Source organism: Pteropus vampyrus, unplaced genomic scaffold (genome assembly GCF_000151845.1).
Source record: "Pteropus vampyrus isolate Shadow unplaced genomic scaffold, Pvam_2.0 Scaffold4, whole genome shotgun sequence".
Taxonomy (NCBI): Eukaryota; Metazoa; Chordata; class Mammalia; order Chiroptera; family Pteropodidae; genus Pteropus; species Pteropus vampyrus.
In genome coordinates, this window is record NW_011888785.1 from 13,773,699 (window position 1) to 13,829,815 (window position 56,117).

General features: G+C 32.8%; 1 protein-coding gene across 4 annotated transcripts; it reads right to left on the reverse strand.

Moving 5' to 3' along the window:
- Positions 1-12,757: 12,757 nt before the first annotated feature.
- On the reverse strand, positions 12,758-53,872 carry CASD1 (CAS1 domain containing 1). Of its 4 annotated transcripts, XM_011363508.2 has the most exons (17): positions 53,755-53,872; positions 53,104-53,224; positions 45,761-45,805; positions 44,662-44,724; positions 40,319-40,363; positions 39,817-39,940; positions 38,436-38,650; positions 36,404-36,826; positions 35,265-35,354; positions 30,045-30,164; positions 28,870-29,026; positions 27,401-27,480; positions 25,037-25,138; positions 23,520-23,660; positions 19,652-19,729; positions 15,844-15,936; positions 12,758-14,303 (listed from the first exon to the last, which is right to left on the reverse strand). In XM_011363508.2, exons 1-17 carry the CDS (start codon positions 53,775-53,777, stop codon positions 14,037-14,039), a joined length of 2,187 nt encoding a protein of 728 aa, XP_011361810.1. In that variant the 5' UTR covers positions 53,778-53,872; the 3' UTR covers positions 12,758-14,036. The 4 variants fall into 4 exon arrangements, with proteins under 4 accessions (XP_011361810.1, XP_011361818.1, XP_011361827.1 ...); XM_011363516.2 differs by lacking the exon at positions 40,319-40,363 and having other exon boundaries at positions 13,624-14,303; XM_011363525.2 differs by lacking the exon at positions 53,104-53,224 and having other exon boundaries at positions 13,624-14,303; positions 53,755-53,866.
- Positions 53,873-56,117: the final 2,245 nt, after the last annotated feature.

Here is a 56,117-nt window from a genome sequence, read left to right on the forward strand (position 1 = left end):
GATGGGTTTATTGGGACATAACCACATTGTAAGATGACAAGCATTTGTAACATATTATAAAGCCTATGTAATTAAAACCATGTGGGGCTGTCGCATGAATAACTAGAGTAAAAAGTACATAAATTGCCCCATCCACATGAATGAGTTTAGTATATGTTAGAGGTAGCATCCAAAGTCAATGATGGAAAACATGGACATTTAATGAATAGTATCGGCAAGTTGGTAGTTACCCAAAACAAAATTAGGTTGGCTCCCTACTTCACATCATAAGGCATAAAAAAAAGTGATCACTTTGCAGTGGGAATCTCTATTTGCAAACTATTAGAAATCCAAAATTTATAAAAGATTGAGAAAATCTTCTATATATATTTAAAAAAAAAAACTTCTACAAAGTAAAAGCAAAGGAAAAGACAGACTAAGAAAAAGTATTTGTATCTTATATCATAGACAAAGGGCTAATGTCCAAACATGTAAAGAATTCCTCTAAATTGATAAGAAAAGAACCAACAATAGATAAATGGGAAAAAGGTATAAGCAAAATGTTCACAGAAATAGAAATATTAATTGCTTTTAAGTATATGACACTTAAAAGACAAGCACTGGTGCATTGCTGGTTGGGAGGGTAAATTGCTAGGTTCCTAAGAGGGGAATCTTGCTATAAATATCAAAATTAAAATGCATCTACCCTATGACCCAGTAGCCCCATATCTTGGAACTTATCTTACATGTATACTCATATTGGTGGAAAATGACATATGAATAAGGGTATTCACTGTAGTATTATTTGTAACAGTGATTAGTTGGAACTAATTAATGAGGACATTGTGGGTTTATTAACAAGGGAATGGTGGATCAATACAGGAATCGATAAGGGAATGGAGGATTGATGATATGAGACTCATGCCCTATAACACTATGCAGTGGTGACAAAGAATGGAGAATCTATACATTAGGAAAAATCTTCAAGGAATATTGCTAAGTGAAAAAAAAAAAGTATAGAAACTGGAATAATCTGGCATATTTCATATTTTATGTTAAAAGAGAAGAAATAGGAATATATAGTCCTATTTCCTAGTACTATGTAAAGGAACTTTGTAAGAATATAAAAAAAGCTAGTAAAGGTGGCCACATGTAATGGAGTAGATGCCTTGAGAATTAGGCAGATGAGGGACTGTAGAGGAAAATACTTTTCACTATCTGCTTTTAATATTTTTTGTTTTTTGAGCTATCTAATTATATTCCCTATTCAAAAATAAATACACAAAAAGACATAATAAAGGAAGTTGACCTTGAAAGAGGAAGCTAGAGGACATGGGCTGGTGCCTGTATACATTCCTATTTCTGTTATTTACACATATCTCCCCTGCTATTTTAAAGATGACCAGAATGCTGAGAGAGAGGCATACCAATTCTCTGGTGTCTTCTTTCTGATATCCTCTTATAACTCCACTGGTATTTTCAAGGCTAGCACCTTGCCAAAAATGAAGTGTACACATGTTTCGAAGTGGGAAGTGATGGGTAATTTTAATTTTTGTTCCAATAATATGCCTGATCCTTTTACACATCCCATCTCCAATAATATTAGAACTCTGAGGAAAGAATTAAAGATAACCACCAGAATGTTAGAAGTAGGATATAAAAGGTTTAAATTAGTAGAAAAAATAAAACCTGGATGTTTGCAACATGTTAGACAAGAGAAAAATGAATCACAACAATAAATAGTAATAAATAAAATGATATAAAATAGGATGGATTTAGTAAGATTGTTATAGTTAGCAGAAAGTGCAAACCTCCTGTAGCGACATGTAGAGTACAACTATTCTGTGGGGTTGATTGAGTGTGCAGATTTAAATATTAACTAACGGGAGACCCAGGGACAGGAGAAACATTTTCTCTGCATATGGGAAACTGGAAGCACCATCATTCTGCCAGACCACTATTCAGTGTGCGGGTAGGAAGGACCTGGCCAAGATGCTCTTAGAGAAAAAATAGGGAATTTGCTCTTAATCACAGACAGATGGGCCATTGATTATCCAAATTTCCGCTTCATATAGCATAGACTCGATCACTTTATTCCATAAAAAGTTTAAGGAAGGTGTAACCAAAAGCCCATTGTGGCACATTAAAAAAAATTTAAAAACTCAATAAAGCTTCCATAGAATGACCAGTTTTGAGCATTGTTGCTTCCTTATGTACGCTCCAAGTTAAACTATTTATGTAATATAGCCCAAGGCAATGAAACAAAGTTATGTACTATATGGAGTCATAAAGTATAAACCAGGCATAAGTTGGAGAAAACCTTGTTTTTTTTTTAAATAAAATTATAAGAATTGTTTTTTCATATAAGAATATTAAAAGTTTTTTTTTCCATTTGCTTTTTACTTTATTTATGGCATTTCTTTGGAAAGAGAAATACTTTCTAAAAAATAAATTATTATAACTGTATGCATTTTGCTGTCTTCTTTTGTTTATATGTTTAAGCTATTCTCTTTTTCAGAGATTAGATAAAAATGAAATTGTATTTTTCCCTCCTTTCCTTGCTTATTTAAAATTCTATGTTTACTATGTTATCAATTCTCACATATATAAGAATCTATTTCCAGTGTTTTATTCTGGTCCTTTGATGTAGTACATGAATTTAATGGTAAATTTCTGGGTTTCATTATTATTATTAAGTACAAACAGGTCCCTCATTATTCTTTGTGGTGGCTGTGGAGGTATGCTGTTCAAATCTCCCTTTAAAAAACCCACTTGAGAACCAGCATGTAAGAAGAAGGGCACCACGATGGAAGGGGTAAGTGATCCTGATTAGCAAGGGGAGGTAGGGCTGCTTTTACACAATGGCGATGAGAAGAACAAGTGTGGAACTGAGCTGATCCACTTGGGTTCTACTTGGTACTCCTTTGTCCTACTGTAACTGTGTATGGACAAGTGCATTAACCCAGCCAAAAAAAAAAAAAAAGAGTATGATTACCAATAGCTCAGGCTCTTCCTGGAGAATTTGGATTACAACTCCAGGTAGGGACAAAGGGGATTTAGAATTGATAATGGAGGAGGGACATATGAGCATCAGTTGTGGCTCAAAGTAATGGAACTAACTGAAGAGATAGGGACTGTACTTTGTCCTATTACCCTCTCTTTTTAAAATTTATCCAGAAAAAGTGGCCCACAGAAATCATGTAGGACTAATTTCCTAAAAATGCTTGGATGTGGCTTGGTGTACAACACCAGGGTGAACTCTGATGGCTCCGGAGGCTCCCCGTTCACATCTCCCTTAAAAAGAACCCAAGGTGAAGATGATAATAGTCGACATGCCGCAGATGTGCACATTCGCATCAGCCTCATTGTTCAGGCTAAGGTCTCGGTCTCCTGGGCTGCTCCCAGCCAACAGGGAGCCTGGTGAGGGTGCCACGAACTCAGCTATTTTTCTCTGGTGTGGGACTCCTCTAAATGGGTAATCTTTGCCCTGAGACTCCTCAACAGCCTGGCTGAGACTTTCTCAGTTTCAAACACTCTGAAGCTCCTCTTACTCAAATTTCCATCCTTGCCTCTCTCCTTTCACAGGTGTTACAAATCCATCATGGATGGCAGAAAAGAGGGTAATCAAAATGGCTAATGAATTTTGAGCTTGAACATTTTTATGTTAAAGATTATATAATCAGTCAAAATAGAAGACAAGTGGCAACTGGGGGAAGTATTTGCAAAATTAGACAAAGGGTTATAATCCTTACCGTACAAAGAAGCTTACAGATTACCTAGAAAAGGACAAGCCTTAAGTTACATATGGATAAAGGAAATAAATAGGCATTTTATTAAGAAAAAATAGAAAATTGTAAATAACTAATTGTGGCTTGATTCTCTTATTGACCCAACCACCAAAAAATTACTTTCCCTCAAAGAATTTCTTAGCTATGAGAGTTTCTTAGTATGAGAGTTTCCCAGAGCTTAAATATTATCTCCTCAGAGAGGCTTTTTCTGGCCTTCGCATGGAGGACGCCTCTCCTATCTTGACTGGTCTACTCAATACCTCCTCCAAGTTCCACGTTCCTTCTTGCTACTCTCTTCTCTGCTCATTTTGCCATAGATGGCAGATTGAGAATTCATGGGTAAGAACCCGTAAAAAGTAATACTGTTTCTCCCACGGCTTCAGTGTATAGAGTGGGGATTGAGAATGGGCAGCCCTTACTCTGCTTCCAAGTGCCATCATATCAGATTGTTACAGCGTCCCAAACTTTTCTGAAAGGCTAGGAAAACTAAAGGCACGAGAAACAGGAATTTTTTTGTATCCTTCAGCATTCTTCAGGAAAAAGGGGCAACTGAGACTACATTCTAGTGAGGAGTACACATCTGATTCACGGGCCAAAATGAAACGGCTCATCCGAGTCAGATGCTCTCGGAGCAACAGCATGATGTGGCAGTAAGAAGTAAGTATCCACAGGAGAGGTCACTGCCCTGTCCTGGGCAAATGTGTACCAACATCTGAGGCCGTGGCCTAGCATCTCGTCCTCAGAACAGTGAGCTCCAAAATAGAAACAGAAGTGGCAGTTAGGGAAGGAACCAGCACAGCTATCACTAGAATTTTTAGCAATCTTAAAAAGAATAAAAAAGAAAAAAAGGGGGGGGGGGAAATGGTATTGGCTGAGATGAAAGAAATAACATGGAGTAGACAGGAGGAGAACTTCAGCCTTGTTTTTATGAAGGGTTGTGGAGAACTATGAACATTTGCTGTTGGGACATTTTATGAGCTGCTCTGGGTATGCCTCACTGCTCGTCCTAGTCTGAAGAGACACTTATTACCACCACACTGCCTTGTTCAAAAAAAAAGGGTGTAATACAGCTTATAAGGCTAGGCAAGATGTAGCCAGGTAAGATCACTTGAAGTAGATGAAAGAGAAAAAGGAGCTAAGAATGATGCTAAAATAAATAATGAAGACCAAAATGCCCTGTTCTGTGGAATGGAGCACAAGTTTAGCTCTAGCTTTTTATTAGCAATTGTGAAAAGCCAACTCACAGTGTCCATAAGATAGTAGCAATTGAACTATTCAGGAGAAAGACAAATATTCTGATACAAACTCCAGAATGAAATAACCCTTGAGAGTCACATAAAGAGGCCATTGTGTAAAGTAATCAACAGCATTCTTACAGTTGACACAATGATGAATTTCATATAACTGCTTTGTAAAGTGTCCTGCAATAGTGACCAATGGCTTCAAACCAAAGAGAAATTCTAGGGGTACATAAAGAAGATATTGTATAGGTGAACTTTGTTAGTCAGCTTAATTTTGGAGTACATTTTAAAGGACCTAAGGTAATGATAAAAAAGCAAATCCTTAATGTTCCTTTATAAATACTAGTTGCCACAGCCAAACTTGTAGCTGATAGATAGTAAGTAGCTGGGAGTTCAATACTGGATATCCTCCACCTAGGGTTCTGCTATTTGAGAGATCTAGAGAAAAAGTGGTTTAAATAGGACATTAAACTAGTGTAGGAGCGACATCTTTTGGGGAAGTTTAAGAGTCTAATAATCAGTAGTTTTTGAGGCAATATTCCAGAGGTTGGCCAAGATTCTAGGGAAAAAAATTGAATACGTACTCTCACACAGACAGATGGGCCATTTAGGTTCCAAATTTCTGTTCAATATAACTGAGTCTTAATTAATATTAGTCTGGAAAATGTATAAAGAAAGCATAACTAAACATAGTGGCCATTAAAAAAATCCCCTCCCCCAACTCCTGAAAAGCATCCACAGAAAGACTAGCTCTGAGTACAGTGATTTCCTAAGGTTTTTCAAATTACATTATTCACATAATGTACATTAAGATATCTGAAAGAAGTGACTTTCTATAAAGAATTAATCAGAAGCCAACTGAAATTTGGAAAATATCTTGGTTTTTCTAAACTTTAAGAGCTCTATATATACTCAGAATGTCAAATTTTTGTCAGATACTCAAGATATAAAATTTTGTGGCTGGTAGTTTTTCTATTTATATCTTTTGGCATGTTGGTTTTAAATTTATATGTAATGGAATGTAGCAATTCTGGTTTTACCTTTTGCTTTATCCTTTTTTTTTTTTTCTTTTTGCTTTATCCTTGATGAGTCTTTTCTCATCTTGAGATATTCACAGACATTTTCTATTTATTTCATCTTTAAATCCATTAATCACCTTAAATGTCTTTTGACAGATAGAATAAGAATGGGGATTGTTAAGCAATTGTCTTAGGACAATTTAAAGAGTATTTCTACCTTTCCCTAGGAATTCGGAGTCAAACTATTACCCTATTTTAATGTCGTCTGAGTTAAAATCTGTTTCTGTTTTCTATTCTGTCCATTAATCATATAGCCCTGCATTTATTATTCCACAGTGATAAAACTGTAACTTAGTAATGTGTCTAGATATCCAATCTTACAAGTTCTACCCCTTCCATTACTCTAATTTTTTCTTAGATAGTCTTGCCCATATATTATTACTTCTTCATAGTTTCCATTTTAATTTCGTAGACTCTGAGAAAGTGTGCCAGTTTCGTGTCCCTTGTGTGCATGTGTTTGAAAATGCTGGGTCCCTCTGACTTCAACTAAATGTTTCCCCATCACTTTTTCTCTTTCAGTGATAGTGTCCTGAGGTGAGGATGAGATGGAAGGAGTCAAGGAAAGGAAAAGGGGGGTTCTTAGTTCTAGTCCACTCTCTCTATACTAGAGATGCTATCACTGTTTCTCCCCTGAATTATCTAGGAAAAGCACATCTTGCTACTCTAAACAATTATCTTCCAAAACCTGTCTAGTCTAGTTTTGGAGACTCTATTTCTTTTATTAACAGAACATTGACCCTATAACTTGTCAACCAAAATAAAACAAACAAAAAAACCACTGGCTTATTTATGAAAAAAGCTTTAGTCAAAAATCAAGTACTTACTGTGACAAGATTGAAAGTAGAACAAAGAGGGCTAAGATTAAAATAAAAATTCCAGATATAGAATCAGTTTCTTTATTTTTATTGTATGATGGAATATGCCTTTAATATAACATAAACATTTGTACTATTGGAGATATTTTAAATTTGAAAATTAAAAAATAAAGGAAAAATAAATTTGGTTATATTTTTCTTCTTGGTTTACCTTAAATTTGGAATAAGAAGCTTGATATTGGTTGTTGTTTTTATTAAACTAAGATGTAAAATGTCATATTTTTCACTGTGATATTTAGTACAATTTTACCTTTGAATCCTTTAAAGACAAAGGGTATTTGATTTTATTCAGTTTCATAGTCCCCTAAATTCTTCATAATTATTACTTTTGAACAAGGATAAAATACCTGCACAATAGTTTTTATATTTTAAGGCAACTATTTTTAATGTATATGTAGAATTTGGGTATTCCAATTTTGTCATATTCAGGTTCTGGTACCATCACAAAGACAGTTATATAACTGCCACTTGGGTCTCTTCATTTTTACTGTCACTATTAATTCGAAAAGGTAAAACGAACAGTATTACTAATATTTTGTAAATTTAAAACTAGAAAAACTTTTCTAGAATTGTCTTCAACTTCACAAGTTGGGGAATGTAGTTGCCCCCACTTTCTCCGCTGGGAAACCATTTTTTGCATGAGAAAATAAAACAGAATACACCTTGCCAAATAAGTTTCTCCAAATCATAATTATTAAGAATAAAGAACAAATTAAGTCATATGTTTATGCAATCACTTTGAATATCTTTGCAGAGAAATATTCAAACCGGTAACATGGGGTGACTTTCCAATCAAAATCAACCATCTTTAGTTCAGTCTTTGTTAGCTTAATGCTAACAAGGTCATTTTCTCTTGAATGATGTAAATTTAATCTCTCAATAGTTTCAAAAATTTCTAGGTGCAATGCCACCTAATCTCCTATCATACAGCAGGGCTCCCATGTGGTACATCCAATTTATCAAGCAAAGCACTGACCTGTCCATAACACAAGCCATGAAACACATTCAGTATCTATCAATGACCATAGCTAGAATGCTTATTTTTAAGGTTTTAGCATAAAGTTATTCCCAGAGAATGAAATAATATGTGGACTTAAGTTCCACCTCCCTGTGAAAAATCACTAATTTCAGTTTTATTTTGTAAGTCTGAAGATCAGCACAGTAGTACTTTCTATTATCATACTGACTGTTAACTTTATGAATATTATTAGCCTATATCAAACTTTAAGATTTTCTCAATCCAATAAATCAATACACCATTTCCTCATAATGAACTTGACATAGGTAAGTTTCTGAGTCACTTGGTTATATTAGAATTCTCACTGAAAGCACAAATAAATTTAATTAAGTAGGTAATATTGTTGATATTTAGGCTCCCACAAATTACACTTTTCATAAACTTTTTCCATAACTTAGCCGTATCTCGATACTGAGGGAGATAATAGTTTTCTGTTATCCTTCTATTTTCAAAAGCTTATTTCCTTTTGGCATGTAATTTCTGCTTATTTCTTTGGCATGTAATTTCTGCTACATTCAGTGAATATACTTCAAAACTAACCATTTGTTAAATGTCTTTATCAAAATTTTTTCACTTTATATCTGAATTTCACATTATCATTTTTAAAATTTTCATTTAAAATCAAGTTCTGTTGACATTTCAGGATTTTAATTCATTAATGATTTTACTTATGTGGGCACTCATATACATTTCTATGCACTGGTAACTGTTTTTAGTGTTTATTTCATAACGCTTTTTAAAGTAGTTTTTGACACAGTCACATTTTGCCTGTTGAACACAGAATATTTTTGACTTCCACTAAAAGCATAATCTCTTTCTCTTTTTAAAATACGTGGCTTTCAGTGATTTAATAATGTTTAACATAAAAATTCCAACTTGGCTCTCCCAAGGTTTCCTAGATTGGTGAAAGTCCAAATCTAAAGGGGGAGGAATAATCTAAAGGGAAAGTGGCATTCTCCTAGAAACTGCACATTCTTCGACGAACTGGCTTTTATTGAATATCTATTATATGAAGGTTCTGACTTAGTTCCTATGGATTATTTATTTAGCCTTAATGGTTGACAATCTAGAAAAAAAATTAAATATAAACAAACACATATCCTAATCATTAAAGATAATTTTACCAAGCTTAAAAGCTTCTCATGTTAATATTTGAATTAATAAAGCATTTGTAGAGAAAAAAATTCACCCATCTTTAAAATTTTAAGTGGTCAATTTATCTTACAAAGGAATGCTACGGTGTAAACATTATATTGGCTCCTAAAGCAAACAATAGGATCTAGCTCAAAGGTATAATGAATGGTTCTATGTGAGGCTCTAGATTTTTAATGCTATATTGTCTATCCATAAAAATGGAAAGGTTTGGCAAAGGAAACAGGGAAGAATTGGGGAAGATTTGAGGCAAGCAAGTACCGTTTGGGGCCATATGGTATATTTCTCAATATGATTTATATTACAGAAAGTCGAAGTTTAGAGAACTTCTGTGGTTTTAACTCAATTTTAGCTATCTAAATATTCTGATAAACATCTTTTTCTAAAGAACGAATGCTATGATTAAGTAATGCAACTAGTCAGTATCTGAGTATATGCAGAAAAAATTAAAATATCTGCCATATATAGATGTTATCATTATGGAACTTCTACCATGATAACCTCCTATCCATAAAAACTCATTAAGAAAATCAAATAGACTATGCTTGAAAATGGCATAGATGATAGAGGCTCTGTTCATCCCTCTGGCAACCAAATCAAAGTTGTGACGGAAACAAGGAGCAGCAGCAAGGAAAAATCGCCTAGGATCTAGATGAATAAGCCATACAACTATGGAGAAATCCAAGAAAGCACCCTGCAACGGGCAGAAGGTAGGACAGGGCGAGGATGCGGGGCTGCGGGTCTCCAGCGGCTGAGTGAGATGGAGGCTGCGGCAGAAGCAGACATCTCTTAAAGGGGCCGCGTCCGTGAGCAGATTTTCGCCGTGATGCACCTGCTCGCTCTGAGCACCAGTGCGGATTAGGCTGCGAGCAGGGAGACATTGCCGGAGAGAGTTGAGGCGTGACTCTCAGTACAGAAGTGCCGGCGGTATCCAATGTTCCCTGTTGAGCCCTCCCCACTCCCAGGGTGTGGACACAGCACTGCCATAGCTATGATGTCATCAAACTGGATAACAGAGGTCACCCTACCCAGAGGATTCCCTGAAATCCCGCCTCCCCCAACTCGTGACCCCAACCAAGCCACATCCAGGTGTATCCTCAGTGAGTCAGATGCGCCTTGCTGAGCAGCGCCTAGACTTGCACTGGAGGCAGCTGGCCTCAGTTTCTGGTGTGGCCTTTTGAGGCAACTATAAGCACAGTATCTGTGGATTGCTTGCTGAATCTTGACAGGTGGCTAAAGAGGGGTAGAGGCTTGGGCTAAATTTGGCCTGCAGCTTAACCCCTCTCAGGACTGTGCCAGTGGACACCTATGTCACAAATCTGCACTAAGACCGGGAGACTTAGGAGCTTTGCTTAGTACATAGAAACAGACACGAAAAGACAGACAAAATGGGAAGACAAAGAAGCAGAAACCATATGACAGAACAGAACAGAGATCCAGATATAATGGAGTCAAGTAATCTAACAGATGCAGAGTTCAAAACACTGGTTATAAAGATGCTCAATGAACTTTTGGGAAATGTGGAGAACAACAAAGAGATAAGAAGCATAAAAATGGAAGTGGAAATTATAAAAGGGAACCAGTTTGAAATGGAGAACACATTATCTGAGATGAGAAGTATATTAAATGGAATAAACAAAGGAATAAATAAAGTGAATAAAGAAGAGGATCACATGCCCTATCTAGAGAACAGGAATCAGGACACTAAAACAGAATGGCAAGAAAAAAAGAGGCCAAGACTATAAAAATAATTAAAGGAGAATATGGGACACTATTAAGGCTCCAAATATTTGTCTGATCAGTGTAAGTGAAGAAAATCAAGATGTTGAACAGATGTTTGAAGAAATAATGATGGAAAACTTCCCTATCCTGGTGAAGGAAATGGACATAAAACCCCAGGAAGCTCAGAGAATTCCAAAAATCAGGGATCCAAAGAGGCCCCACCAAGACACATCATAATTAAAATGCCAAAGGTTAAATACAAAGAAAAAAATTTAAAAGCAGCAAGAGAAAAACAAATAATTACCTATAAGGGAACACCCATATGACTGGCAGCTGATTTCTCAAGAGAGACAGAAGAGCTTGGCAAAAAATTTTTGAAAGAATGAAGACCCAGGAAAAACGACCAAGAATAATTTATTGAGCAAAGCTATCATTTAGAGTTGAAGGACAGATAAAGAGCTTCCCAGACAAAAAGAAAGGATTTTATCACCACCAAGCCAGAATTACAGGAAATGTTGGAGGGACTTCTTTAAGAAGAAAAAACATGTATCAAAAACAGGAATAAAGAATGGTAACAACTACTACCTATCAATAAGTACCTTAAAGAGAAAAGAATTAAGTGCTCCAACCAAGGGATGGAGTGGCTAAAAGGATAAGAAAATAAGACTCCTACATATTAATAGGAAGGGAATGGAAGAAGATATTGCTATGATGAACCTAGAAGGTATTTAAGTCAGACAGAGAAAGATAAACACTATATGATTTCACTTATATGCAGAATTTAAGGAATAAAAAGAACAAACTAATCAAAAACAGACCCAATATAGTGGACAATTTGGTGACAGAAAAGAGGGGAGGGGGTATGGGGAGTTGAGAGAATGGGGTGAAAGTTAAAAGAAGTACAAATTAGTAGCTGACGGATGGTCTCGGGGAAGGGAAGTGTGGCATAAGGAATGCAATTAGCATTACTACGTTGGCTAAGTGGAGGGTCAGGGGAGGGAGGGAGCAATTGGAGGTATCATTTTACTATATAGATGTCTAAGCAATGTACTGTATACTTGAAACTAATTTAAAAAAATGGAATCATGATACATATTTAAAAAAAGAAAATCAAATATAAATAGAATGTATTTTAATTACAAATGCATTATGTTTTAACTATTATATATAACTATACATAAAATAAAGCTGTGGAGCATATTAAATAAGAGCATGTGTGTGATAAAGAAACAGAGTTTACCAGTTAAGTTTTCAGCCTGAGTTCAAATAGGACAGAAAACTTATATTCACTTGAGTATCACTATTGGAGACAATAAGTACTGCCAAAAACCAGAAATACTGGTCATCTTTTCTTCTTCAATTGTTTCATCGGGAAGAAACTTTCTCAGGTGATAAAACCTACAAGCTAAATTAAAATGCACTCTACTCGTTGGCAGGCCACACCAATAAGAATAATGTGATCACAGTACTTGCAAGTTTTTGATTTATAACTATACCATTCTCTACGTATAAAGCTGCAGTCTAGAAGGCAGAGCAATGAATCATTACAATTGTCCATCTGGGAAATGTCAAAGGATTAAGTAAGGGCAGAAGAGAGAAAAGGAAAGAACACACATTTCTATCTGAGAAATATTCCCCAATTAATAGGAAGATATCGCTAGCACATAAATCCAGTGTTAAAGAAATAGTTAAATGTTGCAGATCTTCGAGTAGGACTACTAATAAACCATAACGCTTAAAATTCCTGGGTAGAAAGGCAGAATATCCTTCAAAGCTCTGATAACTTAATTATTCCTTATTCAACTATCAGAGTGATCTACCTCTAAATACAAAGAGTTTTAAAAACTAAATTTAAGCTGAGGAAATTAAGTAGACATTTGAGCCAATCATTAATGGACCCGGCTTTTTTAAAAAAAGAACACATATAGTTTAATTGATATTTTGCCAATACAAAAATAAGCATCCACAGAACGTTTATTTACTGTTTAAATTACTCCATATTTTCATATACCATGAACAGAAAATATATTTTACCCCACACATAGTAAGAGCAAACAAGTGCAATCTTTCAAACATTAAAAGTCATAATCAAATCTGTACAACAGATAAATAAATTTATACCTTTAACAGTTAGCTTGTAACAAAACCAAACCAAACCAAACCAAAAACACATATTGCCCAAAGTCACCGGATTACTTCAAAGTCACCGGTTTACTTAAAATTCTACTGATGGTCATATATATCTCACTCCTAACAACCTGAATCTTCACTAGACTGCACAAGTTTAGACTGACAAATATTTTTTAAAAATAGGAGGGAGTAATAAGAAATACCGAAATGGTTATAAAGAGCTTTCCAAACATTGGAAATAATGTACAAAAATTAACCAGTCAGGGAAAAACAGATTAAGTGGATCCACAGGGTAACTGGTATTACACTGGTATAGCTTAAGGAAACAAGTGAATGTTTGAATTGGAAAGAAAATTTGGCCTTTTTATAAAAAGAAGCAACAATAACATATGACAATGACAAAACCCTGTCATGGAGCCTCGAACAACGGTGAGACAAAGTGTACAAAGATTTAGGTTTGTATACCTGAAAACCACAGTTAGAAAAAAAAAATCATGGCAGGAAATATATAACATAAGAACACGAACACATATAAATTAAAGGCATACTGTTTAACATTCCACATCATTGCACATATGATAAGAAAACAATACTGCAGTCATTCTAAGAAAGTTTTCAATGAAATAGGAAGTTCCATGACGATACAGGTGTAGACAATCTTATTACCACAAATTTAGTAAATATCAAAACAGTGTGACACTAAGCTCATTAAATTATCTATTTTTTTTTTTTTACTGGAAAGGTAATTATTTCCCTGCCTTCATATGTTAACTTAAAATCATTTATAAATGGAAATACAGATCCAGTAGAGAAGACTTCACATGCAGTCCCATACAATGCACTCTGCTTCACCAGTTCTTTTCAATATTTCACATTGGATATGTACATTTCCTATATATACAACCACAAGTGTTCAACAGACATCACTGAGCTGTCCTCTCACCACGAATGTTTATTTACATATACAGTTATATCTCCAGATAGATGTTTTTCTCCTCTTGGCAGACATAAAGTTAGCTTGAAGAGTTTAAGTTTTTTAGAATCTTAGGAACTTAATGTCTTGATTTATCTTGAATGGATGATAAAATGAGAAGTCCACAAAAAAATGCAGCTATACATGCCAACCTTTTCAACAGAGATGAGTTATCTTTAGGAATAATAATCTGTGCAAGATCATTAGTGATCTGAGAAATTTCATGTGCCACACAAACAAATATGAAAGTGCTGACAATGATGTTAAGCGTAGGGTTTCCAGGTATGAGCACCAAGATACCCCTTGTGTCTGCCGCCAGCCATATGTGATATTGGCAGATAAATAGCTAGGAGGAAAAATATTTGAAGTTAGATATGTACAGAGAGCCCATGAATATAAAACAGTTTTTTCTAATTTAAACATTTGATAGCATAATTACATTAGCAGGCTTTCCCAAAACCATTTAATTCTGTTTCATTTCTGGTCCTAAAAGTCTACTGCAAAGTCTGTTCTCTGGAACTCCTATTTGCTGAAGCACTGCTTCAAAGTCCTCAAGAAACGAGCCACAGGAATCTTCTAACTTCACAAACATGTCTTTGCATGACATAGAAGACAGCTGACAGAATGGTATCTAGACTCCAGTATTCAGACCCTAAAGAATGACTGTGTGCATGCACGTGCGCACGTCTGTGTAGTACACTCATGTGTGTACTACCTGTGTACTTATGTGTATACAAATGTTTATATTTTTTAATATATTTTTGTGTGAATGTATATGAATAGGAAATGGCATGGTGTTTAAGACATCCTCTTGTTTGCTATGCATGGCCAGATGAATGTCTTCAACTACATTCACAGGTTTCTAAAGTGTATTTCAAGTTCTACATGAGTATACACAGTAAACACCATAACCAGTTCTTTTGATTACGATTACAAACGTGGTTCTTTCATCACATTGCTTCAAAATATCAGAGTAGAAATATGCTTAAGCTACTTCAACAAATATGAGGACTAAGACACTTCTATATACTTAATGGAAATGCTAAATATTAAATTCATTCAATTAAAGTAGATAAAACCTCTCATGCTTCAAATATTACGAGACTGGCAAAATATTCTTTTGTCTACTGAATGGCTTGATATACAATTGCTCTTATTGACGAGACTTAAAAAATAATGGAACATTTATTCAAGAACTCAAAATCTGTTTTAAAGACAACTTAAAAAAATCTTATACTCTAAAATGCATCTTTTAAATAAATCTTATGCTCTAAAATATATCTTTTGATTAGAATTTGAATTCTACTGTTTTAAAATATTCTATTTCAAATAAAGCTCAGAATACTCAGAATGTATTTCAAAATCTACTTTAAATTGATTTCGTAGATAATTTCAAATTAGGTATTACATGCACAATGTAATGTTTTAAATTTTCCCCCAAATTTCTAATCATAGGGTGAATTTCATTTTGCTAAGCATCAATAACTTAAATTCTAGTAATATTAATTATGGAGATGAACAATAAATCAAAATCCCTCAGCTTGATTTCATTTATATGTACTTATAAATTTCACTTATATTTATTTCATTTCTTTCTCTCCTGATCTCAGCATCTTGGTTGTGCTTGAAAGCTTAAGACAGTATAAAGAATACTGTGAAAGTCGTCTATGTCCAGTCATCTAAATAAGGCTTTAAAAATATTCTACAATACTTTACTGTTTTTGAAAGTAGAGATTTTTCCCTACGATTTCATAATAACAGAGCATTGGTTAAAAAAAATGCATGTTAAATTATATACATTTACACACACACACACACGTATACATACTCATACACACATATAACACTTCGCTATGTAAGATAGAGCAAAATATTAATATACCAACCTCTAATGAAATTTTTCCAAACCAAGCAAAAAATGAACTGTAAATGGAACGAGCATATCCAGGAATATTCCTTATTAGGATAAAGGCTAAAATCTAAAGAAAAACCAAAAAGGCAAATATTAACAATCTATTTATTAAAAGCATTTTGTTTTCCTTCAAGTCATAACTTTATTATGTTCTTGAATTTGATACATACACACTGTTTTTTCCAATAGATAAAATATTAGTAAGTTACTTTTGTTCTGGAGTCTATCCAAATTGGATTTCTCAACATGTGGTCTATATACTGCATATCAGTGTAGATATTAGGTGATACAGGGCTGAATAGTTTTATTTTATGTTTATTGGAAAAAATATAAAATCCACTTTGAGGCCCTTTGTGTAGAAAGAGATGGTATCACATTTATGTGGCAAAATTTGTAAAATCTCATAATACAATTTTCCTTCTTCCAAAAAGTGTCTGTGTGGTTGACAGCCGGCCCCAAGCCTCCTTTACTCTCTTCAAAATCTTTCTTCCACTGACAGTCATGTAAATAAGGGAAATGGCATGACTTTTAAGATGCCCTCAGGCTTGCTCTGATGTCTTAAACTGCATTCACATGTAATATATTTTCCCTCTGGATCTATTCTCCCCCAAAAGAATCTCCAACTTTTGGGCTCCTGGACTTCACCATTCTCTCCTCCATACTTTTCCACCAGGTAAAACAATCTTGAATTTTCTAAACCTTCAATTCAGTGACACATCCAGTAACTAGTTTATCAAGAAAAGAACTCTCATGAGAATCCATTTTCCTCATAAAGAAGAAACTGTTAAAAATAAATAAATAAATAAATAATAAATAAATAAATAAATAAAGGTTTCCACTTTCACAAATACCTTTCAAAACTTTCTTTCATAAAAGAATTGAAATTTTATTTACGCTTCAGAGAAAATCCCATATTCAGTGTTGATCACTGTAGGCATTTTGTCAAAGGATCAAGGTAGAGGTCTTTGAGATGCACAAAAAATGAGGAAATAAGAACTATGTGGAGAACTTTACCATCGGGAAAAAAAAACCAACGTGAACTATTCAGGTATAATCAAGTTGAGTGATCCTCACTCATGGGCAACAGTACCAGAGACTCAAGTTTGAATTTAGCCTTCGCCTTTTATTAGTTCTGGGACTCACAGAGAAGTACTTTACTCCTTTAAGTCTTTTTCCTCACCTATACAAATGGGATTAAAATTTACTTTGAAAGGTTGATATGAAAGTTAAATGAGAAAACAAATATGAGGTGCTTATTACAGCATATGTTGTAAGTCATTTAAAGAAACATATTAGGTAATTAATATTATGGGTGGTATACATAAATGGCAAAAATCATAAAGGTAGACCTAAATAAAGCCCTTAAACATGAAACCATTTAATGAGTTATTATAATTAAAATATTGCTTAAATTGTAAAATGCTAGGGAAAAACATGCTAGGAAGATGCATATACATACAAATCACTAGCCTGAGCATCAAAAATCTGGGAACAGTCTTAAACACATCATGTTCCTTCTTTCTATCTGCAATCTACCAATTCCTAATGTGTATTTATTTCTTTAGCATATTCAAGTTTTGTTTTGTCATCTACTAAGGAAGCAATGGGATGAGGGCAGCAGAAAATCAAAGAAATAATAACCATGGAGAAGACAACTCTGGGGAGTCATTAGCTTGATATAGAAATAATAATGCTTAAAATTTGTTCACCATTTATAACTTGCTGGGTACTAAGCTAAGCACTCAATATACATTATTTATGGTTAGTCATCTGGATGTTATTCTACAGCTAAGCCCTTCTGGAAATTCCTATCCAAATTGACAGGCAAACAAAAAGGTAAGAATTCAAGAACTGATGCATAAGCCTTCTGCTGGGTCAGGCTGGGAAAATACTTTCTAACAGAACACTAAGAATCTTGTATATGTTTAAAATCTTAAAGAAGCCCCCTCGGATAAGTACTCTAAGGATATATAATCATATATACAACTTTAATATAATTATATGCATGTATATAATTACATGTATTTATATAATCACAATGTCCTATACACACACACATACCCACACACACACCTACACCTACATCTTCTGTTGGCATCTGAAAATAAGAGTGAAAGGAAATAAGGATGTAACCTGTAACATTTGGGGCTACCTGAATACTCTCTGACTTTTACAATGGGGGAAAAGTGCCCTTGAAAAAAATAGCAAGCCAATAAAATAAGGGTTTGCTTCAATTTGTGCTCCAAGCCCATTCTTTCACTGTGCAATGGAGCAGCTGAGGCCCTCACAAAAAAATTAACTAAGGAAATATGAGTACATGGAGGGTAGTGATTGGGAAGGAATGTGGTAAGGCTCAGCAGTGCTTATGTTAGTGTTATTCTATGTGTAGCCATTTTCTCCCTTAGCTCTCCTCACATTGTTCTGTACTGGGACACGAAGAGTGGTGACACCTCCCTTCCACGACATGAGCTACAGGAATGATATCAGATATAATATGCAAAGAGTCATTGATAAGCACTAGTGTTGTCTGCAGAAGTCATAAAAAACGTTTTATGAATACAGTATAATACTTAAAATTTCATCAATTGTGTTTGCAGAGTCAATCATGTGCTTGGTGCTGATTATATAGAGGTTTAAGAGTAATAAAATAGCCCTGCATTGAAGAAAACTTAAGACCTCAGAGAAGATCCTCCAGCAATTCTCCCTGCTCCTCTTTGCTGGGATACTCATTTTTCGGGCCTCAGCTTAGACACTAGTTTTTCCAGCGACCCTGCTGTGATATCAAGATGGGTTAGGAAGAAGTTCCATGTGTTTCCAAAGTGGTCTGTACTTAACCACCACTACACAAATCACAATGTACTATAATTAACTGCAACCAGAGGTATCTCTGCAAAATGTAAATTTGATTTGAGTTGCCTCTAGCTTCTGCCTACCTTCCAGTCACTACCACACATTTCTCTAGACTCTGGGTCCCTGAACTCCAGTCCCAATGGCCTTCTATAAGTTTTTTGAGTGTGCTAATGCTCCTTTCCATCACAGGGCTTAAATTCTTGCTGTCTGCTGTACCTTCGTCCTTCCATTCTCAGCTTAATTTTCTCAGAGAAGTCATCCCTGACTCCTGACCACTCTTACTCCAACTCCCAACTAGATCATATCCACTCATGATATTCTCTGATTGCATCATGTACTTCTTTTAATAATTACACAGTAATTATATGATTATTATTCATAATAGAAGAATGTAGGCTCGATAGGGTAGGAACTATGACTGACTTGGTTAACACTGTATCCTTCAGCATATTATCTAGTACATACTAGGTACCAAACAGTCATTAAATGAATATGAAAATTTAATGAATTTATTAAATGAATGAATGTTTATTGTTCCATATCTCTACTGGACTGTAAGTTCCATGAGGGCAGGAGTTCTATCTTGTTTAACTCTGAACATCTTTACACGTACCATGGTAATTAACACATAGTTGTTCGTTAATAACTATGATTAATTAAATGAAGAAATTTGAATAAATGAAAAAAGCAATTATGAGATGTAAAATTAACATTTTCTAAGTAAGTGACAAATACTGATCATTTCCATACATTTAATATAACAACTTTTACAAAAGATTTTAATATCCCTGTTACAGGAGAGGAAAGTAGGGCTTAGAAAGATTAAGTAATATACTTACATTTTATAGTTTGATTTAAAATTTCTCTGCCACTAGAGACTGTATTCCATCAAGAATTAAAAAGAAAAAATTTCTCTAAATTAAGATAATTACCTGTACCACAGAAACAGATGGGTGGAGTTCATTGCACTCTGCTTTGTTTTTACAACTGCTAGCCCAGATGGAATAGGTCTAAAATGAAAAATATATGAATCAGTTCACAAAAACAGTTAAGCCTTAAAGTGGTACATTCTCGTACATTTTTCAAGTTTTACTTATTTATAATGTTATACTTCATTACGATATTTAAAAAGCTCCAGTAAAAATCTCCCAAAGGTTGGCTCATCACTTGTTTCAGTGTCTCAACTGCCCAAAACATAAGAAAGCAGTGAGGGCGGATAGGTCTATGCTTTTATGGAAACAGTAATCATAAAACAGGGATGGCTCTTCATGTCAAACACCTTATATTTTTTTTCAAATTTATTACAACTTTTAAAATTCCTATTTCACAGAGCTTCCAGTTATTCTTCATATTTAACTTATATGTGTATTCATTTCAGAATTTATGTTGAATTAGAAAATTAAAAAAAATTTTAAAGTAAAGATTTTATTTATTAAAAATAATACATGGTCAAGATGGTAGAGTAGGTAAATACTGTGCTCGCCTCCTCCCATGACCACATCAAAATTAAAACTAAACTACAGAATAACGATGATTGAGAACTGCAATGAAGTCTAGTTGAATAGAAATCCTATAACTGGAGCCATACAGAAGAAGCCACCTTGAGACTAGGAGGAGAGGCTGAGATACAGAATAGGCTGGCCCCACATCCAAGTGTAGCAGTTAAAAATCGGGAGAGATATCTCAGCTGCAAAGGTCCCTCCTGAGGAGTGAGGGGTCCCTGCCCCACACCAGGCTCCCCAGCCCAGGGTTCTAGTACCAGGAAGAGAAATCCCTTCAACTTCTAGCTGTGAAAACTAGCAGAGATTGTGGTTGAGTGAGATGGAGGGTGGCTAGAGTCCCCGGTGCTCCTCTTAAAGGGCCTGAGTTGGGTTTATTCGCTAATGGACCCACTTGCTCAGAGCTCCAGCACTGGGGCAGCAGCTCTAAAGGCCCCAGGGACATATTGGGAGGAAATGAATTGTCTGGCTTCAGGGCTTGAGGGCTGGAGGGGCAGCTTTTTTCCAGACAGAAGTGGTGGCAGAATGCACTGTTTCTATGTTGAGTCCTCCCCCATCTCAGCATGCAGATGTAGGCTGTCACCATATCTGAGTCTCCATCAACCTGGCTAATACTGTTCTCCTGGCTCTGGTGATTCCTTCAGACCACATTCCAACTTGTGGGCCCACCCAAGTGGCTTCTCTTGTCTTGTCTTGGCTCATGCTGCGGATTTTCCTAAATTCTTACAAAGGTTCATAAACCCAAACAAGCAGCATCTAGCCTCAGCATGCCCCATACCAATTGCTAAGCAGCCCCAAGCCTGGTTAGCGGCAGCTGGCCTAGGTTCACAGTTACCTTCTCCCAGGCATCTCCAAGCCCAGCACAAGAGGCAACCATCTGCAAATCACTTTGTAGCTCATATCAAGTGGCCCCGGGCAGGGTACATACAGGCAATGGCTGACCTTGGCCAGCAACAAAGGCCCTCCCAGGAGGACCCAGAACAAACAATACCAGTGGCTGGTTTTGGATCACACCAGAGCACCACCCAATATCCTCTACAAACAACACATCCAAAAGGAAGACTGGGCAGGCACCAGAGCACTGTGAAAGCTAATCTTTACTCCATAGGGTCAGACTCTGCACAACAGCTCCTCTACTATAGTCACAGCCAGTCCTCACAACCAATCAACTTGGTCAATCCCACTGATGTACCAATATCAATGAAGACTCAACTACAATAGGAGGACATGCGCAACCCACATAAAGAACACACCTGGAGCACCCAGCTTAGGTGACCACGGAGACTGTGCCACTGGGCTCCATAGGACACCTGCTAGATAAGGCCACTCTACCAAGACTGGGAGACATAGCAGCCCTACCTAATATAAAGAAACAAACACAGAGAGACAGCCAAAATGAGGAGACAAAGAAACATGTCCCAAATGAAAGAACAGAATAAAGCTCCAGAAAAAGAACTAAACAAAATTAAGCAATCTAAAAGATGCAGAGTTCAAAACAGTGGTTATGAGGATTCTCAATAATTTCAGTGAGAACTTCAACAAAGAGATAGAAAATAAAAAATAGAGATAGAAAACATAAAAAAGAACCAGTCAGAAATAAAGAATACATTAACTGAAGTGAAGAATACATTAGAGGAAATCGACAGTAGATTAGATGAAGCAGAGGACTGAATCAGCGATTTGGAAGATAAAGTAGCAGAAAATATCCAATCAGAACAGCAATAAGAAAAAAGAATTAAAAAAAGTAAGGATAGTTTAAGGCGCCTCTGGGACAACATCAAGCATACCAACATTCGCATCATAGGGGTACCAGAAAGAGAAGAGAAAGAGCAAGAAATTGAGAAACCATCTGAAGAAATAATGATCAAAACTTCCCTAACCTGGTGCATGAAACAGACATACAAGCCCAGGAAGCTCAGAGAGTCTCAAACAAGATGAACCCAAACAGGCCCATACCAAGACACAGCATAATTAAAATGCCAAAGGTTGAAAACAAAGAGATAATCTTAAAAGCATCAAGAAAAAAAACAGTTACCTATACGCTCCCATAAGACTGTCAGTTGATTTCTCAACAGAAATTTTGTAGGCTGGAAAGGGACTAGCAAGAAGTATTCAAAATGATGAAAATTAAGGACCTACAACCAAGATTACTCTAGCCAGCAAAGCTATTTAAGAATCAAAGGATGGATAAACAGCTTCCTGGATAAGAAAAAGCTAAAGGAGTTCATCAACCCCAAACCAGCATTATAAGAAATGTTAAAGGGACTTCCTTAAGAAGAAGAAAAATGGTGATAACTATATATCTATCAACAACTACTTTAAATGTAAATGAATGAAATGATCCAATCAAAAGACATGGGGTGCTGAATGGATAAGAAAACAAAACCCTTATATATGCTTCTTACAAGAGATCACTTCAGATTGAAAGACATACACAGACTGAAAGTAAAAGGATGGAAAAATATTTCATGAAAATAGAAATGAAAAAAAAAATAAGCTGGGGTAGCAATACTTATACTAGACAAAATAAGACTTTAAAACAAAAGCTGTAACAGGAGACAAAGAAGGACCCAGTAATTCCATCCACTTCTGGGTATTTATCCTTAGAAACCCAATACGCTAATTCTAAAAGATATATGCATTCACATGTTCGCTATAGCATTCTTTACAACAGCCAAGATATGGAAGCAACCTAAGCGTCCATGAACGGACAAATGGATAAAGAAGAGTTGGTATATATTACAATGGAATATTACTGAGCCATAAAAAAAGAATGAAATCTTGCCATCTGCAACAACATGGATGGACCTAGAGGGATATTATGCTGAATGAAACAAGTCAGACAGAGAAAGACAAATACCATATGATTTCACTTATGTATGGAATCTAAAAAATAAAATAAATGAACATGAAAAACAGAAACAAACTCACAGATACAGAGAATATTTTGATGGCTACCAGATGAGAGGGGAATCAGTTAGATGGGTGTAAAAGGGGAAGGGATTAAGAAGTATAAATTGGTAGTTACAAAATAGTCATGAGGATATAAAGTATAGCATAGGAAATATAGTCATCAATATTGTAATAACTATATATGGTGTCAACAGGTGGATATTAGATTTGTCATTCAGTAAGTTATATAAATGTTTAACCACTATGCTGTACACCTGAAACTAATAAATTGTATGTCAACTGTAAATGAAAAATAAATTATTTTAAAAAATAATTGATTAAATTTTTATCTAATTTTCTATACCATTTAGGATGTTGGAAATTTAGAAGATTACATTTTGAAACTTACCAAGAAAGAAACCACTGAAATAAACAATAGAACATTTGAAATTTTGTTTGAAAAAAGAGGTTCACCCTTTCCTTCAGAAAGTACTTGACGTTTCTGTAAAGCCAGATAAATGAAAGCAAACAACATTCCATGAAAGACTACCTGAAAAATAAGGAGAGAAAATTTGTTTTAAACAGCTACTTTCTAATAAATAGCAAAAAAAAATTGGTAAATGAGAAAATATGTATATATAAAAGTGAGTAGGTTAGAAGCTTAAAGGTTCAGAGTTTCTAGGACCTAAACTTCAAGAGTAAAACTTGGAGCAATGAAATAAAGCCCATGATCATTACAAATATAAGCAATAGATAGGCAAACATCTCTCCCCACAATATGAGATAAGCTGTACCATTTGAGTAGTTTCAGAAGCAAGTGAAGACATAAAACAATTAAAAATAATAATAAACTATTCTGAAGACACATGATAAAATTTAAATGTACTCAACCAAGACAAACATTTTATATTGGTACTTTTAATCAAATAAAACAAATAACAATAACATTACCAAGATCATACTTTTAAAAAAGGAGTATACGTACATAAGAGCGAAAAAAATATGGACCAGAAAGCACGTGAGCTTTCTTTTTAAACAAAGACAACGTGAACTATCATTATCACAGTAGATTGCTCTAATAAGAAAGTTGAGAATTTAAAATTATTTGACGTGTAGACTTTAGCAAAGCTTTTTATTCATACTTGATTTTGAAACACAGTAGTGTTTCAAACTACTATATTTGAACTACACAGTAGTGTAGTTTATTGAAAAGTGCATAGGCATTGGAAACCAAGAATGGCACAGAATAGGCATTAAGAAAATATTTGTTGAATGAAAAATGAAATGAGTGAAAGATGGAAGGAAAAGGGGAAAGAGTAAAGAGGGGTAATTAATATTTATTCAGTGTCTATTATTTTCTAAACACTGTGCTAGATATTTTATATTATGTTGGCCAACTGAATCTTAACCATCCTTTGAGATTAAACTCATGGAATCATCCATGGAATCATCCATGACACTGCTCTCTCTTCTTTGCATACTTCTACCTCAAAACTCATACTGTACAGTTTAGCACCCAATAATAAGTAGTAAACTTGAGTTTGAAACTAGATGGTAAGGCTTAGAGGCCTGGAGGCATGCCGTCTTTCTTTAATATATTCCTCATAATACCAACACTGGAGCATATATTGGGGCTCACTAAGTTTTGTGCTGAATGGCTGAAGTATGTATATGAAGGATCACCTACATCAAAATTATGACTCAAACAAAGGCCATTTTATAGTCAACACTTTTATAGTATTTTTCTGCTGATTTACATACACATTCATACCCTTTCTCTGCTGTAGAACAAGTAGGAAGGACTACTCTGATTTACCAAATCAACATGTTTCCTTATTCTAAACCTAAATAATATATTAAAATTTTCCAAATAATTTTTAAAAAGTATAATTTGAAATGGAAAAAGAGCACAAGGTAAATACATACGTAACGGTCTAACCTCCATCTGAACCACCATTCATAGACATTCCCTTTCAGTTCAAAACACTTGGACAATGGCCAAAGAGAAAAGATCTTCTCAAATGCACCCTGAGAAAAGGAATCCAGAAAATAAATTACAATGGTAGAAGTCAACACTCGCTTTGGAATTCATTATAAGTTAGGATTATATAAGACCACTCAATTTTTAGAGTCTATTTATTTCATTAAAAAATGTCATTTCATTTGAAATTCATTTGAAAATAAATTTATTATACTAATGGCTAATAAAGATGACTTAAAACTTTGTTAACTTACTTTCACTGTGTATGAAAGGCTTCTGTACTGAGACCAAATTTTTTTTAAAAAACAAGCTGGTAATTAGGAAATTATTCCATTTAAAAATTTTCACCTAGTACACAAAACAGCTAACAATTACTGATAAAACACAAAAATACAAAAGGCTTCAGCCAATATGGTATCAATAACATAAAGAATGATGGCTAAGGTTAAAATACGGTTTTTCTTTCTCTAAATGTCCTTAATAATCTATAATTAATCATTTGAGTTAAAGAATCCTCTGAATTAGTCACCTTAATCAACCATACCCAAATGCTATTACTAGCTTTTGAAATAGTTTACAATTCAACTCTGGTCAAGTTAGTGAATTGTACCCTCTTATGAATCTGACAGCCTGGAAAATCTGAGAATGCAGAGGTAGAAGTCTTGGGTACATTCCTGCACATTAATGAAGTCATTCAAAGAAGAGAACAAAAACCTCAATTTCCAAACTAAAGAATGAGGGCAAACTCTATTAAGGAAAGCTCCATTATTAGACTTAATGCCACAGAATAAGAAATGTAACATCACAATTTTAAAAAGGCTAATAGAAATAATTAAAAAAATGAAAACTATTATTTTTTAGGTAATACTGAATCCTTAGGTCAGAACTTTATTATTTTAATAAAATGTAATATTCTCCATTTAACAAAAAAATTTCAAATGCTTATAGCTTATTAAAAATAGGTTCTATCTATGCCTCAGAATATTAAGGATTCTTAACAAGATTTGTAATATAAAGTACTTATATATCATATATATGTATCCACATGAAATGTAGAAATACAATAAGTATATTATATTATATATAGATGATTTTATGTACCATATATATGATGTATTTATAATTTACAACTTTATTTCTGATTAAACATTTGTTTCTAATGTGATCAATAAACAAGTATTTATTGAACACCCATTTTGTGGCAGACACTGGGCAATACTAGGCTATGTACTTTATTCCCAAAGCAGGGGAAACTTTCTCAGTCTCTCTGCTGAACCTCTGGTCCACCTTCCTTTCTCTCCCTCAGATGCACCACCAAGTGCTAGTAATTTTAATGGATGATTTTTAAGGAGTTGTTGCAGTTATCTTTCTATTTCTTTATATATTTGCCTATTGTTTCTTTATTATTCTATATATCTCAGGCAAAACACCTTGGAGGTCAGGCAGAAATAGAAATGCTTTATTTCTAAGTATGAAAATAAGTATAAGAGCCTATGAAACAAACAAGCAAAAAAAGAAAGCTTTATAGACTTACACACATACACACAGATACACACACACACACACACACACTGCTTACATGCTTACGTGGCATTTGCACCTGATGCGGCCAGGTACAAGATAGAGTGTTGGAGACAAAAGTAAATTGCAGAATATGTCTCAACTATAGGCATTCTAATTAAAATATTTTGTTCTAAATATCATGCTGCCCAAATGATATGTCTGCTTAAAGGACTGACCAGTAGATAGCAGTTTGCCACCCTGCTAAAGTAGTTGAGAAAATCTCAACCATCATGATAGATAAAAGGTCAGAGATAAGAAAATGATCAAAATTTTAATTAAATTAAACATACTCTACACATACAAAATCTTTTGCTCCTAAGTTGGTTTTACTAACTGCCAAAATTTTACTCCATGCAGTTATAGAAAAATCTAGTAGTAACACTTGATGCAATGAATAATGCACAAACTCAGATGCAAATTCTGTCAAGAGAATTTTGATCTCTACTTAGAGTAGTGTCTTCTAAGAGGCATTCAATAAACGTTTGATTGATCAAATTCAAGTAAAATGGATTTTGAACAATTGCCAGAAGAAGAGCTTTAAATTGCTCTTACAACAAAAACAGTGGTAACAAAAGTAGATAGGTCTCAAAAGAACTACACTGAGTAGTCAACTACAAAGTGACACTTTTATTACAGTCATTAAAAAATGAAGCTATAAAAAAAAGCTCTTACTCCTCACATACTTTAATAGACTTGAACTTTAAAATAAAATAGAACAAAATATAAACTAAAAAGACTGTACAAACCTGAGAATATGCCAAAAAACATATACATAATAGCAAGAAGGCTAGTTTCAGCAGTAAGCCAAAATGCCAGAAGCAATTTCCTAAGAGAGAAAATATTTAATTTACTAAATATAAATTTACATAAGAAAACATATTGAATACTCTCTACTTAACATAATAATGTCTTACATAATTCCTAAAATAATTTATGGCTGCTTATAGGATACACGAAATATATCTAAGTAGTATAAATTACAAGTAGGACAAAAAGGAAAAAAAGGTGGAGGGTACTTGCTAGGAATGAGGCTTTAACATATACCTGATACTTTATATACCTGCTGTTCATCCACTATAAATATATTTGAAACTACCTCCTGGATTCAATTATACCTATTCATTAGTGAAAGTTACAAAAACATATGGAACAGTATGTTCAATGCAATTCTAACAAACACTCATGTTGAATATAACTTTGGTAAACAGCTTAAACATTAAAGAGACAGCTTAAGAACTCCCTAATGGACTAGGATTTAACTAGGATTTAAAAATAAGATATATTTTAACATACACATATTTTAAGTTATGTGTTCAGTTTATAAATATGTTGATTATTCATTTGATAAATATGCTGGGTTTGTGTCAAGGAATTAAAAACTACAGAGGCTATCCAAAGACACTAATGGACTTTATTAAATAAAGGCTGGAAACTAAACTCTTTCCTGAAAAATTATTTGAGATTATAATGGAAATCAACAGAAAATATTTTTGACATATGATATTTGGTTGAGCTAATTATTAAAAATATTGTTTTTCTAGAAAGGAGAAGCTTTCATTTTAATGATATGATCTTGACGGGGAAGCATTAAAATGAATGACTGTGGTCTCACTTTGAACATTATCATATCAGTAACTGTCTGTGAAATTTGAAGATGATAATCTTTTGGACAGTTAGGTTTCCTTATAGGTTGATAATAACTGCTTAAAGGTTTATCTAGAAGATAAATTATATTAGTACTTTTTAAACTTGTTTGACATAAAAAGCCTTTCTACAAATGAATGTTTATTCAATATATATAAAGACCAATATATGTAAAGATCAAATAAAGCAGAGTTGTTAGGGTTGAAGCAGGATGGAGGGGACTATTTTGCTCTCCCTTCTCTCTTCTAGATCTCTCCAGCTGGTTATGTACATGGCAGTTTGAAAACTGTTGCATTAATAGGTAAAATGGCTTCGAAAAATTTAAATTTAAAAAAGAGAAAACACACACAATATAGATACAAACTATTATTCTGCACTGTTATGTTACTTGAACTACTTAGCTGTAACATTTCAGAAAACAGTTGAAGAATAAACTTTTAAAATATCAATACTACACATGAATTTAAACTGTCTACATGTCTCAATAAAAATAATAGCCTTTAGGAACTAAAAAGAAATTTAGAACATTGAAAGAATATATTTATTAACATTAGTAAGAGAGTATATTTACCGTTTGCTTTTTTTTGGATTATTTGAGGCCATAGTGCTAAAGTAACATATATGACCATGAACCATACAGTGACCAAGGGGACAAAGTAATAGAATTGATAAGGCCGATCCATCACTATACATAACACCACTACCAGGAAATTGAGACGAAATAAGACCTATTCAAAAGAAGAAAATGGATTTCATTCCAGATATGCATGAAGAGCAAAGACAGATTCTTTCTGACAGAGTGTAAATGTTTATTTAAGACTAAAATAATAACTGTATAAGTATCTTTTACTAATTCCTAAAATTATATTTGTTTTACAGTCATTGTAAAGAGTTTGAATATAAAATATTTAAGCATCACTATGTTAACTTAATCCCAGCAAAGCACCAGCCTGAGCTGTCCTCTGGCTAAAACTGCCATCTTGTTAAATGTAGGAAAAGAATCATCCACCTCCTTCCTAGGCCTACAGTTTATAAGTGGAGATTATATTACCTGAAGAAAAGGTGTCCATTTCATCTCTACTTGATGTTGATTTACCCCATTTGGGATTAAACCGAGAACTGTCATAGATACAAAATGATATTACTCAAATTTAAAGGATTGTTAGGACTTTTCTAACGGTCACTTCAGACAGTGTAGTGCATTCAAAGAACAAAGAATTTGAGCAGATTGATATTAGAGTTGCATCACTTACTGTGTGACCATAGACAAATTATTTAACCTCTCTGAACCTCAGTGTCCTTGTCTGTACACATAAAGGTCACAACTCAGAGGTGTAATGAGGGGTAAATAAAATAATGTTCAGAAATTGCCTAGCATAAGGTAGAAACTTAATAAATATTAATTCTCTTCTTAGAGAAAACATAGCATGTTATAAAATCCCATTAACTGTACATTTCTACAAAACTGAAGTGAATCAGCAATGTTGTCCCTTGAGTACCAGTGCTTTTATTATATATTCATCTAAATTATATTTTCTATTCCCTCAGTAGTAAATTATTTATCTCAAATTATTAACCATAGAACACAGAAATAACTCAACTTTAAAATGCTATTTTGTAAATTCGAATTATTCATGGCCTTAAAATGACTATATATATATATATATATATTTTTTTTTTCCCTTAACAATTAGGCACAAAAGCATGTTGAAATGAGAAAAAGATAATAACTGAATATATTCCTACCTGACATACTCTGTGGATTCCAAAGTCTCCTTTGATCCAAAAGTATGAGAAATGCCCATACCCTGTCTGAAATAGATATGCAGCAACCAGAACCCGAATGTGCATGTACACAGGCAAAAACTGTTGACAAAAATAGGTAGAATATGTGTTGGCACTAACAATACCTCGAATTATTATAACCAGTACATTTAACCAAGATAATGGATCGTGTTACTATTTGACATTAGCTCAATGAAAAGATTTATTCTTAAAAGTTAGGTATTATAGCAGAGGTTAAAAAAAATGTGGACTTTGAAATCAGATAGGCCTAGATTCAAATTCTGTATCTGCCACTTACTAGCTATATGACTTTGAGTTTTCTAAACTGAGAAATGAGGCTATTCTGCTTAAAGAGCACTTATGAGAAATGCATGAGTCAATAAATAGAAAGCACTTTGTACATTTTGTTTAGTTAGGATTAAATATATCTATAATAATTAATCACCATATATACTGAATACAAGTTCACTCTGGATTTCACATTTTCCCAATGAGAATCAAAAACAAAACAAAACTCCTAAATTTTGGGCCCCTATAAATAGACTTTAGACTTGTAAATAAAATTGTTACATGACTACTTACAATATTGAATAGTTTAGCAAAAAATACATATTTAAAAAGCTTATGCAAACATAACTTAGAAATATTATTTCCCTCCCTTATTTTATTTTACATTTCTACATAAATGTTTCATTATGATCAAGACCCTGAGAATTACTTACCATGGTTTTTCAGAGCATCACGTATTCACTTCTAAGTTGAGTGAAATATAACATTTCCTATCTATATTTTTGAGGGAGTCACTGGAAATATTATCTCATTTATAAGTCTTAATTCTCATGACCTTAGAACAATGCCATTTCACTTGCCCCCAACCGTCTTTTAGGTGTACATTCACGATCTCCATAACATAACGAGTGCACTGTTTTTAAAAATGATCTTTAAAAGGCTTGTTCAGGCCATTCTTTTAAGGATAATTACTAAACCAATGTAAAGTTTGTTTTTTTGGGGGGTGGGGGTGCTTCTATTTTATAGACTCATCTGATCATCTTTGTAATTATCCAGCATTAACAGTGTTTATAGCTACTCTAGTTAATGTGTCTTCCCCAAGTGAGGCTTTATAGGATAAAATAAAATTAAGCAGACAACCTAAATAGACTTTATAAGGCCTTGAATGTATACACCTTTTATATATATCCTTGAACGTATCCTTGAACACGGTTTTCTTTTCTTAGGCATAATATTTTTTTTTCTGGAAGGAAAAAGCTCTGAATTCATAATAGTTCATAAATTCTTTAACACAGCCTCCACTCTAGCCAGTTAGATTCTGTCTCCTAAACTGGTTCTCCTGTGCTTCTCCTGTGCCTTTTCCCTTGTTGACCTGTATATTCTACCCGGGAATGTTCGCCCAACCACAGTTTGCTTATTCAAATCCTATTCTTTTTTAGAGCCCTGTTCGAAATTTCCAATCTTTACTCTCAAATGAGAGTCATTTCTCCTTCCTCTGAGTTAGTATAGTACCAATAATTTTTATATCAAAGAGTTTTTATTTATTGTTCTTCATCATTAGTTTTTAAGTGTCATCTCAACATTAGACAGAAATTTTCAATGAAGGTGTAACGTATTAGAATGTGATGAAGGTGAGAAATGTAATAGTGAAATAATCTCAGGATTTACCTAATCTAAATCTGTACCCTTACTTCATTCTTGAATGTATTCTAAAATATTCCCTTAAAGTATTTATTTGAGCACTAATAGTAACAGAAAACGTACAAATTCCCAAGGCAATCTGTTCAATTTTCGGATGCTCATTAACTACTATACAGCTACTTTTCATGAAAAGTTGAAATTTAACTCAATGTAAAACTACCAACTTCAGCCTTCTAGGATAGGGCTATGCAATAGAGATAAAATTTGAGCCAGCCACATAGTAAATTTTTAATGTGACTAAAAAAGTTAAAAGAAATAAATGAAACTTACTTTAATAAATATATTTTATTTAACTCAATATATCTAAAATATTAACATTCTTTAATGAGGTATTTTATATTCTTTTCTTAACACTGTTTTTGAATTTAGTATGCATTTATCATAATCTTTCTTAATCTGGTTTGTACAGAACATTTCAGTTCCGACTAGCTACACTTGAAGTGCTCAATAACCACCTGCAGCTAGTAGCTACCATAATGGAGAGTCTAGTTTAATCACTTTTACATCTAATAGTTCTGCAAGTATTTAAAAACAGATGTCAAACCTAGGCAAACCATTCCCAATTACTTTAACCACTGTCCATAAAACATGCTTTCAAGTCCCTTCAAAACTGAGGCTGGGCCTACAAAGTTGAGGGTTGGTTATTATATTTAAACAGTAAATACAACTTATTTAAGTTAAATTAAACACTATCACAATGATTTGCCAGATTCCTGCCAATGTTGGATTATTACAAATTTCATGTAATAATTCTAACTTTTTATTTTAAGATATTTTAAATCAACAGAAAAGGTGCAATATAATACAATGGACATCTATATATATTAGGTTGAACCATTTAAAAGTATGTTGCATACCACATGATATCATTCCTAAATATTTTAGCAAGTATCTCCTAAGAAGAAAAAATAGTTTTGTATCTAACTATATTATCACTCTCATACCCAAGAAATTTTAAATGAATTTAACAGTATTTACTGTACAATCCATATTCAAATTTCCCTGATTGTTCCAATAATATCCTTTATGGTTAAATCTTTTAAATTTAGAAAACTGAATCAATGATCATGCATTTAGTTGTCATTCCTCTTTAGTCTCCTTTAAACTATTTTTCTTTCTGTCTTTCATGAGTCAAGTATTACTTACAATAAAATTTTAGTATTAAAAGTATATTTGAAATTCCAACTTCATTAGAATTAATAGCTAGGCTGACTTCTGGTTCTGTTCTTTTTCTAGTCTCACAAATTTTCCCTCAAGACCTTTCATTCAAGTCCCTTCATAAAAGTCATTTACAAACTCTCACAGGAAAAAACCCACAGTGGAACACAAAATCATCTGCTGTATATAATTACCTTGCTGTACTCTCTATATTAAATTCATAGTATTTTAGCCATATTTGATATAAATTATGTTTTAAAAGAATGTTTATATCAACAGTTGCAATCTGCTAGACCATCTGTATTTTAATAATTCTCTGTAATTTTTGATATAGTTTCCATTTTAGCATAAAAACATGGCACAAGTAAAGTTTGATATATTTTACTCAAAATAAAAAAACATTGAAATTAGGTAATTAAAATAACTGTAACAGTTAAAAAGTTTTTAAAAAAGCTATTCCCTCAAATATTCAAGAATCAAGTCCCAAAATATGTTATAATCCATGCTAATAATGCTTTGCTGATGTAGATACAGGTAATTTTTAATCACAAAATCCTATAGTATAAAAGAAGAGGGATATGTTAATTAATCATAACAAATGATCTCTTAATGAAAAGTATGTCCTTCCAGAACAGAGATTTTTTAAAATTGTAATTTAGGATGTATCGGGATGTAGTCTAAGATGAATTAGAATGCTAGCTTGGCGAATGATTATAATAGAATGCCAAATGGCCTGCATCCTTTTATGATCCAAATCTTTTCTGGAATCACTGAATTGAGAAACTTAATCTGCCATTAATTCTTTCAAGTTGATTTTTTTTAAACAGTAGTATCACAGTTTAATATGTCAGCAATTAATTATGTCTCTAAGTGGCATTTTCTTAAAACAAAATGCTTCCTCCCCTCAAATTAATTTAATCTTTATTCACATGTCAGAGATATTTCTAGGATTCAATATGCATCTCTACTTACTCTTTAGAGAATTTACCAAATTTATTTTATAAATTCCAAACCAGGCTTATAAACTAAGCCTTACTATCTTCGTCTCTCTTTGACTTAGATCTCTTTTACTACCTTGGCTCTTCCGTAGCTACCTGAATTCACTAGGTCCCTTCAGCTGCAGTGTCACAGAAATTTCACTGCTCCCCAATATATATATATGTATCAGTCACATAACTTCAGTAAAATCATACTTCACTCCTCTGCCTTGGTAAAGTCACCAATAAGGTTTGAAAATAATTGAGACTTAATGAAAAATAACATTTTTAAATTGTTAGAGATATCTGAACAACCTCAATGTTATTTACCTTCTTAACTGCTATGAAAATTTCAAAATACCCATTTCTGAGGAACACTCCTCTGTGATCTCAACTTATCACTAATTCAAACACTGTTTAAAGTCATGTGCTTTTTTATAAGCAAATAAAACAGTTCAGTAGCTCCCAAATTCTAAATGAGTTGCTTAAATTTTTAAAACATATTTTATAGAAATCAGTTGGTATCTTCACTATAAAAACTTGTGCAAAGAGTGGTTATTAGATAGCTAGGTTCTCCCTCAAAAGCTGATTTAACTGACAAGTAACTGAAATGTTACAACTCTGAATACATTTTTTCTACCCTTGCTAAATCGAAGGTGTCCCCAGACCATGAGACTCCTGTCTTTTAAGACAACTAAGGAGAAGGAAAAAATGATTTTGTCCAGATACAGAAGGCACTGGGCGAGCAATGAGAGGGTAATCCATCTCATGGAGAAGGTGAAACTTGGAAAGTATGGTGCACGCTTTCTGGTCTATGAGTAGTAGTCCATGGGTTTCTGAGTTCTCTGAACACTGGGGCAAGAGGGTTCTAAATTTTTTAACTTTTATAAGTATAAAAACAGTTGGTTAAACTTTCTAAAATACGGGGAAGGGGTAGAATATAATCATAATTTGATTTCTTTTGATAGTGACTTGCCTGTTGTAAATCCTTTGCAATTATGTCAACTATAAAGATTCTTGATAACTTTAAATTAGTTGTTCAACAGGATGACATGAAATAATACCCTTAGATTATCAGCTGTTTCTACTACATTAAAATTAAAGACAAGTAAATACAAATAAATTATTGCCTTATTATTTTTTTAAAGTTTATTTTGCTTTTAAAACGATACATTTTCAATGAGTCAGGTGGCAGGAGAACAGGAAGACAGAAAGATTGGGTTGGAAATAAGGGTTTCTTACATGGTAGAGAATATAAAACACAAAAGAGTTGGTGCCTTTAAAAAATATTAAAGTGAGATTAATTCCTGCATGTTCTGAACTTCAAAATACTTACTGTACTTGCTCCAGAGATGTGATAAATCAAAATCACAAGTTGCATCCAGCCTTTCCATTCATCTGTTTGTTCTCTATTTAATACTTTAGTCTGTGCAAAAGAACCAAGACCTATTTTAAAATTCCCCATGAAACTATTATTTAGACAGTTTATATTAAGTATTTTAAAACTGTTCTTATAGGATATAAAGCTAATGCTTTTGTGAAAAGAACCTTGGGGGGGAAAAAGTTAAAGACTGTCATTTTATTTCTTGATAAGAGATATAATAAAACTATTTAAAATTAATATGAATTTGAAAATTAACATACTAAAAGATTTTAAATAGTATTTAAGTTGATACTTATGTTTTTATACTAAGATTACGTTTAAACTATGACATGTTTTTATAAATCTAAAAAATGGCGTTTTATATTTTTCTTTAAGAAAAATCTTAGGATTTCAGTTAGACAAGCTCTTACAGTTCTCATACTTCATTGTGGGGAAAAAAGCTCTACTATTATGGTTTATTTTCCCTACATTAGTCTCATTGGAGATGAAGAACTGATTAATCATCTTCATATGAGTTATTTCTTACAACAGAATTTATTAATTCAAATAAATCATGCCTTAAAAAGGAGTTTCACTAATATTAAGCAAATACAGCAATGCTAAAATAGGAAATTCAAAATATTGTGAACAGTGCTCACATTATTATGTAAGTTCTCATTTGTATGTATATATGACTATATAAATATATAAATATAAAATACATTTGTGCATATAGGCATTTATTAATATAATTATATATTTTTTATTTTATAACAGATAATAGTATCTCATGTTTGAAGGCCATTATAAAATTGGAAGCCGCTCTAATTTCTCTATCCCCACGTAGGCAAAATAACACTAAATCATGACATCTTTTCACAGATCATTATTTTCCAACTTTTTAACAATCTTCACGAGACCCTTTGACCTTCCCCAAAACTCTTTCAAAAAAAGCAACCGAGTCCACTTAGTGAAGTACAACCACAATATTCCCTTGTCCTCTTCTATATCCATACTTCCATATCCTGGCATGATAAATATTGGTTTTTAAAATCTAGAGTTTGTAATGAGATAAGAAGGATACCATGAGCTAAAAAGAAAATGACTCTTACCTCTTTAGTATTTTCATTGTAAAATACTCCCAAAACCAAGATGTAGATAATTGGAATAAAGAAAGTTGAATGTGTATAAAATTTATTTTCCTTCATAAATAGATTCGCACGGTCACACATGTAGAAATAAGCCATAATCAGGCCAAGTTTGCAGAAAGACTGTAAAAGTATTTCTAATGAAGACACAGGGGTATTGATAATATTTTTCTTATCCTCTCCACTTTCCAAATCAGTACATGGCTTATTCTTCCGATGAGCATTGCGATGAATTATATAAAAAATTAAATATCCGATAATAGATAAAGTAAAAAAACAAGCAGCTAGCTTCTGTATGAGAGTAAGAGGAGGCCGAGGTTGACAACAGGAACCATCCACAGGCTTCAAAATCTTATTGCAACACACATTCATAAGAATCATTGCACTCTGTGAACAAATCGAGTTATTTGGTTATTATCTTGTCAGTAATTTATCTCGCATTAGATTTTCTCCTATGAATACTAAGGACTGAAACCAAAATGCTTTTGTACTTTTTGCTACCATTTCTCAAACACTCATGCAAATAATGGTATTCCTTCAATCTATAACAGCTAGTTTGAAACTTTTTGGACTAGACTCTATAATGAAAAACTCATTTTATAATGTGACCCAGATGCATACATGGGAAATAATACCTATCCTTACTACCTGGAATGCATTCTGACATTTTTCTATTTTATTCTTTTTTTTTTTTTAATACTGATTTTAAGGCTTCTAATAGGATGTGGCCTTGAATTGAAAAATACTGACAGATGTCAAAGACCAATGGATTTTAATTAGCAGACGTTCAATATAGAAATAGGATATTTAAGAGAGTCCTAGTCTTTAGATGTGAAAAAAAATGTAAAATAACTTCCACAAATTATAATTAATTCTTAGCTAACAATACTTGTAATACACCTTTCATTTGGTTTACAGTTTATGGACCATTTAGGATTCTACACTTTTAAGATTTCTAATGTTAAATAAAATCTGAGATCTTCAACATGGTTTCATTATAATAAAAATATTCTAGGCAAGCTGTCAAGATTCTGTCTAGTTGAAGGTGAAGTCAAATCTAGTTTTATAGAAACTTATAGTCTACGTATCTTTGGAACTTTTAGATGATTACATTATTTAAGCCTAAGCATTCAAAGTACTCTACTATTTAGAAAATTTCATCCTTTCAGCCCTGAGACTTCAGGAGGTTCTGTGCCTGGCACTCTTGCAGATGCCAGCCTATAAACTCCATCTCAAGGTTCTTAATCAGTTCCAGGAGGTCCAAAATACCCCTTAAAGTATATCGAGAACCATGTCTGTAGATACACAAACACATTTTTCTGTAGGGTGGGAACAGAACCACTGCTTTTTATCCAACACTCAGAGGGGTTATGTGATCCTCAAAAAGGTTAAGAATCACTGCTTTATAAAACAGTAACTCCAAATAATATCTGTTATACTATGTGTAAAAATTATAATTATGCAGTTTTCTTTCATACTTAACATCCCTTTCCATCTGAAAATCTGGATTTTTTTTAGTATCTACTATGTACTTTGAATAATGTTTAGAGTATAAGAACTATAAGGAAATAATCAAAATTATTCTATATATATAAAAAATGTGCTCTTTACAGAAGCTGAATCTTGCAAGTTTAAGGTTTAAGGCAAGAACATAAAGCAGCAGTGTGTTATTTTATTTATTTCAAACATGAGTGTGCTGAGAACTTATAAGCTTCTTATAAGACAAGGTATATTAAGAGCGACTGACACTCAATAAATGAAGTTTCATTTCCTCTTTTCATAACTTCTTTCACTCTTAGAGTATACTAAAACTCTCATTTATATATTCAGCTAGGTGATGAAAGCAAAATTACTTCTAGATGTATGTTTAGATAGAATAACCGCAAGTAATTAAGAATGCAATAAAATAATTATTTATTACCACTTATAGTAACTTATAGCCATACCCATTTAGATATTATAGTTTCTAACTACTGATGGATACAAGAATTCTTACAGTTTCTCTGCTTTTTTCTGGAAGATGTAAGCCATCCAAAGATTCCATGATGGTTTCCTGAGCAATTAATTTGGAAACACTGAACATCTTAACATTTGATTTAGAATTTCTGGTGCTACTATTCAAAATACTGACTGCAGCTTCATTGTAGGCATCTATCTTCTCATTAGTGATCATTTTTCTATTTTCACTTAATAAATCTTCATAAACAGGATCTGTATATGAAATACATTATTAAAAACACAGTAAAACAAATCTCTATTGGTACAAATTGTGATCATGTAAGTTAGCTGACTGCATTTCATATTTTATTGTTAAAGTTCAGAGGATTCCAGGCACCAAATAATTCATTTTTAAATAACGCTGGCCAAGATTTGCAATAGCGTTCCTATCTTATATTCGATTTTTGAATCAATCAATATCTCCCCCAAATTTAAACAACTTTTAGGCCTCCTGTCAGGTATAAAACTTTCAGGAGACATTTTTATGTTCCAGCATATTTTAAGAGTTTAAAATTTGTGGATGCTGGATTATACTAGGTAATGGGAATTTAAAACTGGATTATAGAAGACTGTCTAATTAAGAATAGTAGCCAGTCTTTTCGTCTTCCTGTCACTGCCTAATTTTGTAAACTTTGTTCACACAATTAAGAGGTAATATTATTAAGGATCAAGGTCTCTTATCACTTACGATAAATAATTTAGCCTTTTCTCATTTTAGTAAAAGAAAGGTTAACAATGAGTCTATAAATACAGATTATCACCAGCCCTTTTATTTCTCTCAGCTTGACATTCAACTTAGAAATAATCATGAGTTTCTGAAAAGTCGAATTGCTAAAAAACCCAAAGATTCCTATACGGTATTAGGCATTAAATAATGGACATTCAGTAAACTTCTGAAATGAGTTGATCTAATGTCAACTGTCTCTTAAAGAATTTCATTATCAAGTATAAACTAGATGGTATGAATTTAAATACATTCTGTCAATACCAAAGGCTATTTACTTCCAATGAGTCTAATGTTATGAAAAAGACTAATAATTTTTTCCTATATTTCCCAATCATATTAAGTATACTTTGTAAGAAATAAAAAATCAGAGGTAAGCATCTTATTTGCCTTTAGAATGTATTCTGCCTGTTGAGGCTCCTTGGAAGATATTTTTATTTATTTATTATTTATTTTTTACTTATATTTATTAGATGTCTGTTCCCTAAGTTCAAAAAAAGAAAGAAAATAACTCACATTTATTCTCATTTTGCAAACCTTATTTCAAAATTTATTCTCATAAAGCAGTAATTTTGCTTCTTGAAACAGAAGATAATAAAAACCTATTCCTCAGAATATATACAAAATGACATTTTTTTCATTACTCATTCCTTACCTTGTAAGACCCAGTAAACATCACTAGTCTTTGCCAGTTTTTCTAAAAGTGGTGCTATGGAGGTAATGTTCGTTTTATATTGGGAAAGCGCTTCATTGCTGCCATTATGAATCTTGATAGACCACTAAGAAGAAGTGAAAATTAAGCATTAATTCAGTATTTATCACAGAAAAATTTAAGTATATAATTTACTCTACTGTAACAAAGGTTATTAAGATAATTCTCATTTTTATTCAATGTTAGAATTATGGTCAAATTATTTCATGCAATATATGAAGGCAGTTAGAAAAAGCCAATATAAAATAATGTTGACATTTAACATCAAATTTCCTAAGTTCATTCAGGTCTTTTTATTAAAATTCATCAAACATTAATTATAATAGAAAAAGGAATTAAAATACAAGTACAATCAAGAATTCCATTTAACAGAAGTTAACTTTTTCTTAGCATGTCCTTAAGTATGAAACAAAAATCATACGTAACAATACAGATAATAACTTACTGTGGCAGCTCCTGCTACAATCACATGAGGCTTTGCAACAGAATCCTAAAGAAAGGAAAATCTTTGTAATGTGTTATATCCAGTTCATAGAATTAATATAAGTAACATCACTTAACTTTTTCCTTAAATTCAAGTTCTTCTTTCTAACTATATTTTAATTTTCTAGAGTTCCTTAACTGAATATTACAACAAGATGGACAACCAATGTCTAAACAACCATACTTAGTTACATGGTTATTCAGGATGGCATGAGGCTTGTAGGATTAATTCTTTGGTCTTCTTTACAAAAAAAAAAAAAAAAAAGAAAATACTACTGAAATCCAGTATGGCCTAATATTATTTTGAATTGTGAGTAAATTGCTTAAGAGTAAAGCTCTAGTATGTAAGCCAATTAAAAAGTATTCATGGAATACACAGTTTATGTGTTAAATAAAATATGAAGTCCATGCCCTAAAGAAACATAATCTTTCGGGAAAGCTAAATCCAATATGTATTTAACAAAATAAACTGATAGTTATTATAGACCACAATGCAGAAAAAATGAGAAATTTGGCAGAAATCCTCATCAAATGCAAATTGTACTCAGAAAGGTAGACAGGGTACTGCTAAAGCCTGCCAAGGACAAAGCCAGAACTTGTCTTCTGACCTGAGTTCAATGCTTCCCACAACATAGAAGACCTGATATTACACAAGGGACAATTAAAAAAGGAAAATTAGAAAAACATCTGACCTATACGTAAAAATAAAATGAGTTACTCTCTTATTATAAGGTTAATATATACTTTCATAGAAAACTATAAAAGCAGAGAAAAATAACAAAATTAACCTATTTTCCCTCAGAGATATTCCCCTTTCCAGTCTAGCACCCTTAATCAATCTGAGTCTGTGTCCACGTTTTATAAGATATGTAGAATATTTCCCTGCCTATCTCATGGGTGGCAAGAATCTATATTAAAACAAGCTATATTAAAAGAAAGTACTTAGTGCTTCATTTTACATTGTCTTTTCAGTGAAATTTTTTCCTTATTCCTAGATGGCTCCCTTTCTCATTCCTCACAGTGGTTATCCCAAATCTTACTTTCCCTCTTGTCCTTCTCCTCACTTTCTGCATAAAGTCTCATTCTCTATTTCAAAGAAAATAGAATTCACTTGGCTTGTGTGCTCCTGCCTTCCCTTCCTTCTTCCATTTTTACTTCACCCATATGCTCACCAAGCCCATCTTCTCAGACAAGAGACTAAAGAAAATATGTCCCTATCCTCTTAGTGGCTAACCCTTTACTCTGTCTATATCCCTTCCTTTTTCTTCTGGGGCTAAATCCATGCATTATCTCCTTCAACCCTTGTATTATCAATGTTATCCCTCATCTCCACTCCTTCCTTCCCTCAGTCTACACAGTGTTAAGTCACCTTTATCGTCAAAAATATTCCTTCAACTTTGTCTCACTCTCAAATTCTTTTCCTCACACCCTTAGCAAAAGATTACTTGGAAGAGCATTCTGCCTTCACCATGCCAATTTCTTTCTCATTTATGCCTCAATTTACCATGTTTTGATTTCGGGCTTCACCATTCAGGCTTCATAATTCACCCTTAGAGTCCATTAATGAACTCTGGATTGCCAAGTCCTGTAGCTTCATTCTACCCTACCTAGTTCCTAAAGTGACTGACTGCCCACTTTTTAAAACTCTTTCCTTTCTTGTGTGTTATATGACGTTCTTCTCCTGTTTTCCTCTTACCCCTTTTACCACCTCTTCTCATAATTGTTTGGATAATTCCATTCCTAAATTCTCTTCTTTAATCTCTAAACTCTCTGCCTATTCCATTCAAGTAATTTCAAATATCGTCTCACTCCATACCAAGACTCCCCAAGTCCATCGAAGTAGCTCATACTTTTTAATGACTACCATTCACTGACAGAATTAAATCTAAATTGCTGGTTTCTTCACAATTTAGCCCAATTTCCTACTACTATATCACCAATTGCATTATTCTTCTGTTTAAAGCTTTCAGTGGTTCTCCACTGCCTTCAAAATGAATTCAACCCAATATCCTTATTTTTAGAAGATAACACTTTGATGTATTAAAAAGTACTCAAAAAATGGATAAAGTAAATCTGCAAGCCACCGAATATAGCTTAGGATATTATTCACAATCTAGTATCTGCTTACCTCATCTATTATCAACTCTCTCACAAAATAAAGCACATATTAACAACCAAAGCCAAACATAAATAAAGGAGCATTCTGAATTCTAGCTCTAGTCACACAAAAACTGCTGGTGATTCCCTGAATAGACTATATCTTGAGCATCTTTGCATTTGCTATTTCTATTGCATGGGATAACTCATTTCTCACTCCAGATCCTCACCTTTAAGATTACTGTATCTGAAAACTAATTTTGAAACTTTTAAAATTACATTTCATGCCTACTCTCTGTAATGATGCTATACCCTATAATTCCCTTATTTTGGCACTTGTCACATTGCTTCCTTAATTACCTGTATCTGCCACTCATCTAGAAGCTCTTTGAGGAACTCTATTTTGTTAACCAGGGTATCAACAGTGTCTAATCTGGTGTCTAGCCCAGTGCCTGGAACATGGCAGGTAATTTATAAATATCTGTTGAATAACAGCAAAATCATCTAAATTCGACTTTGCTTTTATGCCTATAGATTTAAATAAGGCATATGACTATCTCTTTCCAACCTATAGTTCTCTGGAGATACTATCTCCTCTGTAAAGCTTCTTAGATTATCACTTATACTCTAACCAACCCCCATCCTAAGTGCCTTGATCTATGGGGCTTTCATGGTCCTTTGTACTCAATCTGTTGTTACCCTTCATCTTAGCATATCATTATTCATTAGAAAGTCACTATCCACTAGATTGCAAATCCTTCAAGGGCTGAGAGTGGGCTAATTCCCAGTCACAATCCTAATATGGAGCACAAAAACTAGCAATAGTATATACATAAGAAAACGGATCTTTGTATTCTCAGGATCTAGCAGCTTACTACGGAAACAGTAAAAAATAAATACATAAATACAGACATAGTCTCTGAATAAACAAAACCAATCAATGAATCAATCTTAAGTAATTACATGGCTACCTACTTAAAGAAGGTGAATCTTTCCTTTCCTCCAATAATCATAAGGAATTTTACAACAGAATCTCAAGCTACAAAAACTAGTTCTAGCAAATTATAAAAACTGAAAATTTCAATGTGAAATATACCTCCAGGTTAGTAAAAAACAAAGGTTTTCTATAAACTTACAGGACCTATAAATTATACTGAACTGATACTTGTTTAACTATGATTTTCTACTACTTTAATGGATACACCTTCAGGACCAACACAAATATGAAACATGTTAAATCATTTGAAATATACACATAAATTTTTCTATACTTCTGGACATTTAAAAATATATCAATAAATACAAAATACAATTATGTGAGACCTCAATTTACCAGAAAGTTGAATTTTAGAAGTTATCTACATGTTTGTTTTCTTTAAAAACTTAAACACATTTACACACACATACACACACAAATAAAGTTAGAAATGTTGACTAGCTTCCCACTAAATCCTAAAAAGCTTATTTCGTGTATGAAGTAGTTATAGTCCTAAATATACTGTGAAAAGAAGAAAAGAAAACTACCACTGTAATACAAGTAAATTAAACAAAATAAGGTCAACAAAACTGAACATTGTTTTATCCATCCCAAATGCAAACCCCTCTTGGAATGAATACATTTTTAACTAAAGGACTGACGAAGAGCTATTTGGAGACTACCACAGAAATTCTAAAGTGGGCTTGTGGGAACTTAGGGATTTTCTGATCTTAATAGCATGCTTGCCTTTATATATGATTTATCTCTGAACATTATAAGCCAAAACATTCCAGTCTCAACTTTTATGTCACAAATGTAGAGATAAAAGGGAAGAAAATGTAAAAAAAAAAAAAAGTTTCCTGAAGTACCTGAGCATAATTTAAAGGACAAAGTGGAAAAATGCTCAAGGGAATGTGTACTGTGCTTGAAAGATTACCTGGGCTTGAATTAACTGAGACAGCAGTAACAGAAAATTTTAAGTCTGGAAAGTGTGGTATAAGCACAATTATCTTAGGGTTAGAATAGTGATAACAGAGATACTGGATCAAAATACTTTCTCTTCTCAGTAAAGTGATAGATTCGATCTAGCACAGCTTAGTTGCTATCAAGAAGGATGTATAAAGTACAGGAAAGGGGGACAGGTGAGGAAGGGGAGAAAAACAGTGGATGCATATGAGCTTTTAAAATTTGGTTTCATAAAACCAGAAAGGTCTACATTTTCAAATACAGACCTCAGTCCACACCTTGATACACTGTTTCATAGAACCATTAACTTCTGGATGCCACAGAAAATCCTAAGAGAAATTAAGAAAAGAAAGAGTCAAAGAAACTGTTACATCCACCATTCAAAATAAACATTAACGTATCTCTTCCTGAGTACTTCAAAGACACCACCTTCTCTATGAAATCTTCATCTCTCATCTCAATTTGCAAGAGTTGCACAATAGTTCTTATATCCACTTTTGCTTTCTTCTGAACTACTTTATGCATTTTAATCAGAGAAATCTTTAAAAAATCTGAAATGTGATCTTGCCACGTTCTTAAATATTCAAGATATTTCAATTGCCCTCAGAATAAATTCAAGTCCTTAAGATTGCTAAGTCCTTAAGATTGCTAAGAAGGTGCAGGATCTGGCCTCTGTGAAGCATTCTGTCTTTTCTCCTGCCACCTTCTTCCTTGCTTTAAGTACTTTTTGGTTCTCCTTCAGCTCCTAAAATGCTCTCTGCGCTCCTTTCTCCAGGAATTTGCACTGTTCCTTCTGCCTAAAATGCTCATAAACTCTTGCACTGAGCCTGACTAGCTCCTACTAATCTCTGAGGTCTCAGTTAAGCCATCACTTCTTCAAAGAGGAAAACTACTTTTAATTTTCTGCTACGTACATTCCTAATGCCCCACTTCTTCCTTTTTGCTATCCTTATCTCACATTTATTTGTATGTAGAGAACTATAATGACTTGGAAGTTCCAGTAGGTCTAGGACATTTTTGTCTTGATTTTCACTGTATTCTCAGTATTTAGGAGAAGTCACTGTGACTGGGAATTCAGAAAATTCACATATATTCTCTTATGGTCATTAATCCTGAATACATACTGATTTCGAATTAATGTACAAGATTATTTTTTCTTGGCTAAACATCCAAGACCAAATTTTCTATTTTATTACACAAAAACAGTACACACAAACATTTATTCAATTACTTTACTATTCTTATCTACTCTCTACACACTGACATATATTTAGTATGTACAAAGCATTAGCTGATCTGCAAATAAATTAACAATGAATATTGTTTTGCCATTATAACGTTTAGCTTACTATTATATGAACTTACCACTTTAACTGATGAAATCCTGTCTTCAAAAGGAATGTTTTCATGCTGCCATAAAGAAAATGAGAAAACAGAAATATTAACATATAAATTTTATGTAAATAATTCTCCCTTTAGCTCCTTTTTTTGATTTATTTATGCATCATATCTCAATTATCTATATTCAACCCAAAGAGGAAAAGACCTGCATAAAATACCAAAAAGTGACAGTAGAGTTAAATGATTTACATGTGACATTCAATGTCTAAGATGTAGTTCAAAAATAAAACCTTAACTACAAACAAACAGATACGTGAACATGCCAACATAAATTATTTTTTTGCCAAGACTGACATGATTTCGATTTAGTCTTACTATTATTTATGGCAGAGACGAATTGCTCGCCTACATTTCCATACATGATTAGTTCTGGCCAAAGTATTGTGCCTATATGTAATGTGGGTCCCTTCTGGGCTGAATTTCCCAAGGCAATTCCTAGTCTGGCTTAATCTGGTGCAGAGACTGAAAATCTAAATGTTCCAAACAGTACAACTAGAAGATGGTAAAAATTCCAACAGCAAGAATCCTTGCATGACTGTGTGGAGCAAGGCCTCTTGTTAACCCATCTAGGACATGCAGTGCTAAGCGAGAAATGAACTTTTGTTAAAATTCTAGAGTGCTTTGTTGCTGCAGCAACATCTAATCCATTCTCATCAATATGAGCATAGGTCCATATACATCTGAACAGGAATAGACATATATGATTCTAGGTTATTATAGGTTTCACTTTGAAGACAGTACATAAACAGTCTAGTTGTAGAAAAAAATTAAAATCTGGAGACAACTTCTTATAAACAAGTGTTCCATATAAAGAAGAGAGATCCTTTCAGAGTTAAAAACCAGGGTGGGGTTACAGGATAGAAGTGGTCAATAAGCTAATTCTCTTTCTAAAGCCAAGGTTAAAATCTTTTCATTAATTTAACCAGACAGCATTTATTTTTATATACGTTAAATAAAGTTTGCTTTTATCAACAAGCTAATTTTTAAAATTTTTGTTAGTCCTGCTGAAGCATTTCATAAAAAAACTCTTGGTACCATTAATTCAATGGAACTTTAAGGTATGTTATATGAAAAGACTATCTTTGGTGAAATAAGTCTGGGAAATACTGGGTCAGACAAAATCACGCAAATGTGATTCTACCCCATCCCGACCTTGTTAAAATTTTTCCTCAGAGAAATATGTCATGAACTTTATTTCCCCTCCTTTTACATAGCTCAGTTAATTCAACTTCTTTCTTCTTATTTTAATGTGACATGATATATACAAAAGAATATGCCACATATATGTAAGTCACAAAGCACAGTAAAAATATATAAGCACTCATGAATCCATGGCACAAATCAGAGCATTACCAATGCACTGAATGACTTATGTGAACTTCTCCTCTTAAAGAAACCACTGTCTTAAATTTTGTTTATGTATTGTCTATTATATAGTTTTGTTACATATATATATGCATCCTTAAATAATATGTTGTTTGAAATTTTGAAAAATTTCAAACTTACAGCAAAGATGGTAAATTTGACAAAATTATAATGAACACCCAAACACCCTTTTGCTAAAACACATGAAAGTAAACTGCAGATATCATAAGATTTCACCCCTGAAGACTTAAGCATATATCTCTCAATAATATGGATGTTCTCTTACATAACTTCAACAATATAACCCCATCTAAGAAATTTCAAAGTGATAAAATAATATTAATATACAGCTTTGTTCAAGTTTCCCCAATTTCCTGATGTCTTCTCTATAGTTCTTATATTTTAATGTAGAATTTAATTAAAATCAGGTATTACATTTAATTATCATGTCTCTTCAGTCTCATTTAATCTAGAACATTCTCTGGCCTTTAAAAATTTATCTATCAAATTTTACATTTATTATTTTTGTAGTCTAGGTCAGTGATACAAGGGACCAAATCCAGATTATAAACAGCACTGACAGTTACCTTCTTGTATATGTCACTTAGTACATGTGTAAGAGTTTCTCTAAATAGTTCTAAAGGTTTTATACAAATGTTCACCCTCACCTAATACAAATTATTTTTTCAAGTGTTTGTAATAATTAATACTTTCATTAACATAGCTTGTCAGACCAGATATTTTGCCATTGTCAAATTTAATATTTGCCACTAAAGTAGGTATAAAATAGTATCTTGTTATGGTCTTAATTTGCATTTATCTGATTACTAATAAAGTTAAATATCTTTTAGATTTACACTGGGATTTATGTTGTCTCTTTTGTGAAATGCCTGGTCATGTTTTTGCCTTCTGCTTTTTGGTAGGCTGTCATTTTTACTAATTTGTGGTTTTTATATCTCTTAAATATGTTACAAATATCTTCCTTCAGTTTATAACTAGTCTTTTTTCTTTAAAGTACTTTTTAATGAATAGATGGTCTTAATCTTAAGTATGTAAATTTATGTTTAGTACTTTCTGTTTCTTATTAAGAAACTTTCACTTACTTCAGGTAATAAAGATCTCCTACATTTGTTTTCTAAAGGTTTTGAAGTTTTGGCTTCCACATTTAAGTCTGAATTTATCTAGAAATGATTTTACTTGGTAGTATATGGTAGGGGTCCAATTTTAGTTTTTTTTTCCATATACATAACCAGTTGCTTCACTATCACTAATTTAATAGACTTTCTTTTCCCCAGGGATCTTTAGTGGCGTATCTGCTACTTTTAAGGTTTTGTATATGCATGTGTCTATTTTAGAGCTCTATATTCTGCTCCTTTGGTTTCTTTGTTTAGCTCTACCGATACCACACTGTCTTAATTAATACAGTTAAAATAAGTCTTGATATTAGAGAACAAGTCCTTTCCATCTGGTTTTTCAGATTTGTCATGGTTATTCTTGGTCCACTGCTCTTCCATATAAAATTTAGAATCAACTGGTAAAGTTCCACAACAAACCCTATTACGATTTTATTTTAATTATGTTGAACTTATAGATCAATTTGAGAATAACTGACATCTTTACAGTATTGAGTTTTCCCATTCCAGAATATAGTATAAATCTTCCATTTAATTATATAATTTTAAATTGTTTTTGAATAAAATTTTATAATTTTTTTCTGCATACTAGACATTATATGGTTTTTGTTACTATAGTATATTTTAAACAGTGCTTCTAAACTCTATATTCCTGGTAAGTGGATATGAAATTAATTTTTAACAAATTTATTGAGTTACTATAATTAATTTTTGCATGTTCATCTTATAATCAGCTATCTTATTAAAATTTGTATTATATCTAGCAAATTTTCTATAGATTCTTTGGGGTTTTCCTTGTGGATAATTACATAATATGAAATCCCGAGTTTATTTCTTTAGAATCCTTACATCTTCAAATTATCTTTCTTTGGCTAAGGACCTCCAATATGATGTGGAATAGAAGCTAAATTTGAAAATCCTTGCCTTCTTCCTGAGTTTAATGGAAATGTGTCTAATATTTCACCACTAAGAACATTTACTGCAGGCTTCTAGAATTTTTGTCAGGTTAAGTTAAGAATATAAAAGAACTTACCAAATAGAGAAACAATGATACCAGTTCTGGTATTTTTGGAACCTGCTTAATGGCCCAAAATATGGTAAAAAACAAAACAAAACAAAAACCAAAAAACCAAACATTCCATTTGTGCTTTGAAAAAATGTATTCTCTGAATTTTGGTGTATTCTTTTAAGTACTGTGCTGTAAGTTTGTAAAATCATCATGTTAATAGTCTACTACGTGTTTACTAATTTTATTTGTTTGTCCTATCAGTAATTGCATGAGCAGTGCAGATCTCCTACTATGATGGAGAATTTGTCAACTTCTCATGTAATCATATTAATTTTCCTTTATTCATTTTAAGACTAATTTATTAAATGCTTACATGTTTAAAAATCTTAGTAATTTGAACTTTTCGTCATTAAAAATTATCTATAACCCTGATAACACTTTTTGCCTTAAAATTTATCTTAAGGTATATCTTTTTAAGCAGCAGAAAGTTCTTTTAAAATCAATCTGAAAATCTGTGTTTAGCTGACAAGTTTAAACTATTGATTATAAATGTTTCCACTACCTTACTTTTTGGTTTCTAGCTCCTTCACGCATATATATTTTTATATACATATATGTAAACACCAATGTTTTGTATGTACATATAAGTGGTTTTGTGTATATATATATGCACGTGTACGTAGGGGTATGGATGTGTGTGTGTGTGTGTGTAAAACATATTTAGTATTAAGTAAATTTGGTTTTGTTTAATTTTTTTTTCTTCTTCTGGTTTGGAATTTACACATCCTAATTTATACTTTTAATCCTCGCCCTTGAAGTTTTACTATGCATCTTTAAGTTCTACAGAAAGATAATACCTTAAAGAGTAAGGAGGACATTAGAATACTTTGTGATAATTTCCCTCTGACTTATATCCTATTATTGGCCAGTTCTTTAGTACAGTCTTTTTATAAAGTGTAAAAAGCCATTATTATTTTATACAGGGACTATCTGTTTATATTTACATATACAATTACTATTTTCTTTAAACATTGCTTTTATATTTCAGATTTTTTTCTTATTTTTCTCCTTCCTGAAGTTTATCCTTCAGAAAATCCTTTAGTATAAATCTATGTGACAATAAACCCTCATAATTTTTGTTTATCTGAAAATGTCCTATATTTCAAGAAGAGAGAAAATTTCATGCTAGGTGTACAATTCTAGGTTGAAACTTACTTTCTCTCAGAACATTAAAGCTATCATTTTATTGTCCTCTGGCTTCCAATATTACTACTGAGAAATATGCTGGTCCAAAGCTTAGTTTTTTACATATAGAGCATTATAGTTATTGGCATCTGGCTTCAGGGCAACCTGAATCTCTACTGCATACCTACTGTTATTGTTCTCATCTCTGGTTTTGCCTCATAGTTTGTCCCTTTTGGGGGAATGTCTCCCATTTCCTCAAAGTCTAGAAATACATCAACAAGTATTTTTTTTTAATCTTTGATTTAGTTGGTTTGAGGTAGAAGGAGCCCCCAGAGTACCTAGCTTGCCCGCTGGCTGGAAGCAAAACAAACAGGTTTCTTTACTGCAAGACTTCTCAAGTTTTTAATATCCTAGCCTAAATTAATACCATCTAAGACAAGGATATGATATCCAGCTCTGTCCAAACTTATTTGACCAGAGCTTCACACAGAATTAGTCTTCCATAAAATGTAGTTTGAAAAAAGTCCTACTTTAAAGCTTCTTTTCTAAAAAAATTTGCCTCAATATAGAAAAGAAACAAATTGAAACGAAGAATTATTGCAATACTCCTATTCCACTCAAACCCATACCAAGTTTAAATAGTAATAATAATAATAATAATCAGCTTTTACAATATGCCAGGCTATAGTAGGCACAAAAATGTATTTTTAAAAAATAATAATAATACACAATCCTGATCCTCAAATTGTTCAGAAACAAGAGAACTAAAACATAATTTCCCAAATGTTCCACTAGCAGTATGAATTAAAGTTTCTCAATAACTGTCCCTTTAAGACTGTGACAAGCTGTCTTTGTTTCTTTATTAAATGCCTATAAATTTAAAGGTATCTTGTTTGATAATTGTGGGATAACTGTGCACATCTAGAAAATAAAAATTGGAAACCTAGGTGTTATAACTAGGGCTCAGAAACAATGTACTATATTGTACCTACTTTTGGCCGTAGACTAAACCACTAAATCTTTTTTCAACTAACAAATCTATTATTCCAATTTTCAGAAATAAATATAATACTTATATTTAATATAAATATTGAATATTTCTAAGCCTAGAAATTTAAAAACTGTTTCTTTGAAATCAGAAATCTCTCTACTTTTTAGAAGTTTACTAAAGTTTTTTTTACTTTGAACTGTGATAATTTCATGTCGTTAATTTCAACTCGTCTGTATAATTTTATGTGTATAAATACAAGTGGAAATACATTTATAGATACCAAATACATTGAAAAGTTGACTTTATTATTTTCCATTATTCAGCTTTAAAATCTATAGCACTCTTTCCTAGAGGACAAAACATCTAATATTCTAAGGACTCTTAACACAAGGAATAGTTTCTAAGACTTTAGTATCCACTACTATCATCACTATGTGCCTACCTACTTACTTGTGAAGTCCCTAATTTTTCAGTTCTTTACTACAGGGCAAAGTGATGTGTACAGGCAGATTTTCATCATAAATTCATGAGCTATTTCCCCTACAATTCTCAACTTTCTTGTACTTCACTTTTCACTCCTTGCCATTCCCCTACTCCCAATCATATGCAGTTGAAGACAGGGATTAGAACCTTGGATCACTTAAAAATGGATAAACAGAAGGATTATATGATATAATTCAAAAAAAGTTAATTATCAACAAACATATATAGAGATCTTCATATTTGTTAGTTTTTAAAAATATCTGTGTGTGTTAGATTTTGTTTACTCTGCTAGAAGAACACTTACCAAGAAGACATATTTTTAAAATAAGAAATTTTCTATAAAAAGAGCATAAATTTGTTGTTACACTGTTGTTTTAATTATATAGCATGACTGCCCAGTACCAGCAAGGCTGCAGAAAATTAGGCCCTAATGTACACTGCTTACAGTATAAATTGAAAGTTTAGCAATACAATCAATAATTTTTAAAGCATCTATATACTTTAATCTAAAATTTGCATTATAGAGATCCCACCCTAAGGAAATAATTGAAAAAGCAAAATTTTCACACAGATATCATTGAAAATGTCCTCTTTTAAATTGCAAAATAAAAAAAAAAAATCTACGAAAAGTTTTTAAAAAGGGAGGATTATACAAAATTACATTATACCCACTCGATCGTATGTTGCCATCATGAAGATACTTACATTGATTATATAATAATATGGTGAATTATAATAAGTGGTAGGGAAAGAAGCAAGACAAAATTGTACATGCTAAAACACGTTTTTAAAAAAAGAAACTGAAAAGAAATGGCAAATATTAAAAAGAGAATAAAGGATATTTTTCTCTCTTTTTTTTTCCTAAGGAATTTTTTAAAGTTTTTCCATGGAAAGAATTTATTTCTAAAAACTAAAAGTTTAAGTTAATAAAAGGCTTGCCAATGAACACTTTACCCACATCTTTTTTTTTTATGTTCCTGATTATAGCAAATCATCCCTTTTTCCCCTCCACCCTTCCCATAAGCAAAGGAAAACTTTTCTAGTTCTTTGTATTAATGTGAAGATGCACATTTCTCCTAAAGCTACTCAATTGGTCAACTTCTAAAACAAAACCCTAATGAAGAGAAAAGACAAATTTTACCTTATTTCCTTCTTCTTTGAATTGGGGATTAATTATTTTTACAAAAGAATAAAACAATTGACGGATTCTGGAATCTCCAATAAATGCAATATGTTTATCTACAAGGCAGTTCTTTGCCTCACTGAAATCACAAAGAAACATTAATTAAAATAAGTTAAATTAGCATATTGGCATTTGAAGCACACGGTTTGTGAAAAAAGTAGTACAGGACTGTTGTGCACACAGTCACGCTGCTTTAAAAATAGGTGGCCACGCTTGTCCAACCAGTCCCTGTATGATTAACTGATTCTCAACAATAAGAAACCCCATTTATTAAATGTTTAAGATATACTCTAACCATATTTGTTTTAAATCCATTATTTCCGAATGAGTCCATGAGGTGGCTATCCTAGTCCCAAAACAGGTCCTTCCTTCACTTAAGGGCTATTTCCTTGGGTCTCTACTCATCTCTCACCTGAGATAAAGTAGGTTGGCCAAAGCTCTTTCCCTAATGCTTTTGGGCAGGAATCATAACCCAGACTCACCCCCAACCTTATCCTCCTTCAGGAATTCTCTACCATCATACAGAGAAGTATCATCTACCCCTCTCCACTAGATAGTATGATCTATCATAGCAAAAAACCCGCAAACAACAAAATGAAGAAATCTTACCTGATTTTGTATTTATGCATCATACAACTGTGAGGTTGCCAAACTTTCTCTCCAAGAAATCTGCCACTTGAAAGAAGGTATTCACATGAATCATTGCCTATAACAGTTAAACAAAAGTGTTGTAAACGATAGTTAAATGTTCATATGTTGGTTATCTGACCTCATGTAAGCTCTTTGAAATGAGAAAGAACAAAGTTTTCTATGATTCACTATACCGTTTAGGTGCATTTTTCTCATCCATGAGAAACATGACAAATATAAGTACATCACCATTCACAATGATAAGAGCCACTAATGACAGGTACTTCACCCTATGAGAGACTAACTCCTACATGCTACATTTAGTGCTTTGGCAGTTCCTTCTGCTTCAGGTTTTCTTTCTAAGGACATCATTTCAATCTCAAACTAGCCTTTATATCTGTTTATCACTCCTACTTCTAGCTGAGAAAGAAAAGTTTAAGAGTTGGAAATAATTTCCTCTTACTCAACTATTGCAATACATAGTACATTATCATATCTGGAAACCTAGTTAATATTGAAATATTTTATAAACTTCTTAATTTTCACAACTTTCCTGTGATGAAGTATGCTATCCCTATTCTGTAAATGTGTGAACAGAGAAAGACTTATTTAAGAATCTCTTAAAACGCTTAATAAAACTGCATCCTTTTACAGTCTTACAAAGACTTTAAAGCCATGTTATCTACAAGGTGGCCAAAGATAAACACAATCAGTATCAGTAAGAAATTGCAGATTTCAGCTACTAATATTCTCTACTGCTCTTGCTACCTCTTGTCTTCCTTTAGGGTGACCAACCGACTCCTCCCAGTTTGGTTGGGACTGTCACAGGTTTACAGAGAAAATTCCACATGGGGGAAACTTTCCAGTCCCATGTAAACTGGCACAGGTGGTCACCTTTTTCCTTTGGCCATTTTACTGTACATTGGCTTAAATGACTGAAGAAGTTTAAAGGGGGTTGGAGGCAATAAAAAAGTTCAATAATGTCAAATGAATGAAGCAAAAATGAGATGTTTAGATTAACCATGGGTTTATAATAAAATATATGTATTATTTAATTTAATCTCAAATTCTTTATGAACAGTTAAAACAGCATAAAACAGCATACTTTGTTTTACAAATAACTAAAGTTGGGATAGGGAGTCTGGTAAGGAATATTACAGAACAAAAATTGTGCTGAATCACTTAGGGGAGGGATAGGGAAGACCCAAAGATATTTAAAGTAGAACATATATCTCTTCTCAAACCAGTTATCTGTTTGGCAAATATACAGAAGAAAAGGTGATACAAATGCAACACAGGTATGCATAAATAATGGAAGTGTTGTTACCTCAGTATCATAAATTCTAAAATGGAATAGGAAAGTGAAAATACACTGTATTATTGTGTGGGAAGAAAGCAAAATATCAATTATTAAATGTTTGCAATTATATATTTAGCCTGTGCAGGTTTTCTTGTATTTCAAAGATTTTTTAATAACATCTCTCTAAGGAAACTATAAATAATCAGTTCTTAATTCTTTCCAATTATTAAAAACTAGTTCTAGTTCTAAAAAAACAAAATTAAGCTACGTATATAACCTAGGAATGAAGAAAGGACTATAGGAGCATATAATTAAGTTATTTTCCTAAAAACAGCACTCATGCTGCATTCTTTTATAATGGCCACATAGTAAAATGCTTTTACTAAAAATCTGGTAAATGTTTAAAATTATGATAAAAATTCCATATTTATAGCATTTCTACCTCTTTGATACATCTCTTAAAGCAAATGAAAAGTTAGTTAACACATTCATTTTCTAAAAAAGTTATAAAAAGTTGCAAATAACTAGGTATTAATTCTTAGAGTTGTTCTTTTTCTTCCTTTCTCCTTTTAAAAAAAGTAGCTATTTGATTTTTGTTTTCTAATAGAAGCCTAAACAGAAACATACCTTGATCAGTCTTCAGTGTATGGGATTATGTTATTTGTTAACGACCTATATATGGGTTATGAATATGATTTTCTGGAAATGGAAGTATCATCCAACATCTTAAAATAACCAGTCTTTTCTCCAACAGAAAATGTGTTTAAAAATATAATGTTCTTTTCTTCCTCAATACTACTACTCACACGTTGTTTTTAAAGGCCAGCTAGTGGGAAAGCAACAGCTCTCATCTGATGAACCCGTATTAGAAAAACCCTATAGCAAACCAAGTACGAAGTTGTCACTAACCAAAAAGTATTGTAAATACAGTATTTTGAAACTACTAGTCTTTCTAGGAAAGAAATTCTTAATTTGCTAATGAATGCTTGCTGATGATGACTCTTCTTAAAATATTTTATGGTGCAAAGTTTTTTTTTTTTAA

What these genes read in the sequence shown, in the direction of transcription:
- CASD1 (XM_011363508.2), bottom strand. Translation starts at nt 53,777, where the DNA reads ATGATGCATAAATACAAAATCAG. An exon ending in ATGCATAAATACAAAATCAG is followed by an intron (nt 53,225 to 53,754) that starts GTAAGATTTCTT and finishes TTGTGATTTCAG; the next exon opens with TGAGGCAAAGAACTGCCTTG. An exon ending in TGTTTACTGGGTCTTACAAG is followed by an intron (nt 38,651 to 39,816) that starts GTAAGGAATGAG and finishes TTTCATATACAG; the next exon opens with ATCCTGTTTATGAAGATTTA.